The following is a 66,819-nucleotide window of genomic DNA, read 5'->3' on the forward strand; positions in this document are numbered from 1 at the left end:
CTTCTGTTTCTATTACCTCAATTAGGTGTTTAATCATCTTAATATCACTGAGGGTAGATTTATCTGGTTTTATTTGAGCTTCTTTTTCCAATGTTCTTAATTGGTCCTGGAGATCTTTGAGTTTCTTTTGTTTGTCTTTTCTGGTTTTAGAATTTAAAGCTATCATTTTCCCTCTGATAAAAGCTTTACTGGCGTCCCAAACGACAAAGTCTGACATGCCTGGAGTCTTGTTCAGAGTAAAAAACTCTTTAACATCACGTTTGCATTGCTCAAGTATCTGTTTTTTTCTCAATATTTGGTCATTCATCCGCCATCTCCTAATTCCTGTTCTTCCTCTTAAAACAGTCAATTCGATTGGATTGTGATCAGATAATATTCTAGGTGCAATCTGTATCCTTTCCACACTTGTTATCATGGATCTGGAAATCCAACACATATCAATCCTAGAGTATGATCCATGACGATTTGAGTAAAATGTGAAGTCTTTTGTTCTTGGGTTCTTCATTCTCCAAACATCAATTAAATTGAATTCTTTCATGAATTTGAAGACATTCTTCAGTAATCTTCCAGATATACTGTTATGAGATTTATCAATCATTGGATTTGTTACTGCATTAAAGTCTCCTAGTAGTATAATTTCTCCTTGATGACAATCTACAAGCTTCCCGAACAATGCTTCGTAAAAACTTTCCTTTGCAGCATTTGGGGCATAAATGTGAACCAACGTAAAAATATTCCGTCTAATCAATGGAGAATTAAAATCTGATATCGTCCGTCTGGGTCTGCTATGTGAGTCTTGACAGTTAAAATTTTTTCATTAATATAAGTAGCTAGATCTCTCTTCTTCACTTGGGCGGACGCTAAGTAAGGAATTCCAAGATGGTTTGTCTGTAAAAAATTTTCATGTTCTTTTTTAATGTGAGTTTCTTGAAAGCAGACGATATAATTCTTTTGCTTCTTTAAACTATGGAAGACTCTCTTTCTTTTGTTAGGGGAATTAAGACCGTTAATGTTCAATGATACAATTTGTAAATGGGCCATAATGGATTAGCGTTTGTATATAGAGTGCTGCTGCTTGGTCTAGTTTATCTCCTTCAGTAGTCTTCTTTTGTTTTCGCAATTCACGTTTTTCAAGTGGTTTTTTTTTGTCTTTTTGAGATTGTTGAGAACTGCTAGAACTTGTTCCCGGAGTGTCCTCCAATTCTTCCAAGGCAGAATCTTTTGATGATTTTAGTTCCTCAAGTAGTTCTTCTTCTCGGAATTTCTAATCCTAATAGCTGAGAGCTGCAAAGGGCTGCTCTCCCGATCAAGGCAGGAAATAGAACTGGCTATAGGGAGCGTTTACCCTCAGAAGCCAAGAAAAAAATTAAATATTTAATCCTGCCTCCCGAGCTAAGAGGAAAAGGAAACACCCATCTTGAAGATATGCCCTTTGTCCCTCTGAGCCGAGAATGTGTGGGTCCCCTTGGTTCAAAGAAAGGGCCTGTCACACCTGCCCATTACTATATTCTGTGTGTTTTCTGCAATTGCAAAAGATTAGTCTTGTCTATGGTTGTTTGTAGTTTACTGGATGGCATATTTACCTGTGATGCTGGTACAAGAGTCATATTTTGTGAGGAGCTGAAGTGTAGTGCTACGCTGATGAGACATGGTGTGTAGGGGAGTAATCAAGGTCACACATGTATGTTAACCCATGAGCTTGCTAGGCTGTTCATATGATAGCTGTGTGGGTAATCGTTAATGTCCCAGTGTGCTGATATCACTTCCGGCATGACCAGAAGTGATGCCAGAACATCACTGGTGCCATAATGGCCACCCCCCATACACACACACAACGAGTCTCATTTCCTAAAGTGGGGAGGGGGAGAGGAAGAAGAAAGGATAATATGCACTTCCTTACTAGCAATGCTACAACTATGTGACACCAGCTGGGGCAAAATATTGAAATGCCATACCAGGGTTGCCAACTCCGGGTTGAGAAATTCTTGAAGATTTGGGGGTGAAGCTTGGGGAGGGGAGAGACCTCGGCAGGGAATAATGCCATAGATTCCACCCTCTAAAGCAGCCACTTTCTCCAGGGGAATTGATCACTGTAGTCTGGAGATCAATTGTAATTCTAGGAGATCACCAGGCCACACCCAGAAGTTGGGAACCTACTAGCACATGTGACTTCTGGATTACAAAGTGGTGATGTTGATACTGTGCTGGGTGTCTTGGCCAAACCTACTTTCCAGGGTTGTTGTGAGAATAAAGTATTGTGGCGTTCATATTGTACTGAATTCCCTAGATGGTGTAAGCTCTAGCCCTGCGGCAAACCCATAAACAGATTCCAGCAGACGGCAAGTCCACAGAAGCAGTTTTATTGGTTATAATCAACAGGTTTCAGAAGCCATATTTCAGAAGGACACTAGTAAGGGGCAAAGGTAAGGCACAGGCATATATGGAAGAGCAAAAGGAGATAACTGGTAACCCAGGCAACCCCCCTCCCAGAGGCAGGAAGGAGTACTTGGCATTTCCCACAGTATGGGAATCTAGGAAGACTAAACACAGGGCACAGACTGATCTTGGACAGAATAGCACAACAGCACCTGGAGGCAGCTCAATCACACTACCACATACCATCCTCATGGTTTGCTCCTGACAGATGGAAGAAGAATGGGGGATGATCTGTAGGGCTGCCAACCTTCAGGTGATGGTGGTGATCTCCTGCTATTACAATAGATCTCCAGTTGAAAGAGATCAGTTCACCTGGAGAAAATGGCCGCTTTGGAAGGTGTGTTCTATGGCATTATACCTTATTGAAGTCCCTCTCCTCTCCAAACCCCACCCTCCTCAGGCTCCACCCCCAAAATCTTCAGGTATTTTCCAACCTGGATTTGGCAATCCTAATGATCCGACAGGCTGCAAACAAGAAACAGGATGCTGGGCTAGGCAGAACTTTGGTCTCATCTAACACCGCAGTGTGATGAGTTCACTACTCTTATTTATACCTTGCCTTTCTGTCCTCATCAGAAACACCAGGGCAGCTAATAGATTAAAAACCATACTTAATAAAATATCATCTTAAAAACCATTAAAGGTAAAGGTAGCCCCCTGTGCAAGCACCAGGTCATTACTGACCCATGGGGTGATATCACATCATGATGTTTACTAGGCAGACTTTGTTTACGGGGTGGTTTGGCAGTGCCTTCCCCAGTCGTCTACACTTTACCCCCATTTTAAACCACACAAAATCACACAATTAATACCAAAGCTAAAATGCACATACAAAAACATAAAAAAACAATTAAAAACATAGGGTAGGAAAGTAAGTTCACTGAGGGAACACCAGACAAAACAGAACAAAAAAGTCTTTACCTGCTGGCAGAAGACAGCAATAGAAGCGGACTGATGAGTCTCCCTTCAGACTAACGGTATCACATATACAATATAACTATATTATTAAATCAATGTGGTAACTATTCCATTTTGCCTTTCTCTGCAAGCAGACTCATGTCAGCTTTCAACCATTTTGTTATCAACTATCAGCCATCAGTGACACTCTTAAAGAGAGTCAATCATCAACAGTCTTCAGTTGAAAGTGCCCTTGAGCTAGGGTTGCCAGCTCCAGCTTTGAATTTTTTGGGACATTTGGGGGTGATGCCTGGGGAGAGTAGAGGGAGCTCTGTGGAGATACGATGTCATTATAAAGGTAAAAGTAGTCCCCTGTGCACGCACCGGGTCATTACTGACCCATGGGGTGACGTCACGTCCTGACGTTTCCAAGGCAGACTATGGCCAAAAACGCATGGTCGCTTAGCCCACTTTATTCCCTGTTTTAGCCAGGAGTTATCTCGGCTCAGCCCTGGATTAAATCTTTTTGAACGAACGTTACCTCATCCCTTGTCGGCTCAACCCTGTTTCAAGGCAAAATGAACCCGGCTTTTCCCATTCCTCTTCTGGCAGCCAACCAGGGGAAGCACAGAAGATTGGCATCTCTCACACCCAATCATGAAGCAGTGTGTGAAGAGGCAGGGATTCAAGTGCTTCTTGCTTCCCGCTACCTTGGAGTTCTTTCTGAGAAAAAGAAAGGCTTTTTTAAAACGAGGCTTGGATTCCCCCCCCCTTTCAGATTGCTCCGTTTTGTGTTTTTTGTTCTTAAAATGCTTTTTAAATTACAAGCTAGTTGAGAAAAGCCTTCATTGGTCAATTCGAAAGGACCAATCCCCAGGAGCTGGGGCGGGGGGGAGGGCTTACTCAGCAGGAACTCCACGGAATCCGCATTTTCTGTTTACATGAATCCATTTGCACAGTTTTGTCCCTGCTCATTCCAGGTAATGCGTACAGTTTCTCCGACAGCCCGGATTACTTTGATCCTGGCTGGAACAGGGAATAAAGTGGGCTAAGTGACCATGTGTTTTTGGCCTATGTTTACGGGGTGGTTTGCAATTGCCTTCTCCAGTCCTCTACACTTTACCCCCAGCAAGCTCATTTTACCGACCTTGGAAGGATGGAAGGCTGAGTCAACCTTGACTGAAACCGACTTCCGTCAGGATCGAACTCAGGTCGTGAGCAGAGCTTGGACTGCAGTACTGCAGCTACCACTCTGCACAATGGGACTCTGATGTCATTATAGGACTTAAATATTTTCTCGACTCTAAAGAAATTGTAGTTTTGGAGGGTAGACTCTATGGCAGGGGTGTGGAACTCAATTGTTACGAGGGCCGGATATGACATGTCACTTGGTCGGGCCGGGCCATGCCTCGCCAGCCCAGATCGAGAGTGGAGGGGGTGGCTGCCATGGATGGCTCGCAGGCCAGATAAGAACTCTCAAGGGGACGGATCCGGTCCACAGGCCTTATGTTTAATGCCCCTGCTCTATGGTATACTACAGAGTCTGTCTTCCAGAGCCACCATTTTCTCTAGGGAAACTGATATATGTAATTTGGCAAACAGTTGTAATCCCAGAAGAACTCCAGGCTTTACCTTGAGTTAATAACTCTGCCCTGAACAGTGTTGTCTTCCATAGTTTTCTAACAATACAAAAGTGGGCACCTTACTGTCATGCTCAGGAAGGCTATTCCACAATGTGGCTGCCTCTACACCAATGGTTCTCAACCTGCGGGTCGGGACCCCCAAGGGGGTCGCGAAGTGTTTTCTGGGGGGTTGCCGCCACTGTCCTGGGACAGCCCCCATCCCGGGCTGTCCAGGACTAACCCAGACGCCCTGTAACTGTCAGGCTGTTATCTCAGTTTCTATGTTGCCTCTGTTCCTTTGCTGAACCGTCCAGACCTCAAGGACAGCTCCACATACCAAAGCCTGGGAAAGTGTGCTCTGTTTAGGCTTTGGTGATGCTTTGTAATCTCCCGCTGTTTTCAAGCCTTATATTGCCAACTAGCTAGCAAGACACTCATAGCTGTCATTTTATCTTCTGTGCACTGTATTGCCTATTTGACCAGTAAAAGCCATCTGCTTGGATTATAAATGTCTCTGTGGTGATTTCTGGTTCTTTGGGTCAAGAGCTCACATTATGACAGCTATCAGTCATCACCCTTTTCATCAGTCGGGCTGGAGCCCAGGAGGGTTCGCCTGCCACTCGGATGGGAGCTAAGACAAAGCTCTCCGAGTGAGTTTACCGTGCCTGGAGCCCTGTGTGGCTCGCCTGCCGCTCGGATGGGAACTACGACAGAGCTCTCCGAGTGAGCCCGGTCCCGGTGGATCTGTTCCCCGGAGCAGGAGCTCTGGAAGGGTCTCCTCCTTGATACCTTCCTTTGGGGAAGCCCTAGACTACGTTCATCGGGCAGAAGTGGAACGTAGCCGCCTGACTGGACTTGTAAGGGCGTAGCGTGGAGGCCAGTGCCCACCACGACCTCCTAGTGTCAGATTGTCTAGTGGAAGATGCTCAACTGGCCCGGTTGTGCGGAGCCGGGTTAAAAGTACTGGCAAAATAGATGGTTGCGCTCCTCCACGGAATGACCTCGACCACCGCTTCAATAGCCGGGATTGCTAAGCTGTCAACCCCCGTCTTTGGCGTCAACGCAGCGACCTTAGCGGTTCAGGTCCTGCCGCAACTGGATCTTCCGGATCAGGCCGGCTCTATGTTGGCATGGGAGCAGGAAGCTCTGCCACTAGTGACCACGACCCTGACCACCAAACTTGAAACGGATCAAGTTTTAGCGGATCGTAAGGGAACCAAAGAGGACTTGCACTATGAGGAAACTCTCTGGACTGCAAACTTCCGAATCAGCCAGCCCCATCGCTTAGGTGATGCGGGCAAGGATATGTTTTTGCTCCGACAGCACAATCGGGAACACATAGACCGGGTGGCCCACTTGCAGGGTCAAATGCACGTTTTGCTTCACGACAACGACTGCTTGCAGCAGATACAAGCCGACCCGGATGGCTCGGCCCCAGCTCCACAACCAGGGTCTCCGGATCAGGCTCAACCGCAGCAACCTGCGGCACCTCTGGGCGGAACGCCCATGTTGCCAGTAACTCTAGCAGTGCCTGTGGCGCCAGGGGACCCCAGAGCTCCCGTCCTGCCACCCCCAGGAAGTCCAGGGGTCCCGTTGCTTGGATCTACACCAGCACCCGTACTACCTCCAGTTCCATGGAGACCACCCAAACTGAAGATCTCTTTTGCCGACTCGGCAGAGATACTACCTTGTCAGCGACCCAAGGTGAGGGGAGACCAAAAGCCTCCCCCCGAAGTCTCCATTCCCTGCCCGCAGAGATCAGCACGGCCCCCTCGAGATCGCGAATTCCGATTCCAAAGGGGAGCTTGCCTCGTTTGCGGCGCGATGAACCACTTTGTTTCAGCATGTCCTCAACGCCTGGAACTCCCTCGACCGAATGCATTGCCCCGAGCTCGGGGACGACCTCAACGCAGAGGCACCGCGGCCACCCGCAGTACAGCACCGGGACGGCTCACACCCTCTGCACTTCCTACTTCTGCAGACCCCTCCGGATCCTGGATTACAAGTGCCCCATTGGGGGACAATTCTCCGTCTTCGGACAGGGCTCTTTCCTGGGATACCCCAGCGTTAACCCTGGACTCGCTTCCTGACCTTTCACAAAACCGGGGAAAGTCTCAACGCGGAGGCGCTGCGACCGCCCGCAGTACAACGCCAGGTCGGTTCACACCCTCTGCACTTCTGTTCAGAGACTCTCCCGATCTTCCTGTTTCTACAGACCCCTCCGGGTCTCGGATTATAAGTGCCCCAGTGGGGGACAATTCTCCATCTTCGGACAGGGATCATCTCCAGGATACCCCAGTGCTAAACCTGGACTCGCCTCTTGACCTGTCTAATAACCGGTCACAGTCTGCGGTAAATGGAACGTCCCCGCAGATCCCCGCAGTTTCTCCTGTAAAACCTACGAAACCGACGAAGGTGAAAGAAGTAGAAAGTACGGTGTATGTGGACGCAGTGTTACAACACTATAAAGGGGGTCCCCAACTGCCTGTCAAGGCACTTATTGACTCCGGTTGCGCTCGCACTCTCATCAATGAAGCCACATTTGCAGCACTCAAAGTCAAGTCCGAGGCTTTACCAGCCCCCGTCCATTTTGCCCAAATGGATGGGAGCCATTTCAAAGGGGGCCCAGTTGATCATCGCACTATAGGGGTGGCGATGGGAATTGGCTCCCACTGGGAGCAAATAGACTTTACCATAGCCCCTATCCGATTTGAAGTGGTCCTAGGAATTAACTGGATTAAAGTATAGACTGGGACACGAACACGATCTCCTTTGCCAACCCCAAATGCGACCAGCACCGACAGCAAGTTGCGGTGCTGTCTCCACCCGCTTCGGCATTAATCTCCGAAGTCCCATCACCGCCATCCCTCCCTGATGTGTACCAGGACTTTGCTGATGTCTTCAACATTAAAGAATGTGAGCTCTTGACCCAAAGAACCAGAAATCACCACAGAGACATGTATAATCCAAGCAGATGGCTTTTACTGGTCAAATAGGCAATACAGTGCACAGAAGATAAAATGACAGCTATGAGTGTCTTGCTAGCTAGTTGGCAATATAAGGCTTGAAAACAGCGGGAGATTACAAAGCATCACCAAAGCCTAAACAGAGCACACTTTCCCAGGCTTTGGTATGTGGAGCTGTCCTTGAGGTCTGGACGGTTCAGCAAAGGAACAGAGGCAACATAGAAACTGAGATAACAGCCTGACCCCTCCTACCAACCGCAAACAAGTGCAACAGTTTCTAGGTTTTGCTAATTTCTATCGCGGGTTCATCCCTAACTTCGCCCAAGTGGCGCTACCCATTACCGACCTGCTGAAAACCAAGGGTAAAGAAAACTCGGCTACTTTACCCTCCGCTAAAATACTGTGGACTGATAAATGCCAAACCGCTTTTGTAGCCCTCAAACGCCTCTTCACTTCGGAACCCGTGCTACGGCACCAGAACCAAATCGAATGTTCATTGTGCAAGTCGATGCCTCCGACGTGGCTATGGGAGGGGCTCTTCTTCAAAAAGGACCGGATGGTCTCCTTCACCCTTGCGCTTACTTCTCGAAGAAGTTTGCGCACTCCCAATTGAACTGGCCCATTTGGGAGAAAGAGGCATCGGCCGTTCACCATGCACTTACTCTATGGCGACAATTCCTGGAGGGGTCTAAAGTCCCCTTTGAAGTTTGGACCGATCACAAAAATCTAGCTGCCCTCACGGGGTCCCATAAATTGTCCGCAAAACAGCAGCGTTGGGCAGAATTCTTTGCTCAGTTTCGTTTCGTCCTGAAGCATGTCCCTGGGAAACAAAACGTTCTCGCAGATGCTCTCTCCCGGTTACCTCAATACCCGGCGAAACTCAATCGGCCAACAAACTCTTTATTTACACCCGCACAAAGAGAAGCCCTGCCTGTACTAGCTGTACAAATTCGATCCCAGACGCTGCCGCAACGGAAGCACGCAATAACCGGAGCGCAAGCTCCTCCAGCCCTACCGGCTGCCCAGCCGCCTCCGCAACCGAAACTCATGATGGCCAGCGCTCCCGCTCCTCCAGCTCCACCGGCCGCCCTGCCGCCTGCAATCTGCACACCACCGCAAGTAAGCGCTTCCCCCTCGTCAACCCCCATGACTGCTCCTGATGCCACTATGACCAAAGGGGGGGCCCCCATCTCCGAATCCTTCTTAAAGTCCCTTCGGGAACAATGCCTTATGGAACGCTCAGATCAAACCCCGCCTCCTGGTGTAATCGAACAAGGAGGCTCTTGGTACAAAGACTCGAAATTGTATGTGCCCAAAGCGCTCCGAAAAGACGTTTTACACTTGGCTCATGGAGTAAAGACAGCTGGACACTTTGGGTTCCTGAAAACCCTTCACCTGTTGCGCAGACAATTTTGGTGGGGGGGAATGCGTTCTGACATTGACTCTTTTATTCGCAGCTGTCCTGTTTGCGCCACAGTGAAACGTTCTCAAGGCAAGCCCCCAGGTCTACTGCAACCACTTGAAATACCCAACAGACCCTGGGAAGTGATTGCTATGGATTTTATGACGGATCTCCCTCTCAGCGGGGGAAAAACTGTATTATGGGTTATCACTGACTTATTTTCTAAGCAAATACATTTGGTTCCATGTGCGGGGATCCCCTCCACTCAGAAGTTGGCCCGCCTCTTCGTGTCACATGTCTTTAGACTACATTCGTTTCCGCGCAAAATAATCTGCGACCGCGGAAGTAGTTTCGTTGCTAAGTTTTGGAAAGCTTTTCTCAAATTGGTGGGGGTGGAACAGGGGTTGTCTAGTGCATACCATCCCCAAACGGATGGTCAAACCGAACGTGTCAATGCTGTACTTGAATGTTATTTGCGCTGTTATGTCAACTACCACCAAGATGACTGGGTAGAACTGTTGCCTTTTGCAGAATATGCTTACAATAATGCTGTACATCAGTCCACAGGTTTCAGCCCGTTTTATGCGGTGTATGGACAGGACTTCGGTCCTATCACCCCGATAGAAGGTTTAGAGGGGGAGGGGGATGCCGACATTGCCTCTTGGGCACACACCCTCCGTACCACATGGCCCTGGCTGGTTTGCAACCTTGACCGAGCCAAGCGCAAATACAAGGCGCAGGCCGACAAGCATCGTTCCCCCGGGGGGGGACCCGCAAGTGGGTAACCTGGTATACCTTTCCACCAAGAACCTGCGTTCCACCCGTCCGTGCCATAAGCTCAATGCTAAGTACATTGGCCCATTTCCCATCATTCGCATCATAAATCCTGTCACGGTGGAACTGTCTCTCCCCAAAACCCTGAGGCGTGTGCACCCCGTTTTCCATATCAGCCTTCTAAAGCCCCATGTTGCTTCCCCGCAATGGCACCCGGAGCCGCCTCCTAAACAGCCCATAATGGTGGGGGGGGGAGAACATTTCGAAGTCTCTAAAATCCTGGATTCCCGCATACACCATGGAGTCTTGCAATACTTGGTCCGCTGGAAACACTTCCCCCCTGCCTATGGCGAATGGGTTTGCGCACGGGATGTCTCCGCCCCCAAACTCGTCAACGCCTTTCACATTGCCTACCCAGACAGACCAGCCCCCTTGCAGAATGGGAGGGGGCCTTAAGGGGAGCAGGATGTCAGGCTGTTATCTCAGTTTCTATGTTGCCTCTGTTCCTTTGCTGAACCGTCCAGACCTCAAGGACAGCTCCACATACCAAAGCCTGGGAAAGTGTGCTCTGTTTAGGCTTTGGTGATGCTTTGTAATCTCCCGCTGTTTTCAAGCCTTATATTGCCAACTAGCTAGCAAGACACTCATAGCTGTCATTTTATCTTCTGTGCACTGTATTGCCTATTTGACCAGTAAAAGCCATCTGCTTGGATTATAAATGTTTCTGTGGTGATTTCTGGTTCTTTGGGTCAAGAGCTCACATTAACCCTGATCCGTCCGCGAGGGCAGGGAAGAGAGGTGAGGAACTGGCCGACTGACAGCCAGAAGGAGCCGGGCTGCAGAGACGTGGCGGCATGCCGCCGCACACCAGCTGTAGCCCCGCTGCCCAGCTGAGAGGCGGGCGGGCCAGCCCTGGGCGCGGTCGCACCTGCGCCTGGCGGATGATGCGGCAGGATGTGTGGGAGGCCGAGGAAGCTCCCCTGGCTCGGCCAGTTCAGGTCTCGAAAGAGAAGAGGGCGGTCCCCCTTGAGGCCACTACAGCCATGTTTTTATTTTTAGCCACGCTCGGGTGGGGCGGGAGCTTCAGCCTGGAATCCAAGTGCGCATGTCTGTAGTGTGGCTTCGCTTTTCTGCCCTGAGTCATCAGTTCCGCTCTGGCAAGGCCAAGGGTGAGAGAGTCGAGGTGCATGCGCAGTTCGGGATTTCCCCCTCGAGCGCGCAGGTTCGGTGAGGCGCAGAAGGAGTGGTGACTGGCGGAGGGGAGAAAAAGGCACGAAAAGTCCAAGTGGGATAACCGGCCCTCGGCTCTTTCCTGGTCCTTCGCTCTCGTGAGGTGATTAAACGGAGCTCCGCTTTGAGGGATAACTGCAGTTCTGTGCACACCCAGTCACAAGAGAGGGGGTTTCCTCGCGAGAGCCCCGGCCTGCTTGGAAGAGTTTTTGGGGAGAGAGGGGAGGACAAGGAATGCAATGCATGCCCAGAGGCACTCTTTCCTCCGTGCTAGGAAAGGTTGCCGTGCCACAGTCACAGCCGCTGCGCAACAGGTGGTAGTACCGTTTGCTTGTTTGTTTTAAACTTTAAAATTCACAGTAATTATATATATGGATACCCTGGACTACCAAAAAAACAAATGTGTTTTCTTTATCCTATTGAAATGTCATTTATGCAAATTTATGCAAATTTATGCAAATGTGATGAGGGACACAGGTTACTTGGCAATTGTAAAAGGGGGGTGCGACTCGAAAAAGGTTGAGAACCACTGCTCTACACAAAAAAAACTCAGATATCCATGCGGGCCTACCAGATGGCACAAGGAGCAGACATGTGTCAGAAAAGCAGAAATGCTGCATGGGGACATACCAAGAGAGGCAGGCCTGCAAGGGTGTGGGTTCTCCTAGGCCATGAAGATCTTTAAAGTTAATAACCAGCACCTTGAATTAACCTTCAAAACAAATGGGCAGCCACTGTAAAGATCTTGGTTGTCATTTTCTGCACATTCTGCATAATGTGCAGAAAATGACTACTTTTCTGTGCTTTATAACAACTTTCCTCTGCTTTGCATTCTATCTGAAACTGCGCGCGCGAGGGGGGGGACTAAAGGAGCAATCCTAGGCAGGTCTACTGAAAAATAAGTCCCATGTTATTCAGTGGGGCTTGCTTCCAAGAAAGTATCCTTAGGATTGCCTCCTATATCTCCTAAACCAACAAACCCTGGCATTAGCTTTTATTGTCCTTCTTTCCTGTGAATATCATACATTAGTCTTGAACTAACTCAGTGATTTGTACTCTAACTCCAGTCATTCTGCAAATGGTAAAGCAGGTTCTAATGTTTCAGGGCTCCAGCCTTTGGCTCTTTATGATGGGAATTATTGTACTTGAAGATCAAGACTTCATGTTTGTTCTTTCGAATAGGCGTGAAGGATGAATACAATACTACATCGCAGGGCAATTATTTCTTTGTATCGCATAATGCTTGATATTTTATTTTCCCATAATTGTGTGGAAGAATGACTGGGCGGAAATTACTTTCTCTACAAGCATCAATCCCCCTGCATTCAGATGTCACACACCAGCCACAATAAACCAGGAAGTCCTCTACCTGGATTTCAGGTTTATTTCTGTTGCAAACAAATTGTAGATTGCTGGTGGAATCTAAATACAGGCATACCTCAGAGATATCGCAGGTTCAGTTCCTGACCACCTCAGTAAAGCAAGTGACGCAAATTATTTGGTTGCCCAGTGCATATAAAAGTTACGCTTACACTATACTGTAGGCCAGTGATGGCGAACCTTTTAGAGACCGAGTGCCCAAACTGCAACCCAAAACCCACTTATTTATCGCAAAGTGCCAACACAGCTAGAAGTCCACAGAGATGACCAGAGATTATATAGTTCCTATTTATTTGCTTAAGCCATATGCTGATGCAAAAACTTTGCTCACTGCATGTAGTCCAAGATCGAGCATATTTAATTGACCTAAGGCACAACAAACATGCCAGGACTGTTATAATGAAATTAAATGACGCCACCTTTCTGCCTCTCTGCACACACGGTAAGAGGAGTAGCAGGACAGAGAGGCAAGGTCACTTGGCGATTGAGAGGATTCCTCCTCGACTATGCTTAGTTTGTGTTTGCCATCCTCAGCTTTCTTGGTGAGCAGCCCAAGGTCTTGGCCCTGATGTCTGAGAGATCATAACTCTAGCTTGCTGTCTTCTGATTGCTGTCACATGCTGTCACATGCTTGCTCCTCAGTGGGTCCCATATTGCCACCTGGAGGCTAAAAAGATTGAAGATCACTGCCATAGCCAGTCTGGCTTGAGGAAATAGAAACGTTAAACACACACTACCTTTCCTCTTCAGTCCTGGGCACTGCCTTCAGAGGCATTTGCTGCATATTCATGGCATACTTGTTAATAATGTGATAAAATTTTGGGATCTTTGAAAATATTTTTCTTCACATTAAAAATAGGATGCAGAATTTCTTGTTGAAACAGATACCTGCTTGAGCATGGCATAATATTTGAAGAAGTCTGTTTTTAAACCAACCTGATAGAAGTTTATGATTCATTCAATATCTATTCTACAATAATATCAAGAGGGGTTAGGACATTTTGTCCCCATCCGGCTTGACTGAGTCCTCCTTAATAAGTGCAGAGGGAAACTTCTCAACCAATGTCTTCTGGCCCAGCTGAATGTTAAAATCGAACATAAAGTACTCATGGGTAACTTAATACGCTCTCCTTGGCTGACAGAGCAGAAACTAAACTTAAAACATTTGTTCTTTTCCCCCTTGAAAGCTTAACTGGGTTAAATGCTGAATATATTGATTGTGAGATCTGTGACCACAACTCAATGTATAGAACAATAAGCCTTTAAGCCTTACCTTGAATAAAGTTTAATATTTCATCTCTGATTTCCTTCTTACAGGAAGATGCTGCAGCTTTTTAGGAGATGAAGGAAAGAATATCTTGGCTTTCTGTATCAAGTCATCTCTCAGTAAAGTCCACCAGAAATGTTGGGGTATGTACATTTCATTTTGATGCAATGCAATAATAAAAAAAGTACCAGATGCTCTAGCCCCATAAAAGCAACACAAACAAGGTGAAATGCTTCGTTACTCCATAGTAAAATTTCTGATCTGCCCCACCCTAACACTCCCAGACACATGAATCATTAAAGGCAAGAAAATAAAAACTGTATTAAAATAATACTGCATACATGAAAAAGAATCTCAGTGATGCAGAACACGACAGTCAAAAGCTGCAGAAACAATTCTGGTATCTGAATCAAAAAGGTTGATGGTGGAGTGTCCACTGTTATCACAACTGGGTTGGACTTCATACGAGAGGAAGAAAGGCGTCTTTCCAACACCAATGAAGCATAGCAGAAAGAACTACCATCTAATGAAAGAATTGCCTCTATATGTGAGGGAACAAATCTGTGCAGCCACTCCCCAGGAGACTTTTATTCACCGCTCCAACTATCAAGCCAAGTAACCTTGGGTGCCCCGTCCTTTGATGCACAGGCTCCCATCAGAGCTCTGCGGAATCCGTCATCAGGCCTTATGTGCTACCAGCTCCCACTGGGACACCTCTGACTCTCTGAAGAAGCTAAAATCCGTTGACAATGAAAAAAAATATTCCAACAACCGGGGGACAGGGATCTTGATACACTGGGAGCTTGCCCAGAAAGGGGAGGGGGGAGAGATAAACAATTTAGAAAACCTGCCACTCAAAACCTCCCCTCAAGGAATCTCTATGCTGTCAGGGAGTGACCCTCCCAACTTTCCCTTTAATTGACTTAGACTGCTCTCAACATTCTGTCCCTTTGGGAACATGCTTAGTCCTCATCAGGTGATGCTTTGATATCTTCCTTTGGTCTGGATTAATTTACAAAACTGTTTTTCTGCTTATCTGAGTCAGTGGGATGGAATGAGAAGGGACAAAGGGATGAAACTGAGCCCCCTGCCTCATTCCAGCTTCCCTCGCCGAACCTGCACAGCTGTTCCTCCATGTGGTCCCCCAGCCCTGAAAAGAAATTATCAAAATAGTTATACCTCACATTTCCTCTTGGCTTTAGGCAGCTTTTCCAGAGTTTGGAAGGGGCCTCAGAAACAGAGAGGAATGTAAGGAAACATTTGTGCATGAAGTGGCAGGGTACCTCCATCATCGGGACTTCAAAATTAATTATTAAGAAGATGTCATTACTGAAATGGGATGTTATATGCCATCAATACACACAAGGGCTCCAAATCTGCTAATGTTAGTTGCACCTATCCTATTGAAACTTGCTTTATCTGGATCAGAGCTGAGTGGCTTACTGATCCAGACTATTTTATTTGAACATATATAAAGCACATCTGAATTATTGCTCAACAGCAGTAATATGATCCAGATCACAATAGAAAACCCATCACACTATAGATACCTTAAGCAAGATTTTAATGGAGTCCTTTGATCTTTTACAAAAATATACATTTTTAAAAGTAACAAATATGTTTTCTCATTAGAAGTGGCAGGTAAAAGACAATTCATAATCAAATACAGTGAGGTTTTGCTGACATAGGTATGAAAACAACTGAAAACCATTTTTCACATCTGATTGTAAAACTGGGCATACTGTGCAAAATTAGATCATTTGAACATAAAGCTATTTCAGAAGTTTAACCTTTTCCTTTAAAACTTTAAATTTAGGATTACTGTTGACTTTCTTATTAAACAAGGCCAGAATTTCCTCTTCAGATTTATGATGGTCACCTGTGACTGTGTAGTACTGGGCTAACACCTGTGCAATAAATAAAACACACATGTAATTCAATATAGGCTAAGAATACAACATGAAAAAATCTTATTCTAACATCAGTTTAAGCAGTATTTCTGGAATGTAACACAAGAAAATTTTGCCTCCCAACAGCGAACACTTGCAGCACCACTCTTCTAATAAGCCCATGCTAAATAAAAAGTTCATCTTTTGGTTCATGTTCCCCATTTTTTAAGCCGTCATATCAGCACCCATCGGTCACTCTTCCACACAAGACGGACTGAAATGAACAGCAGCTCTGCTTTGTACCTGGGCAGCTCCCCATCACTTCAGGGCTGCCTGTGCAGGAGGCCAAAAGCACCCCGAATTTTCTAAAGTGCTCAACATACCTTTTTTCTTAGTTTCTTAATTGAGATTTCATTGTCAGGCGCTTGTCTCAGAACAGCCTTTATGGTTCCTTTCCAACTGAATTTACCTGTACAGTTAGTAAACATACAAACGATACAGAGATTAAAATAAATTCCCCCCCCCCAAAAAAAAAGCAGTACAAAAACCAATTATTGCACAGAGTCAAGGTTGGCTGCCTGCTTGCCAAATGGAAGACTTCTTGGGCCTCGTTTTGTGGTAACTGAAGCGTTGATATCAGCTACTGAGGCACTCAAAGAAACAAAGAAACCTCACAGGAAATTAGCCCCTGCGTCAAGTCTGGCTCTTTGAGGAGAGGCACCTAGCCTTCAGGAGACCAGCCCAGAAGAAAAAATTGGTCCAAAACTTGGCCACTGCCAGTCGCCCCCGCCCCCTCACAATTGCAGGAAATTACCAGTCTGAACGAATTCCCATGGCAATGTGGCAGCATATATGAGTATATTTGCCCATTGAACTAACCATATGTATTTTTCTGGCAAGGCCGTAATAAAGTGTTTGTTTGTTGTATGTGGCAGCAAAATAAACACACTTCATGGCTGACAAGATTTCATTCTGACAAAAGCCACAGGCTTTAGATGGCAGACCGTCCCCCGTTTACAGGGAAATGGCAGACCCAGAATTCATTGAGTGGCTTGCAAGTCAACTATAACCACTTCTTTGCAATGTACAGCATTAGCCCCTGACATTAAACGAATTCTTCACAGTAACTGGCACATAGTCCAGTCCATTCCTGGTTGTGAACAACACCCGATCACAGGCAGGAGGAAGACCAGATCTCTAAGAGATATGTTAACTAGTACTGATATTAAAATCCCTCAGGATGAATCAACATTACCACCAGGCCACCATCGTTGTGGCAGATGTGTCAATTGCCCTTTGGCACTCCCTGTCAAAGAATTTGTGTGTGCCCGCACGGGATTCCGCTTTGTTCTCCGCTCTTTTACCAATTGCGAATCTAAAAGAGTTATTTATGCGATCAGGTGTTCTTGCAATCTTATTTACATAGGCAAGACTCTTAGATCCTTAAAATATAGGATTGGAGAACAAAGATCCAGAATTCACAACAGGGTCCTCGAAGCCCCCATGGTCCAGCATTTTCTGCAGAAAGGACAGAAAGTGGCCTACCACAACTACAGTGAATGTAGTTAATTTCCTACATTGTGCAGGGAGTTGGACTAAATGACCCTGGTGATCCCTTCCATGATTCTATGATACTAGTCTTGATTACTTCTGAATTTTGCATAATTACATCTCATTCAACATTTCCTGCATTTCATCTCTTTTGACCCCGTTTGTTATTTTTTGCCATAACCCCACATGTAAAATGTCTGCCTAGTATGTCCACAAAAGGGGTTACCTTTACTCCCCCCCTTTTTAGCATCAACTAATGTCTCTAGTGGACATGCTTCACCGTCGTAGGAGGCCCCTCTTATCCTGCCAGCGACTCCTCCTTAACCTATGAAACAACATCCTCCCAACGAGGGAGATGGAAAACTAGCTGGAAAAGCTTGGGCCTCTTTCCTACTAAGAAAGGCTGCACTAAGCTTGCCTCTGAACATCAGCAGAGTACGAATTAAACATTTGCATTCCAAGGTTGTATATTCTGCATGAATTACTCAGAGCAGGGTACAAATTTAAAAATAAATAAATTACATTTAATTTGATACCATTATTGTATGACCACTATCATTTAATAGAACCATCAATATACATTTTACAAAGCAGCATAAAAGAAAGAGCCTTGCCCAGAAAGAATCAGAAACTGAATTTACGGGGGGGGGGGGGGTGGAGAGGAAAGGCTAACAGCAACAGAGACAAGAGAAGCTGGCCAGAATATGCAAGGGGAATTTCAATAGTGTTAAAAACATGATAACTCCCCTAAGTTTTTGCAAGATTAATACTAATACACACTAACTCCATACTGGCTGAGCTGTTTGGTTTATAAATACCACCTGAAATATTTAATGTTTAAATTATGTTCTTTTCACACAGTCTTCCAAATTGAGGTTACCTTGATGTTCATCCTCATTTTCTTCAGTTACTGGACAATTCATTCTTTTTATTTCAGTGCAAGACTCCTCTAAATTTACAAGGAGAGGAAATATGAAAAAGTGTCAAGCACTCGCTCTGTGAAGATGGAAAGTTTAACTACCATTTAAAAAAGAGGAAGCATGCTGTGTAGTATGACCAGTGTGGTCTCTACTCCAGCCGCCACCTGACAGACAGGCCCTCAGTGGCACCTGAAAGCAGTAATTCCCAGGTGAGGCTTGAAGTAAATGGGGAGGGGGTAACTTTTATTAACTTTCTTAGATGGAAGAAGGTCGTTCAGTAAAGAGGCTTGAAACTATTTTCACGTATCACACACAACATCTGCCGGGCTCACAAAGGTAACATTTCAGATAACAAGATAGAAGTAAAGACAGCAGTTATCAGTCAAGTTGTGATTCTTGAGCTGAATCTTTGGGCTTTCTCCAGTCTTATCTGGGGAAAAGGAGCTGAGAATAAATGTCAGCTTCTTCTGGAAATTCCAACAACTTAGCCTACTACCCATAAAAACCTGTAAGTCAGCACAGTCTCCTTTTTAAAGGGTTAGATGAAATTAGCCTGCTGAACCCCAAAACCCAGACTCCAATACACAAAGCCTCCTGAGATAGGATTTCTTCCTGCCTACTCATCTGGAGGCACAAACCCTGTCTAAAAACATTCACTGCTTTAGCTTGTTTACTCTCAAACCAGACTCTGAGACAGGATCCCTCCAGTCTCTCTCTCAGACCCTCTCTGGCAGATAACAGCCAAACAGGCATATGGGGGACTGGTGACTGACTCACAATGGCAGGACCCTCTGCCCATCTGTCACTGTGAAGAAATTAGACTGTGAAGGGCTCCAAAAGGATCTCTTCAAACTGGAGAAATGGGCATTAAAATGGCAAATGAGATTCAATGTGAGCAAGTGAAAAGTGATGCATATTGGAGCAAAAAATCTCAACGTCACATGGGATCTGTGATGGGATCTGTGCTGGCAGCAACAGACAAAGAAAGGGATCTTGGGGTGGTAGTGGATTGCATTATGAAGATGTCAACCCAGTGTGTGTCTGCTGTGAAAAAGTAAAATTCCATGCTGGCCATAATTAGACGGGAAATAGAGAATAAAACTGCTGCTATCATACTGCCCTTGTACAAATCTATGGTGAGACCACTTTTGGAATACTGTGTACAGTTCTGGTCACCACACCTAAAAAGGATCTTGCAGAGCTTGAGGAGGTGCAGAAAACCAAAATAACCAGGGGGCTAGAGCAACTGCCCTATGAGGAGGGGTTGAAACGCTTAGGGTTGTTTAGCTTGGAAAGAAGGCAAATAAAGGGAGACATGATAGAGGTCTATAAAATTATGCATGGTATGGAGAGAGTGGACAGGGAGAAGCTTTTTTCCCTCTCTCATGATACTAGAACGTGGAGTCATCTGCTAAAGTTGGAGGGTGAGAGATTCAAAACAGATAAAAGGAAGTATTTCTTCATACAGCACATAGTTAAATTGTGGAACTGCCTGCCCCAGGATGTGGTGATGGCTGCCAACTTGGAAGGCTTTAAGAGTAGAGTTGACATGTTTATGGAGGACAGGGCTATACATGACTACTAGTCAAAATGGATCCTCGTCATAATGCATACCTATTCTCTCCAGGATCAGAGGAGCATGTCTATTATATGAGATTCTTTGGAATGCAGGCAGGACAATGCTGCTGCAATCATCCTGTTTGTGGGCTTCCTAGAGGCACCTGGTTGGGCAATGAATGAACAGACTGCTGGACATGACAGACCCTGGTCTGATCCAGCATGGATTTTCTTATGTTCTTATATCACACCGATGGACAGGCTTTAGGAGCACCTAAATAAAACACAGTAAAGCTGAACCTGGCCCTTGTCAGGAGGGAAAGCCCTGTTCTGCCTGACTGCTTCATCACAGCCTCTAATGAGAATGGAAACTTGGCTTACCTTGAGGGTTCCTTCTCTACTGAGGGAGGAGGACATCCTATCAGCGGGTTTTATCATCCTATGCTCAGGGAGGCAGGAGTTAAAATCTTCACTTCCCCTACTCTGGGCTAGGAGCGCCCCCTTCTGTCCAGTTCAACAACTTCCAAAGCAGGATAACTTCAGAAAACATCAAACTAGTAAACATAAGAAGCACTGGTTCTTGTAGGTTATCCGGGCTGTGTAACCGTGGTCTTGGAATTTTCTTTCCTGACGTTTCGCCAGCAGCTGTGGCAGGCATCTTCAGAGTAGCAACAGGTGAAGATGCCTGCCACAGCTGCTGGCGAAACGTCAGGAAAGAAAATTCCAAGACCACGGTTACACAGCCCGGATAACCTACAAGAACCAATGAACTCTGACCGTGAAAGCCTTCGACAATAATAAGAAACACTGTGAACAGAAACTCAGAACCGGTTAGTAACACGGAACTATGAACACAAATAACACAGGGATTGTTGGGGTTGTTTTTCCCAACGACTTGCAGTAAGTCTTGCTTCAGCTCTTTCAGATCCCTCTCTTCGCCTCATCATCCCTTGTCTTCACCTGGGCGGGCAAGATGTCCTCCTCCCTCAGTAGAGAAGGAACCCTCACAGGTAAGCCAAGGTTCCATTCTCCAACTGAGCTCGGAGGACATCTTATCAGTGGGATCTTCAAAAGCTGTACATCAACGGGTGGGTCAATCGTCTGTCACTACGTGTTGAAGGACCCTTCTGCCAAAGGCAGCATCCGACGAGGAGAAGGAATCTATCTTGTAGTGACGCGTAAAGGTGGATAGGCTGGACTAAGTGGCCGCTTTGCATATTTCCTCAACCGACGCTTGCTTGTCAAACGCTGAAGTAGCTGAACTGCGAACTGAGTGAGTGGTAATCCCAGTTGGCACAGAGATGTTGCTGTGTTGGTAGCTAAGCTGTATGCACTGTCGAATGCAATGACTGATAGCTGTATTGGACATCTTACAGCCCGTGTTAGGTAGAGACACCGAAATGAACAAGGCATCTGAACGCCGAATGTCTGCAGTACGACGTAAGTAAATACGTAGAACCCATCTCAGATCTAAAGTGTCCCAACCTTTCTCCTTAGGATGGGAAGGACGTGGGCAGAAAGACGGTAGGCTAATTTCCTGTTGAAGGTGGAATCTAGAATTCACTTTAGAAATAAAGGTCGGATCCGGGTGTAGAACGACCTTGTCTGCATGAAAAATACACAACCCCTGTCTGGAAGAAAGGGATCCCAATTCAGAGACTTTCCTGGCAGAGGTAACCGACGTAAGAAAGAGCACTTTCATCCTGAGGAAGGATAGAGAAACCTCTCTTAAGGATTCGAACGGGTGTTTTGTTAGTCCCTGGAGTACAACATTGAGACGCTAAGTGGGAAACCTGTGGCACACTGGTGGAGATATCGCTGATACCCCTTTTAGGAAGGCGACGACGTGTGGGTGTCTGCCAATGGCGTACCCCTCCAGATGTGGGATCACGGTGGCTATGGCTGCCACCTGCCTTCTTAGTGTCGACGCCTTCAGGCTCTTGACCACTCCATCTTGGAGGAACTCCAGTAGTTTCCCAATAGTGATGGACATTGAATCCAGATGTTTGTGCCCACACCACCAAGCGAACGCCCTCCAAGAGAAGTTGTAAATTCACTTGGTAGACTCTTTCCTTGCTGCTTGCATGGTGGAAACGACCTCTGTCGAGTATCCCAACTCTAACAATCGTCGCCTTTCAAGTCCCAGGCGGCCAGTTCGGATCCGGGTGCAATAGAGGACCTTGGTGTAGAAGGTCCTGGCTTGGAAGGAGGGGCCAGGGATCCTGTTGTGAGAATTCCCTCAGCATCGGGAACCACGGTCTTTGTGGCCAAAGTGGGGTGATGAAGATGACGTGCGCTCTCTCCTGTCTGAGTTTTCGAAGGACCCTTGGAATGATTGGAAGAGGAGCGAAGGCAAACAGTAGCCCCTGATTGGTTCTTGTAGGTTATCCGGGCTGTGTGACCGTGGTCTTGGTATTTTCTTTCCTGACATTTCGCCAGCAGCTGTGGCAGGCATCTTCAGAGGAGTAACACTGAAGGACAGTGTCTCTCAATGTCAAGTATGTAGGAAGAGTAATATATAGTCAGAAAGGGGTTGGGTTTGAGCTGAATCATTGTCCTGCAAAAAGTATCAAAGGTAATGTGCTAATCATTGTCCTGTAAGTATCAAGATAATGTGCTAATGAGGGTGTGGTATGTTAATATGGAACCATTGTATCCTAAAGTGATCTGTTAATGTGTGAAATCCAAAGCTAATCCGCATGGCTATTGTGGACTGTAGTGTTTGTTAGTCTGGAGGTTTTGAGGGCAGGAAGCCAAGCCTTATTCATTCTTAAACTCTCTTCTTTTCTGTTAAAGTTGTGCTGATGTTTATGAATTTCAGTAGCCCCTGAGGTCATGTCGATTCCAGCGCGTCTACCCCCTCCGCTCCTGGGTGTTCGAATCCTGAGAAGTACCTTGGCGTCTGGTGATTGTTTGGCATGGCGAACAAGTCCACCACTGTGTGTCCGAATCTCTTCGACATCTGTAGGAAGACTTCTCTCTTCAGGGACCATTCCCCTTCGTCTATCTGTTGCCGGCTCAGCCAGTCCGCCTGAGTGTTTAATACTCTCCTGACATGTTCTGCTCGGAGCGACGCGAGATGAATCTCTGCCCAGCATAGAATGTTCTCAGCCTCTGAGTGGAGGGAGGAGGAATGAGACCCTCCTTCCTGGTTCAGATGAGCTTTTGCTGCCACATTGTCCGTCTGAATGAGAATATGTTGATTCTATATTAGGGGTTGAAAACGAAGGAGAGCGTTCCGGATCGCTCACAATTCCAATTTGTTGATGTGGAGACGTTTTTCTGCATCGGTCCACTGACCCTGAGCCATGTGTTGTAAAAGGGTGGATCCCCGACCTTCCAGGCTGGCATCCGTGAAGAGTTGCATAGTCGCTCTCTGAAGATAGGTTTGGCCCTTGGCTAAGTTGTGAGGCTTGGTCCACCATCTCAGGTTGACATTTAATGGAGGTGGTATGAGAAGGATTGGATTCTTCTTCAGTATGATCTGCGCCTGATATGGCTTCAGAAACTACTGTAGCTTTCGCATGTGAAGTCGAGCCCACGGAACGGAGCCAATACATGACACCATTAGTCCCTGTAGCTTGACTAGCGTCGACAGGCCGGTGGACCTGGAAGAGATCACTTTCTTTGTCAGTGCTGTTATGTCGGTAATCTTGTCTTTTGGGAGGAAGATCATACTTCGGTCCGTATCTATAATTACCCCTAGGTGTCAGATCGACTGTGTAGGTGTGAGGTTGCTTTTGTTCCTGTTCACCAGAAAGCTGTGTTGTTCCAGTGTCGATAGCACTGTGGTTGTGTGTTGTCTGGACAGGTGTTCCGAAGGGGACATCACCAGGATGTCGTCCAGATAAGGAAAGACATGGATTCCCTTCTCCCTCAGGTGAGCCACTAGCGTCACCAGGACCTTCGTGAAGACCCTTGGGGCTGAAGAAAGACCGAACAGGAGGGCCCGAAACTTGTAGTGTTGTTGGTGTAAGAGAACTGTAGGTACTTGTGGTCCTGAGGATGGATCAGTATGTGCATGTATGCTTCCGTCAGGTCCACGGAGGTTAGGAACACATGCGGGCGCAGAGCATCGATGATTGAATGAAGGGTCTCCATCTTGAAGCGTTTGAGGCGGATGGACTTGTTTACGTGCTTCAGATCTAAAATCGAGCGCCAATCCCCATTTTTTTTGGACACTGTGAAGTATACCCCTGCGTATTGCTCTGTTGGAGGGACATATTAGATGGCTTCTATGTCAAGCAGATGTTCTATTGCCGCCTGCGTCCGAGTGCGTTTTTCTTGTCTGCAGGCGGAGTGAGAGGTGATGAAGCGGTCTGGGGGTACTTTGCGGAACTCCAGTCTGTAGCCTTCGTGTATGATCTTCGCTACCCAAGCGTCCGGTCGGGTAGACTCCCAGGCTTTGGCAAAATGTTGGAGTCTCCTGCCTACCGGAAAGTGACCGCAGTCATTGCTTTCCGGATTTGTCATTGAACCTGTTGGACTTTTCTTGTCCCTGGTTGAACTGGGATGATTTCCCGAATCTGGAGCCCCTGCAAAAGAAGCCTCTTCTGGAAACCAGTTTCCTCTCCTATTATCTGATCTTGGCCGGGCCAGGGTGTGAGAGGGCCGAAAGGACAAGTACGTAGGTTTGCCCTCTTTCTTTAGGTACTTAGGAAGTGTCTTTTTCTTGTCCTTTGTTTCCACGAGTATATCATCGAGCTTAGAACCGAAGAGACAGTTTCCCTCAAAGGGATAGCCCAGGAGAATTGATTTTGACCCGTTGTCCGCCGACCAGGGTCTAAGCCACAGGGCCCGCCGGGCTACAGAGGTTGCTGCTAAGGCCCTGGCTGATAAGGTTACAGAGTCTGCCAAAAACGTTACCGCCTTGAGCACACCGTTTAAGCCGTCCAACACTCTCCTGTTGTCTTGTGGGACCAAATCAATTAGCTTTCTGGACCACATAATGCAGGCCCGTGCAACTAGGGCTGCGGTAGCTGAAGCTTGAATAGAGGTAGCTGAGGCCTCATGTGCTTTCTTAGTGGCGTAATCCACCTTCCTATACAGGTGGTCCCTGATACTGCCTGCTCCGTCTTCAGAGACTAGGCCTGCAGACTGTAAATCTGATGCCGGGGCCTCCACTAGGGGCACTTGCAGAAGTTTTGCCCCCCTGGGTTTTAAGGAATATAGCTTCTTGATTGAGGCAGGGAACTGTCTGCCCAACATCAGTCTTTCCCATTCTGCCCTTACTAGATCCTCAAAGTACTCGGGGAAAGGAACAGATCATGACTGGGATCTTAGCCTGGTAAAAAATTCCTTATTGCCTCTGAATTTGGCTTTGCTCTTAGTTGCCTGATTCTCCTCATCCTCGTGTAAGTCTAGGGTCGCCATGACTTTGGAGAGGAGGGCCTGGTAGTCTTCCCCTGGAAAGAGACGAGACTGCTGTTCCTGGGAAGCAGTTTCCTCCCCCACCCTCGACTTCTCCTGAGGAGAACTCGCCGCCTTCTCTCTCGCTCCCATCCGAAGATGGGGGGGAAAAGCTTGTCTTGCTAGAGGAGGGGGTAGCTTTTTTGGCCGCCTTAGATGACCAGGCATGGCTAGTGCCTCTGGAACCAGCCCCTGCTTCGAGTGGGCTGATACAGAGGTCCCGGGGGAAGAGGCTCTGGAACTGGCAATCTCCCTGAAGGAGACATCCCCAGCTTGGGCGAACTCTTCCCTGAGGGCTTGCCGCATAAGATTGATCATGCCCCGATCACCCGCACCTCCCGCAGGCCAGGGGAACAGAGGGGTTAATATGTTACCGGACCCGGCTCCTGCATCGTCCTCTTGGCAGGCTCACCCTTGTCGCCCCCTTGGGCCGAACAGGGAGTTGTGGCAGCCATTTTATCTTCGTGCGCCTTCTTGGAGCTGCTTTTCACGCCCTCATCGGCGCCTCTCTTTTTGCTGGCTGCCTCTGCGTTGGGCTTGCCTGATCGCCCGCTCTCCCCGTGGACCTTTGAAGTCGTCCCTTGTGACCGACGTGGCGAAAGGAGTCCGGAGACCTGCTCCTCGTCCCCGGACATCAGTTCCTCTGGGGTTCCCTCCTTGCTAGCCGCCATTCTCCTCAACACCGTAGTGGGGAGGGGGGGAAGGAGAGCCACACAACGATCCACACACTAAGGTTGGAATCGGGGAGGAATGGAAGGAGGCAACAGACATGGGCGAGGTAAGTAACAATACAAAGGGAAGGAAAAGAATAGGAATGGAAATAGAAAAAATATAGAAATAGAAATGAGCTGGCTGTAGAACTGGCTGCTAAACCTGTTGCTCCCTCAAAGGCAGGAGGAGAACTGGACAGCAGCTCCTAGCCCAGAGTAGGGGAAGTGAAGATTTTAACTCCTGCCTCCCTGAGCATAGGACGATAAAACCCGCTGATAAGATGTCCTCCGAGCTCAGTTGGAGAAGGACATTCTGAAACCGGATTGCATCATTGTTCCAAGAAGGGTGCAGGATGTCCCTTCACCTTTCCTTCCCTTCCATACATTCAATTTGATCATGGAGAGATTCCCCCCCACCCTCCACTGACCTGCTTAGTTAAAAATGGCAGAACACATCACCATGTAAATTTAGTAATTTTAAAACAGTGATTCTATCCTTAGCTTTAAGATGCTGACATGTCTTACAAACAGGAGTAACACCACATGCCACTTTTGTACCTTCCGAGGGGCTGTACTTGCATTTCTTGGCTGGGGGTTTTGTTCCTGCTGGCTCTTCTGAATGGAGACTGCAACCGTTCACTTCCGGCTCCACAGCATCAATTGCTCGCCGCTTCTTCTTTGTCACCTTCACACGGCTGCCCTGAAATACTTTCTCATCCTCTTCCTCACATTTTTCTTTCTTAGACTTTTTGACTTTTAAAGGTTGTAAGCGGTCTTGTTGACTTTGTAGCCTTAATTCCTTTTTCTCCTTTTTGACCTTTCGCCTCTCTTCTTTTTGTTCCCTTTTGCTTTTTTTCTTTGCCGGTGGCTCCATTTTTGCTACATCCTCTTCACATAGCTTTGATGTAACTTCATTTTTTTCACACTGATTTCCAGCTGTGCCTTGTGGTTTCTCCTGTTTCTCACTTGGTCCCTTTAAATGGGGAAGACAAGAAGGGCACACGTCACCATAACTTGGCTGCTCAGTCCAGCGGGAAGGAAAACATCTGCAGTCACCCAAGTGGCCAGTGAGAGGACTACAGGAACAACAGGCTAAGTTATAAATGATGCATTTTATGTTGTTAAAGCATTCAAATTAGGTTAGGTTTGATAGGATACTAACAGCTCATTCCTGAGCCTTTCAGCGGCTGGGGATGGCATGGCTGAGGCACTGCTGCGGCACCTCCAAAGCAGTTCCCTGGCCACTGAAAGGCTTAAAAAAGCCTTTTAAAATCTTTTCTCCAGAAAATGGGGCTGTTTCTCCATATGCAAAAAAGAGAGGCAATGCTGTTGCTGGAGGGGGAGTTCCCAGCCGGAAGGGGCTTTGGAAGCTGACTAACGTCAGCTCTGCCCCGGGAACACCCTCCCCCCCCCCCCCACCGGCGCCGGATGTCTCTTCTAGGATTTACATCCTGGAGAGACTGTGCCGCCAGGGGAGCGGCGAGCAGCTCTGCGATGCCCAGGCGCAGATGGCACTGCCCCCAGCGCCAGCATAAGTGCCTCTTATCACAGAATAAGAGGCACTTACACTGGCAGTGGGGTCACACTGGCTCCAAACTCTCTTGGCCCTCTACCTCAGGAATGGGCTCTAAGAATTGCATACATTTCAATTTTTAAAAAAATAATCCAGTTTTTCTTCTTGGAAAAACAGGGTTTTTTGTGGCTGGAAAATTTCTGAACATTTTACATCTCTAGCAACACCATAAACTCATCTCAAATAATCCCCACCATCCATGTCTGAATGTATAATCACTAACGGGGTTGGCTTTGGTGGATCGGTTTCACTAGCAGTATGTTCTCCCCCAGAACAAGAAGCCTTCCCCTGGTACTTTTGAAAAGTCCCTACCCCCATAGCAACTGATTTTTTTTTAAAGGAAGCATTAGGGCCCTGTTACATGTGCTATCATGTAATCTGTCTGGTTATCTTTGCCTGACAACTATCCTCAGGAGACAGCAACCCTGTCAGCATTCCTGGACCTTTCAGCAGCCTGCAATGTTGGCCGTGGTATTCTCCTGGTTCAGCTGAATGAACTCTGTCACATTTTTATCCCAACTTTTCTTCAGCTAATTAAGAAGAGCACACACATTCCACACCTCCCCTATTTTATATGTACAACTATTCTGTGAAGTAGGTTAGGCGGAGAAAGGTCACATCTATATGGTTTTGTGCCATGCGTTTTATTTGGGGCTGCACTTTAATGTTTCAAAATATTCTTAATTTATCCTGCTGTCAAACTCTAAAAGTGCAGAATGCATTGTACATGCACTAAAGATCTTCACCGGCTGCTTGTTTCTTTCCAAGTACAATTTAGAACAGGCTCAATTCAGAAGTACAATTCAGAACAGGCTCCTAAAGGAGCTGGGATCAGGATCCTTACAGCACCATCTCTACTCCCACATACTTCTTTCTACCTATCAGTTAAGATCTTCTGGAGAGCTCTCAAGAGAAGAGAATGAGCCTTCTCTTGAGGGTCAAGGGCAGATGTGTCATCCCGATAAAGCTGAAACTGCTCTGGCATTTCCAGCTCAGTGGCCTAGTATCTCAACCCGCACGTCTACACTAATATTGTGCAACATCAGATCAGTAAAGCACAAAATTGCACACCTCTACGAGATGTTGCTAGAAGAAGAAATTGACCCAGCTTGCTTAACAGAAACATGGCTGCAAGAAAACACCCCCTGGTTATGCCGACCTCCACCAACCGTGTACAACTGGCCAAGGGGTAGGTGTGGCTATTATCCCCTGTGACTCCTTTAACTTCTGCAGACTTCTAGTGAAAACTACTGCTGGTGTATGCTTGTTACACTAGGGACTAAAGACAGATTAGGAATTCTTCTTGTCTACAGACAACCGAGTTCCCCAGTGAGCACCCTTTATGAGTTGGCAGAGGTCCTGTCAGATCTGGTATTGGAGACCCCTAGAGTGATCGGTTCTGGGGCACTTCAATATCCATGCTGGGGATACCTCACTGGGACCGGCCCAGGATATTATAGTCTCTTTGACTGCCTTGGGCTTCCATCAAATTGTGATGGGCCCAACAAATGAAATGTAATTTTTTGCACCAAACAGCCAAGAGAAGGTCTTACCCTGGTTTCAGGTTAAGAGATTAGACCTGAATCATGGAGGGACCACTGCCTAGTTAAAGCCAAAGTGAACGTAGCACTAACACCTCACATGAGAGGAGGTCCAGTTAAAATGGTCCACCCACAGAAGCTCATGAATCCTACTGGATTCCAGAATGCTTTGGGGATTTTAGGATCCCAAACATATGCTCAACTGAGGCTGCAGTGAGAGTGTAGAACGCGAAGCTCCTTGAAGCTATTGACACGGTTGCCTCTCTAAGTTCACTCCCACCCCGGCCCTCTGGTTTACCATGGAACTGGGTGACCTGAAGATGGTCAGGAGACATCTAGAACGACGCTTGTGGCAAACTTGTAACACATCTGACAGATCATGCCCATTGGCAGACCTATGAAGCGGGGGTGATGGCGGCAAAGGAATGTTACTACTCTGCTAGTATATCAGCCAGTTCACAACCATCCTAGTTGTTCAAGGTAGCTCAGCAACTGCTGACGCCAAAATCTGAGCCTTTATTATCTCAGGAAGAGAAAATTAGTTGTGATACTTTTATCAAGTTTTTTGCTGACAAAATATCGAGAACATGCCTTGATCTGGATGTCAGTTGTAACACAGGCACACCAGAAGAAAGACCTAATACACCGCCTGGTCTATTTATGGATCATTTTGACCAAGTTTCTGTGATGGATGTCAACAAGATCCTGGGATCAGTGAAGGCCACTACTTGCACTCTGGACCATTGCCCATCCTGGCTGCTAAAATCATGTAAGGACTGCATCAACAAGCCCTTAATATCTATTACAAATCAGTTATTAACTCAGGGCACCTTCCCTTGGCCACTCGAAGAAGCAGTTATCTGTCTGCTACTTTAAAAACCATCCCTACAGAAATAAACGATGTGGCCAATTATCGCCCGGTCCCTAACCTACCCTTTCTGGGCAACGTGACTGAGAGAGCAGTAGCAGACCAACTCCAGGTCTTCCTCAGGGGGATAACTCATCTCCTCTAGACCCTTTTCAGTCTGGCATCAGGCTTTAGTTGATTAATTCCATCTGACTGTAGGTAAAGGCCATGCCTCTTTGTTGTTCTTATCTGCAGCCTCTGATATAGTATGTCACGGTCTCTGACATAATTATGGTATTTTGTGTACATGTGCAGAATTAATTCCCTGTAGAGCTTGAACACATCATGCAAACTGAGCCACAAGCTCCAGAGGTTTGTGTAAGCCTGTGTAATGCAAATGTCCTTAGAACAGGCTGACAGAATTCTCTCAAGGTCAGCTCTTTCAAGAGCTAACTAACTAACTAACTGGTCTTGTCCTTGAAGGGAGAAGAACAGAGCACTTTTCATTATCTGTCAATAAGATGTAACTAAAATCACCTTTCCTGATTCAGCTGTCAGCTGAATCTCAAAGGCAGAAGTTTTGCCCTTCTCAAGGTCTACTGAAGATATCTTAATGTACTTAGAGTGCATTAATAGCTTAAACTTTGCTTTTTATAACTTAAAGGCATTAAAGATTCCTGCAGTCCTATCAAAGATATGAATAATATCCTTTCTTGCTTTCTGTAACCTTGCTCAACTGAACAGATGGTCACAAAGTGACAATGTAAGCAATAATTGTGTTTTATGAGTTATACAGTTAAATATTGTGCTACAGATTTCTAAGTAGTCTCATTTAATGTGTATTGTCCTAACGAAGAGGATGGTATAAAAATTAAGTATATAACGTGATCATGAAACTCAGAAATGAGTGTTTATACTTTAAGCAAAATAGACTGAAAGGAAAGGAAGCCCATATATGGTCATGGGGAGCTGAGCAGCTGTAACTATGGCATTACTGCACTGCTCAGGATATCTGATAGAGGGAATAAAAGGTATCCCTCTTGATGGATAAAAATGTTGTTTGAAAGTGGGGATAAAAGATTTCTCGTCACTCTTAATGAGTTTGAAACAGTATAAATATAGCCACAGTACAGCCAGAGAATCAGAACCTTCCAAAAGGCTCTCAGAAAAGGCTGAATGGTATGTATGGCTTAAATACTTTACTCTAGACTTTGTGAATTAGATACTTTGAACTGAATCAGAATAATTTGACTGTTATATTTTAGAAGTTGGATTTTGAAACTGAATAGTATGTAAGACTTGCTTGCTTTTATTTCATACATTGTAAATACATACATTGTATTTTGACAAGAGTTTTTATAGAAGTGTTAAAGACTTGATAATCTGCATTTACGTATATTTTACTAGAAGTACATCAATAAAAAGACTTGTTTTTTAAAAGTAAGTAAAGTTGTTGAGTCCTGCTTAATCAATGACTGGCTGAATAAGATACCTTCACTTCTCAGTAAATGAAACATTCTAAGAGCCTGTCATCTGAACAGCACAACCCGCTTCAAGTAGACCATTCCATCTTGTTGAGGGGCCTGGAGGCAGAAGTAGGTTATCAGGGAACTGAACTAGTTCAAATCATTCCTCACGGATCGGACTCATAGGGCTGCTGTTAAAAATCAGCTATCGTCGTTGTGGAGTTCCACGGGGCATAATTCTATCTCCCATGTTTTTCAATCTCTTATGTAAAGCCCTTGGGGCAAATCATTCGTAGCTTTGGGGTTGGCTGTCATTAATATGCGGATCAAACCCAGCTCTATCCTTTTCCAAATCTCCTGGTGATGCAGTAGAGGTCCTGAATAGCTGTCAGGCTGCTGTAGTTAACTGGCTAAGAATGAACAAACTGAAACGAAACCCTGAAAAGACAGAGGTAATGTTGGTTGGGAAATCGGAGTTCTTGAAGGACACTGTGCTCCCCATTTCTGATGCCTTTCAGCTGACCCTTGCTGACTTGGTTAAGAGCCTTGGGGTTATACTGGACCCAGTATTATTGCTGGAGAAGCAAGTTAACTCAGCTACGCTACAAAAAAGGCTTTCTCCCAACTCAGCCTAGCTCTTAAGATGGCCTCTTACTGCGATATGGCTGATCTGTCCACCTGGATCCATGCCACAGTGACATCCAGACTAGACTACTGTAACACACTGTACAACGGTCTCCCCTCAAAATCAATTCGGAAACCCAGTTGGTGCAGAATGCTGTGGCTCAGCTACTATCGGGAGCCACATGGAACAAGCATATGGAGCATGCATATTACTCCCATTCTACAGTCAGTCCACTGGCTGCCCATCAGTTACCAGGCTCTATTAAAAGTACTGGCTATCACATGGCCTCGCACCCTCATATCTGTGAGAACGGCTCTACCCCTATGCACTGCCACTGACAGCTGTGATCATCTGAGCAAGGTCATTTAGAATCATAGAGTTGGAAGGGGCCATACAGACCATCTAGTCCAATCCCTGCTTAATGCAGGATCAGCCTAGAGTATCCCTGACAAGCGTTTGTTCAGCCTCTGTTCAAAGACTGCCAGTGAGGGGGAGCTCACCACCTCCCTAGGAAGCTGATTCCACTGTCGAACAACTCTTACTGTAAAAATGTTTTCCCTAATATCTAGCCGGCACCTTTCCACCCGCAATTTGAACCCATTATTGCGGGTCCTATCCTCTGCTGCCAACAGGAGCAGCTCCCTGCCCACCTCTAAGTGACAGTCCTTCAAATACTTAAAGAGAGCAACCATGTCCCCCCTCCACCTCTTCTCCAGACTGAACATTCCCAACTCCCTCAGCCTTTCCTCGTAGGGCTTGGTCTCCAGGCCCCTGAACATCTTCGTCTATCTTCTCTACACCAGCAAGTGCCAACCTGCAAACAGGCAAAATCAACAACTGCACATACGTGTGCCTTCTCTGCTTTGGCCCCCACTTATGGAATGGCCTGTCTGAGGAGGTCAGGAAGATTCCTACTCTCCTGAATTATTCAAGAGGGCTTTTCTATGCAGGCAGTAGAGTAAACAATTCTCAGAGCTACTTAGATAAATAATTAGGGGCTGTGGTCTAGACCAGTGGTCGGTAAACCGTGGCTAGCGAGCCGCATGTGGCTCTTTAGGTCCTTGAGTGTGGCTCTGCCACAAATGAGGCACGAAGGGCGGCAGCAGGGTCGGCCCGAGGTGGCCCCGGGGCGTGCTGCCACCTCGGCCGTGGGTCAGAGCTCTCGCAGCCGAGGAAGGTAGGAGGGAAGGCAGGCAGGAGCTCGGCGGGCCGCCGCTTCGACGCCGCGGAGTCCCAGAACAGCCTCGGACTGGTCGGCGAAGAACTCCCGGCTGCCAGGTGCTCGGATGCCTCGGCTGGCGCTGGGGGAAGGCGGACGAAGGGGCGAAGCAGGAGCGGCCGGCGAGCCGGAGGCGGCCGACGCGGGACCGGGGGGGGGGGGAGCAGCTGCGGAGGTGCGTCGTGCGCCTTTGAGAACCTGGCGGTGGTGGCTCCCTGGGGTTGATTTTTTTGGACCCCCCCGGGCGAAGGCAGCTTTCCTCTCCTTGTTTTGGGAAGACTTTTGCCCCCGCCCCCGTTGTGCATTTTGGGAAGACTTTTACATGCGCACCCCCCCAGATGTTGTGCATTTTGGGAAGACTCCCCCCCCCCAAGCTGTGCGTTTGGGGAAGACTTTTACGCACCCCCCCAGCTGTGCTCTTTTGGAAGACTTTAAAGCATCCTTTCTGGGTGGGAAGAAAGGATCGGACGTCTGTTTTTGTTTTTTTGGAAAGGCACCCCCTTACTTGGGGGGAGTTGTTTGTTGCGAGGGGTTGGAAGGGGGAGAAGACGGAGCGCACGGAGAGGTGGGGCTGACGGTGGGGCAGAGCCCGTCCGGCCTCGGGGGAGGAGGATGGCGTGGAAACAGCTGGGTGCCTAGCTCCTGCTGCCCGTCCAGCTCCTCTGCCTGGCGGCCAAGGCGGCAGTGGGCGCGCTGCTGCCCTCCAAGCTGCGGGACTTGTCCAGGGAGAGAGTGCTGATCATGGGCGGAGGCCGAGGCATCGGGCGGCACCTGGCCCGGGAGTTTGCCAAGTGCGGGGTCCACAAGGTGAGCGCTGGGAGAGACGCGGCGGCTCCGCCACCTTGGCTCCACCTGGCTGCTCCAACTTCTCGCTTTTCCGCTCCAGTCGGGGAAGTCGGGAGTTCCTTTTCTGGCTGGTTTGACAAGAAGGGCTGCATAGGGTGGAGTGCATGGGGAGGAAGGCAGGGGTTTCGCTTAAGCCAGCGGTGGGTTTTGCAAAGGGGACCTTCAGGGGCGGTTTAATTGTGGAACTCCCTGCCCCAGGATGCTGCTGCAGTCATCATGCTTGTGGGCTTCCTAGAGGCACCTGGTTGGCCGCTGTGTGAACAGCCTGCTGGACTTGATGGGCCTTGGTCTGATCCAGCAGGGCTTTTCCTATGGCTGCCAACTTGGAAGGCTTTAAGAGGGGAGTGGACGTGTTCATGGAGGAGAGGGCTATCCATGGCTACTAGTCAAAATGGATGCTAGTCGTGATGCATACCTATTCTCTCCAGGATCAGAAGATCAGGCCTATTATATTAGGTGCCGTGAAACACAGGCAGGGCAATGCTGCTGCAGCCGTCTTGTTTGGGGGCTTCCTAGAGGCCCCTGGTTGGCCACTGTGTGAACAGACTGCTGGACTTGATGGGCTTTGGTCTGATCCAGCAGGGCCTTTCTTATGTTCTTATGTAAATGACCCAGGTCCTGCCCCCGAACCCATATAAGGAGAGAGAGAGGCTTACATCAGCCCTCTCTAATCCCCGGCCGGGGACACATCGCCCTCCCCGGCCCCGCCCTGGGCGGGCTCACCCACTTCCCAGATGGCCGTTAGGCCTTTGAGGCGGCAGGGGGCCACTTGCCAGCCGGCTCCTTCCCGGCTTCAGGGCTGCCCTTTCTTCGCGGGTCGCCGGCCGGCCCGTTCTCGGAGCGTCTGCTCCCTCCGTCGCCGATGACCCTGTGTGGGCGAAAGGTAGGGTGTGGGCGGCGGCTCTTGGCCGCCTTGGCGGAACCGGCGCCTTGTTCCCCCGACATTCGCCTTGCGGTGGAGGAGGGCCTGCAGAAAGGGAGGGGGGTGAGTGGTGCGGACCCATTTCCTGCTGGCCAGACCACTTTTCCTTCCCTGCTGGATCTTTTTTTGGGGAGGGAGGAACCCAGCATGCGTATTTTCCTCTTTCTCCTCCACCTCTCGTACCTGGCCAAAGGCAGGAATGGGGTCAGCTGTCCACGTGAACTTTTGTCACCGTCAAATTAACTCACTTGGTTTCTTAAAACCAAACCCCATAATTGTAAAGTTAGTTTTTTAGACTACCTTTCTGCTCTTCCCCTCCGCCTTTCTCCGCGTGACAGGAGATGAGAAGCGCCTCATTTTAATGTGTTTTGGGACTCTGGTTCCAATCTACCTAGTTCTTGCATTCGCTCTCTTTCGTTCATATCGCCCCATCCCCCAAAAGGCAACTTAAATAGGTTCACTAGATTTTGTAATTCCCAAGACTGCTTGATTTACCTCCTCCTTTTTGTTCTGGAGGTCTGTAAAAATGGGAAATTTGTTTTGATCACACCAGCCTTATTGCAGATTTTATCTTGATGGTGTCTTAGTAATTGTGAATTGGTGCCTCCTGACCCACAACTAGGCTGTGACCCAGCTTCAAATGCATTGCATCTGAGATTTTGTCACTAATACCATTTTCTCTTCATTCTCCTTTAAAAATATTTTTAAAGGAGAATGAAGAGAAAATGGTGTTAGTGACAAAATCTCAGATGCAATGCATTTGAATGAATGCATTGAATGAAGAGAGAATGAAGAGATATGCGAGGTGCAGAGAGAGAGAAAGAAAAAGCAAATGATTGCAGTGGGAAAAGCTTGATATATAAGGTTTAAAAAGTAAAATTTGTTCATATTATTGAGGGTTTGTGTTAGATGTGGATTCAGATCTGAAAACATTGAAAACTTCTGTAAATGTTGCAGAGTTTAGTTTGGAATATGTGATGGCAGGTGGACTATATATAGTCCTAGCTGGAGTTCTGTTAATTTTAAATTCTGGTATCTAGGATTTCCTAAAATTCCAAGGCTTAAAAAAATTACCCTATTCACTCATATTACATTTCAATCTACTCTTGCATTATTTACCACTAAGATAGTTTTTAATGCAATGTAATTTATAGCAAGTCCTGCATTTAATATTGCAATGTTAATATTGCAAGTTTTGTGGTTAGTCAAGAGATTGCTAAGAGAGGAATAAATAAGATCATTATTAAGTATGATATCAAGTTTTATTCAGTGTACCTTTAGTTTAATTAAGACTTAAAACTTTAATTAAAGTTAATTAAGTTAATAAACAGTGTACCTAACTATATAGTTTAAGAAATTTGGCTCTCAAAAGAAATCTCAATCGTTGTACTGTTGATATTTGGCTCTGTTGACTAATGAGTTTGCCGACCCCTGGTCTAGACTACTGTCTTTAGCTTGCTGAAATTAGTACTATGTAATTTTTGCATCAATGAATGTATCATGTTAAGACTTATGCTTTACTTCAGTTCTGTTTTTAGACTTCTGATTGGTTCGACCACCTTAATCCCATTGTATTGTTTACTAACTGTCCCATCCTATCGATTGTATTGACTCGCTCTGTGTAATCCACCTTGACTCCAAGTGAGAAAGGCGGACTATAAACGATAGAAAGGAAGTATTATGCCTAGCTGTTCCCAGTGCTTTGCTTGGGAACTGGTGGTACTGTAACCAGAAAACAAGACCATCTTTCCATTTAAACATGTTAAATGCCTGTTAACATCATGCTGAGTAGTAAAACAGCATCCCTACAAGCATGTCTTTGATTTGCTTACCTTCTTAGTAGCTTCTGAAAAGATATCCCACACCTGATCTTGTAGAAAAGTGTTGTGCATTTTCAAACTGTTGTTCATCCAGTTCTGTTGAGAAGGGAAGCAGAAGAAAATCTTCTATTCACCGAATATGTGACAGCATCAGCAACTGGATCACAGTGCATACTTCCATTTCTTAGGCATCTGGTAACAGCTAGTTGTGTATGTAAAATAGCCCTCTGCTGTGTAACAATTCATGAATGTGATACATCGAATGGTTATCCATATCTGGGAGTCTGGCGTATGTTAGGCAGAGGGTCCCCAACCTTTTAAAGCCTGCCGGCACCTTTGGAATTCTGACACAGGATGGTGGGTACACCCACAAAATGGTGGCCAAAAGAGGCAGAGCCAACCACAAAAGGACAGGGATCAAAGTTATGCATAAATTTAAAGTAACTCAACATTTTGGGCAGAAGCTCTGCTTAACACGATACCTTTTAAACTTGCACAACCAATCTAATCTCCAGTGGCCTATCAGAAGCCCTACTGGGCAAAAGCCCCACCTGGCCACTTTCTAAAAACACTTGGCGGGCACCAGCAAAGGTGTCAGTGGGTGCCATGGTGCCCATGGGCACTATGTTGGGGACCCCCGTGCTAGACTGACTCATATAATTTCCTGCTTTTCCAATCTAATAGTGGCTAATGCAGCTGCCATGGGAAGGCAGATCACAAGCAGCCAGGAAAGACTCTGAGGGTAATGACACCCCCACCCCCCCAGTTCCTATCTGATGTAAAAGAAGCTTTACTTGGAAATGTTTGCATTTTAGATAGTGTTGGAATGAACAACAGAGTGAATTTTTATCAACATTCCTGCTCTGCATTCCTCCTCCTCGAGACCTTTTGCTAATGTGGTACTCACTCCCACAATTGCCAAGGCACAAGGCTACAGCACTTGAATGTTCCCATACACTCAGTGCTTCCATTTTAACCACTGACGCAGCTTCCAATCAGAAGGGGAAATGGGCATCACGGCAGTGAGAGGAGCAGGCAACGGGAGGAGGCAGTGGACATGGAGCCAGCCGGTAAGCCCACCCACCCGACTCTGAAAGAAGAGTTTTGAGCTTAGTTCTAGAAGGGGTGGGGGAGAGATAAAAGATTCAAGTTTCAAAGGAAACCACCGCAGTGGCTTTTGCATGTTCTCTTTTACACTGACTTGCTGATTGTAGAACTTCTCTGTGTAGCAGAGAATTTTTGTGGCATGCTCTACACAGAGCCTACAACTGTTTCGTCAGTTAATGTTGGTCCAGCTTACCTGAAACTTTCCCTTTTTTCTTGGAATATTGTCAAAGGCATACATTTGCTGTAAGATATCTCGAACTTTTGGGTTAATGTTTGTTTTTTCTATCACTTCATGAATCCTCTGTAAGGGGAGAGTAAACACAACAGCCTTCAACAGCACGTTTTGGTGCAGTGAAATCAAACATTTGCTCAACACCAGTAAGCATAATTGAAGGCTACAGACGGCCACCTTTCCATTTCTCCTATCCGCACAGGACCAACATGATTCTCCACAATTACAAAAAAACAAAAACCTGATATTGGGTCTGATTGGACGAAAAGACCAAATTTATCATTTAGTATGCTTTAAAATCAACCTTTCGTGAAGTGTACAGGAAATTCTCATTCCTTCACTCCATTTTAGTTAAAACATCCTAAGCGCTGAACTCAAAACATGATAAATGCCAGTAGCCAAAAGAGGGGTTTTGTTACACCTTAACATGCTGCAAGATTCTCGTTACCATATGATTTTTCTGTGTGTTTTACCTGAATCCATTCCTGCTGTTTGACATCTCCTTTGCAAGTTTTGGCTTCGTATCCCTTGCCACCGTACTTCTGGTCTTCGCTTAGACACTTCACGTGAGATTTATAATCATCACCCCTTGGAAAAGAAGAATGTGTACCAAAAAACTGATGATTTACACAGATGACATTTTTAACACAATACTTCAGGGCAAAATGCTTTCAGCTATGAACATACGAAAGAGCCTGAAGGAAGGCATTAGAACACCAGTAATCCACCGAGCAGAGGCTCTTCAGGCTCTCAGCTACGGGACTTATCCCAGCTGGACTGCAGTCCTATCAAGAGTTAGGCATGCTACGGGACTTATCCCAGATGGCGGGCGCACAGAGCCAGCTGGGCGCGTGCATGTCCGGACGGCGCGAGCCAGCATTCCCCGCCCCGATGGCCAGCTGGGAGGCAAGCGGGGCGTGCAGAGCCGGCTGGGCGCGTGCGCGTTGGGACTGCGCGAGCCGGCGTTCCCCGCCCCGACAGCCAGCTGGGAGGTGGGCGGGGCTGCACAGCGCCGGCTGGGCGCGTGCGCTGGCTTGCTCTGTGCGGCCCCGCCCACCTCCCAGCTGGCCGTCGGGGCGGGGAACGCTGGCTCGCGCCGTCCCGACGTGCACGCGCCCAGCCGGCATTCGCTCCATAAGACACACGGATATTTCCCCTCACTTTTGAGGAGGAAAAAAGTGCGTCTTATGGAACGAAAAATACGGTATGCTGGGATATTTTCAAGGTCAAAATCTATGGAACCTCTTTTATTAGAACCAGCCAAACTTTCAGACATCCCACATAGAGCCACAGATCACCTCGCTCTGTAAGATCTCACACTTGCACAGTCAGGACCCTGGTACAGATGTCCCTCCAGCACGTTGACTCCCTGGGCAGGGAGGGAGGCAGGGCACAAGCAGGCTGGCCTCACCCTCTGCCTCGGTGCAACTGCCTTGTTGTCATCAGAGTGAAAATGTGCAGAGAAAGTAGCTGTGCGCGCACACACAACCCTGTGATCAGAGTCACAGATCACGGGAAGGGGTCAGAATGCCCCGAGGTGGAAGATGGGGTCAGAATGCTCATGCCTGCCCTCTCCCCCTCCCAACGGTGAGTCAATGTGCGGAAAGGTCATCTGTACCAGGCTAGGAAAATGCTGCACTCAAACAAGCACCACCATTATTTTCACATTCAGTTGCTACCTTCTCCTCACAGTAAAAGGAACAGGGGAGGGATGAGTTTTTAGCCTGCCCATGATTGTTCCAAAACACAGAAACAAGAAGAAACATCTGAACAGTCCCCTGCAGTGGAAATGCTACTTTTGAACAAAGAGAGGATCATTTTAATACATGGCTTTCCACATACATTACTTGAAAACAGCTTCCCAGAAAATGCTTCCACTTAGGATGACTGTCAGCGGAGCACTAGTTTCATTACCTACCATACAGTGAAGCTGTTACAGGCTTTGACATATTAGAACACATGAACTATGGAATTAGTGCTGTACATATGCAGAAATATTCAATGTAAAACCAAGCTACACATACAAACTACAAAATATACAGCAGAGGTTTTACTTTCCTTTTAAAAGGAAAGAAAGGCTGGATATTTTTTGCCAGAGGCTTATGCTTCTGAATTATTCTGTCAAAGATTTCAGTGTTAGTGCAGATCTGCTCGCTGCACTTTCCCCCCTTTTTTCATGACCTTCCCCAGCCTTTTCAATGGGAAAAGAGAAAAGCCTTCGCAGCACTTTTTACATATTTTAAGCTACAGAGCAGAGTGTTCGCTGCACTTCCTGCCCTTCCAATGACTTCAAGTGCAGAAATGCTCTCCACTCTCTATACTTATAATGCTGATTAAGATGTAATGATGTAATGTAAACAATATATTGTATTTTATGATTTAAACATGGAAACAAGATGCTAGAAATTAATGAATGGGTTCAATCTCAACGTATTTTTCTAGAGATGAGTATGATGGTAAAATTGATTATATAAAGTATAACAAAACTCAAAACTGACTTAGTATGCTTAGCCTGGTGCAAGTGGAAGTCCATATATGGCCATCTAAAGTAGAGCAACTGAGCATGTGCGGTAACATTCCTAACACAGTGCAGCAGCGCTGTTACATGCATGGAGATTTTTCAAGACAGCCCCTTTTCAAGGTGATTGAAACAGTATAAATACAGGCAGGGAAAGGGCTAGAACTTCAGACCTCTGAGGATCTCTGAGATGGTATTGGTATGTATGGCTTTACAAATATATTATTGTAGAATGTGAATTAGATACTTTGAACTAAATCAGACTTCTTTAACTGTTATATTTTAAGTGTTGGATTTTAAAACTGAATAGTATGTAGAACTTGCTTGCTTTATAGTATACATTGTTACTGAATTTTAAGACTTTGTAATACTTACATATACACATATATACATTAAATTACTTTGGAGCACATCAATAAAAAGACTTACTTTTTAAGTGAGTAAAGTAGTTGAGTCCTGCTTAGTAGGTGACTAACTGAATAAGATAACATACCACTTCTCAGGAAGGGGTCAATTCTAAGAGCATAGTCACTCGAAAGGCACTAACCCTGTTCAAAGCTACCTACCAGAAATCTTTGCCACAATCCATACAGGAAAGGTATTCACAATGCCGGCACATATTCACATGCTTCTCAACCTGTCCCTTCTTCACAGATTCCCCACAAGCATTACATGTAAAAACCACCATTTTGGGTATCGTAGTCGAATCTGTTTCTTCAAAGAGTATTAGAACTGTTTCGGTTTCAGAAAATTCTAGAAATCAATAAAAAGGAAAACTTGTTAAGTCTGGCATGACATTTTAGTTATCGTTACTTAAATTTAAAAGCAGAACATTAACATGACATAATATAGAGATCTGAACATATTTTCTCAAATGGAAAACTATTAAATTAACATTTAACAAATTAATACCTTCTGAACAACTGCCATTCTACCCAGAGGCAGAGTGGCCACTGGCTTAGGACATAATACTTCTTGCCCCAGGAGAAAGGGGCTAAAGTGATCTCTCAGCAAGAGGGATGAATGCTTGGGAACCAGGAGGGCAGGGGAAGAAAAGCCTGCATTTTTAAAGTATTGTAAGTGCTTTGAGAAAGCCAGCGCGGTTAAGGTATCAGACTACGACCTGAGAAACCTGGGTTCGAATCCCCACCGGAGTCATGGAAGCTTACTGGGTGACCTTGGGACAGTCACACACTCCCAGTCCTGACCCTGGCTAGTATCTGGATGGGAGACCTCCAAGGAATACAGTGATGCAAAGGCAGGCAACAGCAAACCACCTTCTAACATCTCTTGGCTAGATAACAGTGTGAGGATCACCATGGGTCAGATGTGACGTGACGGCAAAAAAAAGCTGTTTTCAGGGTTTTATGGTTAAAAAAATGGAAGAATAGCTAAAAACCTGCATGTAAGCCTCCCACCCCACTAAAGTTAAAAAATTCAGATGCTGAAACATTTGTTGTGAACATTTTTTTTTGCTGAATGTCACAACTTAAGATCCACAGGTATAAACTTCAAGGCCATATCTCATCGTTTTGATAAAACTGGGTAATCTAGCGCCTTACTTCATTCATTCCTGAGACTTTGCATAACATATTTATTAATCATCTTCAAATGTTCATAAACAAATATAGTAGGTTTCATTTTCTGCATCAATTCAATTAAGAGTTTCCAGGACCAAAGGGCCATATTTAGATACCAACAGACATTACAATTGTAAACACTGCCATTTAACAGAAGTTAACAAGTCCTGTGTAGACCTCAGCTGAGAAAATGACAAAGAAGCAGTCTTGTTACCACAAAGGCCCCAATTCAATGCACACCCTGCTTGCCCTCTGAACAGAGGCTTATTTTTGAGTTAACCTAGGTCAGAGTAATATTTTATTTACTTTATCATCCTCCTTTCTCATTGAGACTCAAGGCAGATTGCAGGATACATTCTAAACCTCCTTTTCTGTTTTGTCTTCTTTTGAAGAGGAAGGAAGAAGCATAGATGTCCGCTCCTGCCACCATTTCCAACTATCCATCAAATAAACATCTGCCCCTGGGGAGCAAGGCCAGCTGGTGCTGTGGTGTGACATGCTTTTGGAATAGCTCCTCTTTTGTAAAACCTTCTTTCCATCTCTACACCCTTCCCAGTTGGGATTTCGAGCCTGATAAACACATGTATTTCTGCTGGGTTGTTTTTTTTTTACAATAATACTAAATAGCCAAACTTAATCAAATTGGAATTAGCCTGGATGAGTTATTAATGCTAGAGGAAAAAGCAGCTTTTTATATAATCAAACAACGACTCTTAGATCACGAATATCAGAAAATATGCCCGCTCACTCCGCCAGTATGTTCCCCACTTAAAATGGGTTTGTCAATATTACCCGGAAAGACACAGCAATACTTTAGTACACTTGAGGAACCTCTTCAATGGAGAGCATTTATGCTAGCTCAACTCAATTCCTTTCCATCTAAGGTTTTGTACAGGAGATTTACTAAGACTCCCTTTAACAAGAGGGTATTTCCATGCGGAACGGGCCAGCCGGACACCCTACATCACATTATCTTAGATTGTCATTTACATGAACCCCGTAAAAAATATTATATTACCCTTAATCAGCAAACGGATGGCCCCTTATAGAACATCCACTTGCCAATTCTTGCTGAACGACATTACAACTGATGTTACGGTGAAGGTGGCGGAGTTTTTGGCAGAAGTTGTTCAGGTTAAGATTCAAACTTAATTTTAATCTAGATATGTATTATCTGTTCATCTCTGACCTTGTGACCATCAATATTACGCCAATAAAGGTTATCTGATTCTGAATACTAAAGGAAGAGAGTCAACTGTCTAGATGGGCAAGCATTCCAGCGGTAAGGAACCAGAAGGGGTGCAGGCACAAGACAGTGGTTTCAACTTTACTCTCTTTGTTACTGTAAAATTCTTTGAACAAGTTAGAAAAGCAGCATGTACTTTTCAAAAAGAGATAAAACACCCTCCCTGGGACTAATATTCCCAGGGTTCAGGACAGACATATTTTGGCAAACTCATCACTGTAAAATGTGTGCAATATTTCAGCAATAACCAACAAAACACAATTCTTCCCTGGCTTCTTCAGAGAATTGGGCCAGGTCAGGGATCAATAAAAGACTCTACAAAAGACTTTATGAAACTGAATGTTTAGCTCTGAGATATTTTACGTTTGGAATGGAGTAGAGGGAGATGTAGCAGAGGTTTATACGCAGTGCACATCTAGAGAGTTATTATGACTAGTTACTCCCTATTATCCTAATCAAATTTGGCCTCTATCAGAAGTGGTTTAATAGTAGTCTTTCCAATTGTTTAAAAAAAGGAAAGATGTGTGGTGGTGGTGGTGGAAAGTGCTGTCAAGTAGCAGCCGACTTATGGCGACCACACAGGGTTTTTCAAGGCAAGAGATGCTCAGAGGTGGTTTGCCGTTGCCTGCCTCCGTGTGGGCTGAGAGAGTTCTGAGAGAACCATGTCTGGCCCAAGGTCACCCAGCAGGCTTCATGTGGGGGAGCGGAGAACTGAACCCAGTTCTCCAGATTAAGAGTCCTGCCGCTCTTGTGTATAGCTGCATTATTATTAATTTGCAAAAAGCTCGATACAAGAGATGGTCAAGCGCTCGATATTTCAATACTTTAAAAAATAAAAACGTTAAGGGCACAACTCAGTCCAACAAAAGAACATTTCTTAGCCCGTGACTTAACGGGAAGACAAAGCAGACGCTGAGCCTCTTACTGCAACCAGCGAAACTTGGAAGTTGCTCGATCTTGCCTAATATACGGGACACGGTGGGTGGATTTAATGCCACAAAGCGGGATGCACAGACATTACGCGGGCACAGGAAAGGCTTCACCATGGGCCGGACCGTTGCCCAGGCGGCATGGCAGCCCAAGAGCACGCGGCTCTGGGTGACACGTGCTCACCGCCTCCACACGCGACATCCTCGGCGACCTACTAGGAAACGTCCCACTTGTTAAGGAGGGAGGGGACCACCCCTCTTCCACTCACTCAGAGCGGGCTTCCGTGTCAAGCGCTGCGGCTCATTCACACGTGCACGTGACCAGAACCCCAACAGCCGGTTTTCCGTCTTCTTCCACGAGCCTCCCGCTATCGCCTCCAACCACAGAAAACAGCAAACCCCCTAGACGGCCGGAAGTTCCGGCCAAGCGGCGTCGCTCCTTCCTGGACAACTCTCTGGTCAAACCTCCTCTCCTTTAGCCAGCCGAGGGCGAGGCCGGAAGTGCAGCGGCCAGGAGGCGGGACTTTGGGCCCTCCCGCCCCTTCATCCCGTGAGGCAAAAAGCGACAACTCCTCTCGAGAAAGCGCGGTTTTAAGTCTCCGTCGCCGTTTAAAAGGCTCAAAATCAGCGGCTGCCATTGGAAATCGGAGGTGGCCGGGGGGAATCGCCCAGAGAGAGCCGCCTTTGCCTCAGGCACCAAAAGGGACCCGAACTCCAAACGGCTCGACGGAAAGGCCGCTCGTTCACCGGAAGTCGCTAGGGACCAGCGAGAGAAAAGCCTAGAGCTCCCCCTCGGCCGCCTCCTGGTCCGGCCGCTACCGGCTTACCTGTGCGACGGAAGTGACGGCAGCAGGAAGCTGGCCAATAGTGTCGAGGCGGAAGGATGGGCGCGAGAACGAGCCCCGAGGGGCGGCGGCACCTGCCCAGGTGTGTCCCTCGGCTGGGAAGCGGAGGGGAGAGAGAGCGAGAGACAGGTGGCAGCTGCGGCGCATGCGCTAAGCCTTCCTCGGACGGGGGGAGGGGAGAGGGGCTCCGCCCGAGGGTCGGATGACCGGTGACTCCTCGACGGGCAGGTCTGGGCGGTGGCGGGAGGGAGGGAGCAGAGCAGAGCGGGCTGCCCTGCGTCGCACCGCGTGGGGTTGCCAACACTAGCCTGGGAAGTTCCTGGAGGTTTTTGCCTGTGGAAGGGGGAAATTTGGCAATTAGGGTTGTCAGTTTCTAGCTTGGTGGCTGGAGACCTCCCGCTATTACAACTGAGCTCCAGGAGACACAGATCAGTTCTCCTGGAGAAAATGGCCACTTTGGAACGCGGACTGTATGGCATTATACCCTTCCCAAACCTTGCCCTCCTTAGGCTCAACCCCCCCCCAATTTCAGGTGCTCTCAACCTGAGCTGGCAACCCCATTGGGAAGAGATTTCACGTAGAATCTATGGTGTACCACAGAGCCCATCCTTTCAAATGGGTGGTTTCTCTAGGGGAGCTGATTTCTGTAGTCTGGAGAAGAGTTATATCTTCAGGAGATCTCCAGATCCCAACTGGTGGTTGTTGCAGAGTGTTAAGCTGCAGTACTGCAGTCCAAGCTCTGCTCACGACCTGAGTTCGATCCCAACGGAAGTTGGTTTCAGGCAGCCGGCTCAAGGTTGACTCAGCCTTCCATCCTTCCGAGGTCGGTAAATGAGTACCCAGCTTGCTGGGGGTAAAAGGAAGATGACTGGGGAAGGCACTGGCAAACCACCCCGTAAACTAAGTCTGCCTAGTAAATGTCGGGATGTGACGTCACCCCGTGGGTCAGGAATGACCCAGTGCTTGTACAGAGGTCCTTTACCTTTTACCTAAAGGCTAATTTTTATGGTCTGGGAAGGCAGCATTAGGCACATGCCTAATTTTCCTTCCCTGTAGAGGGAAGAGGTTCAGCTCTTTACCACCTCATTCATCTACATATGCTGACCAGATGTAACAGCCTTAATGGGGAGGCATCTTCTTGGCTGTAGAAGGGATGTAGGTGAGGGCAAAAAGGAGAATTGGCAGCTTTATATGCTGACCGGGCTTCTTGAACAGCTTCTGTCATTCACTTCTACTCTCCCCATTGGTTGGTTGTTTGATTTATTTTGCTGGTGTCATTTAGCTGTGAGGGTAATAGGGATTTTTTCCCCAGGGTGGATAAAAATCAATTATTTTTTAAAAATTAAATCTGATTTTTAAAATTTAGATCAGATTAAAAAATAGTTTTTGAGGAAAAATGTATCTATAGTTTTCTATTTAAGATACATTATAGTCCAACTGTTATTTGTTATGAAATGAGTATTAGTTTTTAGTTAGGTAACATTCATACAATGTTTAATTTTTTGGTAAATGAATTATATTAATTCATTCACAATGCCATGATCTTCCAGAGGTTTCTGGAAGATTACTTTGGACAGTTTTACTATCTAGAATATATTAACACAGATGCTTGGTTTTGCTGTTCTGAAAACTGGATTTGTGTCTGCAGAGATAACATGCCTCTTCATCACAGCAAAAATGCTATAAAATAAGCCTACAGAGTTGAGAAAAAGATCTTAATCCCATTGTTCTTTTACAAATCTATGTACACGCCGTTTAACTACCCTTACCTCTTAAGTGCTAAATTTCAAGAAGTTCAATGAATAGAGGATTGTTTGGAGTGGAATAGATCTGCACAAGGAGCTAAGTGTGAGGAGGGAGGGGCAAGCAGTAAAAATGAAACAGAATACTCCACAAATCTTTTCATGCAATTCTGAAGGGGGGGAGTGAAGTGCCGTAGGAGCTGGCGTAACACCGTGCTAGTGTCCATGCCACTTTGTGTGATAAAGTGGCATGGATGCTGGCACGGGGGCACTTACGCCAGCACCACAGAGCGAAGCAGCAGTGTGGGCAGTGAAAACCTGGAAGTGGGTGCCTGTGCTGGCATTGGGGGGGGGTATTCCTGAGGCGGTCCCAGGGGCAGAGATGACTTTAGTCGGCTTCCAAACCCTTTCAGGATGGGAATGCCCCTCTATATTGCAGCGTTGCTACATCATGGAGGAGTTTCACAGATTTCTTTGAAAAATGCATTTTAAACATTTATTTTTAGGCTGGTAACCTCTGTGGAGGTGGCGTGGCTGCGCTTGCTCCCGGCCGCCGCCTATCTACCCCCCCTTCAGGAATGGGCTGCCCATGTAGAAGACCATGATTTAACTCTAGTCTAACCAATGATTTAAATCATGATTTAAATCGATTTGATTTCAATCAAATCCACCCTGTTATTTTTTTAAAAGCATCCTAAAGAGCAAAGTACTTTTGACTGTGTGCAGAGAGCTCCTTTCCTTTGTGAAGGCTGTCTGTTTCAATGTTGTTGTTCTTAATGGACCTAGAGGTACTATTTATTCCCAAGCTGAGCAAACAGCTCCTTTTAAAGTCCAAACACATTAGCTTATTTAGTATAACAGGTCTCTTAAAATGTTTTTTCCAAGGATTTAGATGTTCTGATTTTTTTATGGTAGGTGACCTCAGCACATCCTAGCATGGACTCTGTTGCCAGCCACAGCTGCTACCTCCTTCAGCAGCTTCATGAGCAGCGCATTCAAGGTCTTCTCTGCGATTGCATGTTGGTGGTCAAAGGTGTCTGTTTCAAAGCACATAAAAATGTGTTAGCTGCTTTCAGCCAATATTTCAGGTACGTTATTAAGAACACATGTTGTTTCCAAATAAGATTAGGACCTAAATTGAATTAAAATGGTTGGGGAAGATTGTGGTGCTATGGATGCTAAGTACAGAAATAGTCTGTTTGTAAGACAGCAGTGCTGATACATAGGCAGACCTGAAGTGAATGGGGGGGGGGGATAAAATAAAAACGGTAGGCATGGATATGCTAATACAAATGAGGCCATCACATAACTCTAGAGAGGCTAGGAGATGGTTTCAAACTGTATGTTTGAAATTGGTGGTTATGCCAGGAGAAGATTGACATCCTTTTGAGATTTGTGAGTCAATATGTCAGTCATTTCGACTCTGACATGTTTCAGCTTATACATGAGCCATCTCCAAGGTGGTAGTTAAGTCTCTTGAGGGCTTGGGAAGGACTGTTATTTTATTCACATTGGTCCCTGGCTTTCTACCTGAAGGAGACCCACAGTGTATTTTATAATAAGAACGATATTCCTGATTGTTCTTCTGGCCATTTTATTACTCCAAAGGGCCTCTAAGGTTCATGCTGCCTTTTGTTCTCAGTTTGTTTTTAAATAGAACATGTACTTTGAATGAGTTGAACTACCTAGAGGGATGTAAAGGTGATAGCAAAATGTTTAATCACTGGCTGAAATTACATCTTTGAAGTGAGTATGATGCTAACATTATAATTGAGTAGTTTCAGATTAGCCACTGTGGAGTTGGAATGATGCACTTCTATGTAGACAGTCCATTCTGAATAATGCATGCTTTATATGAGATAGTAAGCCAAGGTTTCAATCTACAAACCACTTGGCTTCAATTAAATTTACTCAAGTCTCATTGGAATCATGGCATTGTTTTAGAATTGATGACTTGTGTGTTATAGCTTATCTTTGCCGGAAATTTTAAAAGTATTGTCCTAAATTGCTCCTGTGCAAAACATTGAAAGTAGTGGCTGGAAAGTAACCGTTTGTGGAAATGCAAATCTAAATAGTTGTCTCTGTAACTGTTGCAAGGATTGATTACTATGAATGATAATTAATTTTTTGTAATGCTTTTGAAGATGGGCTGGTTCTGTATGCTTGCACCTTTTAAACAGCTGTGCCTCTCCCTTCCACAGGACCCTATTTCAGAATTCTTCAGGACAGAAGAATGATGTATTTCATCTGGATATTAAAAATGTTGGTGGCATAGGGCAAATCTTGGACTACATGTACACGTCCCACCTTGACCTGAACCAGGACAATGTACAACCTCTTTTGGATATTGCACAATGTCTACAAGTGCAGAATGTCTTGAACGTGTGTCGTTCCTTTCTAAGATCCTCTGCGATTTTGGAGCAGCCAGCTGCTATGCCTTGTAACAATGCCTTCCCATTGCAAAATACTTTGGCTGCAGATACTAGTTGTGAGACTTACGATGCTAATTTGCTGTGTGCTTGTTCCCCAGCTGCACAGCCCAGCAAGCTCTTGGATGATCATCATTTGCAGGGGACACTGCCTGCTGCACTTCCCACCTCTTCTGGTAAGGTAGACAAACAGAAGCAAGATTCCATGGATGCTAGTTGCACAGATCTCCCTTTTAAGCAGCCAAATTGTTATTACAAACTTCGTAACCTTTATAGCAAACAGTTCTACAAGCAAACAGTTTGTCCCAGCAATGAACAATCACCAGAGCCATCCTTTGCTTTTAGTGCCTCTGCAGAACGCAGTGCAGTCGAAAATAGTGCTTCTTGTATCATCAGTCACTCGGAATGTATTTTGGAATCACCTGATCATTTACCTTCAAACTTCCTGGTTCAGCCCTTAAATGAGTGTAATGAAGATCAGGATTCAGAAAGCACGCCTTTACAGCCAGCTGAACATATGAGACTTAAAAAAGCAGTGTCCCTTAAAAAACTGAATTTCCTACGGTCTCAGAAGTCTTCAGACTTAAGTTCTCCTGAACTTAAAATTCCTGATGGGGACATTGCTAGGGAAACTGAGTCAGAAAGAGGAAGTGACATGCAGAGGACAAGTGCTGCTGCTGGAAACAAAGAAGTGAAAGAGCTGGTCAGTTCTGAAGGCTTGGCGGAAAATGCCGAGCTTGAGCCATCTCAGGAACTTTCTGAAGTGAATGGCCAATCCCAGATTTTCCTTTCAGAGAGACAGTATCCTTGTGCATTATGTGGGAAAGCTTTTAAACACCCAAGCAATCTGGAGCTCCACATAAGATCTCATACAGGTACCATTACTCAACACTTCCTGATGAATTATAATTTAATTATGTGTTGAAAAGCCAGATAACTTCCAAAATGAAAAAGCTCATTTTGTAATCTGTTTTCAGAAGGGGGTTTCTGTGGGTAATCATGCGATCAAAATGCACTCTGAATAGACATTGCAGCAAATCACGGCTTGTTGCACTCGCTGTACAAACCATGGTTTGAGCTTCCAAACACAGAGGTGAGCCAGTGTTTAGAGATGCTGTTCATTTTCCATCTTCTCATCACTCTAGTTTCTGTGGTGCAGGCATCTCCTGATGTAGACCATTAGCTATCACTCTGGTTTATTAACATAGACATCGCACCAAATTGCTACACAAGTGAGGGGCAGGGGATAACATTGTTGAACTGAGCCCAGAGAGGCCCGGGTACAAATTCCCACTCGTCATGAGACATACTGGGTGACATTGGGACAATCATCATTCTCTCTCAGTCTACTCTATCTCAGAGTTGGTGTGAAAATAAAATGGAGGACGGGAAATCCATGTTTGCTTCTAGAAGAAAGGCTGGAATAAAACTGAATCATAATACCAATTCCATGAACACACTTCAGAATATGGAATTGGATCTTATTCTTGTACAAATGGAGAGTGGTCAATGTTGGATCTTTCCCCACCTTTGCCACCTACAAAGGTTGTTGCTGTGGGTGGTGAAGTTGCTGTAGGCAGAAAGTCATGGGCCGTGTGACTCTTCTTCCTTCCTCAGTAGAAAAGGCAGGTGGCAAGTCACCCTGTTGGTCTTACTAAGAGCATCTCTTCCTGTCCTTGAAACTAACTGAGGTTTGTTAAGGATGCTGTGGACTGCTTCGGGGTCTTCAGTGGGCGCGATACAGGCTATGTGAGCTTGGCTGATGCTTCTGTGCTCTTTCTTCTCCCGTCACCTCCTTTGTACACTCTGGTTCAATTAGTTATTTCCACTTTAGTATAAACAATAGTTTGTCGTTATATCCAAAGTGGCTCATTCTGGTTTGTGCTTGCCCACCAACCCTGGGTGTGAAGTAGTTGGCTAGCCTGGTTTGGAGGGCAAGCACAAGCCATAATTTTCAGGTTTGGAAGTAACAATAAATGATGACTTTGCACTAAAGCAGAGGTAACTAATTGCAGTGACATGCGCAAGGGGAGGAGGAGGAAGGTGCATACAAGCATGTGTCTCATGTAGCTCCAAACTATGGTTTACTGTCATGTCTAACCAAAGCCTTAGTTTCCTCTGCTGGTAGGTTTTATATTTTCAATACCATTCTGATATTTTTGTGCATTAAATGTGTTTGGGGAAATACTGTTTGTTTTTTACCTTTGCTAGAACTTGATGCAGGTAGGACCAAAAACTGACTTGACTGATACAGAATTTTAAAAAAGCACTTACTGTGGTAGGCTCTCCAATCCAGGTTCAAAAATAGATTGACAAAATCTCTCATATGGGGCAGGCAATATATTGTAAGCTGAAAGAGCCAGCATGGTATATAGGCCATGCCACATTGTTATAAGTGGTATAAAGATTATACAGCAGTAATTATGCTTTTTATATACCATCACATAGCATGATCAGATGCCATGAGCTCCATCATCTTAAGTGAATGTGATCAAAAGTTCATATGTGCCTAGTAAAGGTATACCAAAGCTAGCGTGGTGTAGTGGTTAAGAGCAGTGGACTCTAATCTGTGATTAGATTCGTTTGATTCCCCACTCCTCCACATGAAGCCTGCTGAGTGACCTTGGGTTAGTCACAGTTCTCTCCAAACTCTCTCAGTCCCACCTACCTCACAAGGTGCCTTTTGGGACAGGAAGGGAAGGAGATTGTAAGCCGATTTAAGACTCCTGAAAGGTAGAGAAAAGTGGGGTATAAAAACCAACTCTTCTTCTACAAATAGTTCTTCTGATCAAAGGTGGTCACTGCAGTTCTTAAAAAAAATTCAGCTCTGATTTCTTGCAATGACTTTCTGCTTAGTTGTATGGCTCACTTATCAGTGCAACATGGTTATTTTCCAACGTCTATGTTAAATAGAGAGTTGGGGGGGGAAGTGAAATGGTTTATAATAAAACTTATTTTCTTGGGTTTGTTTTGTTTGTTTTATCCATCGTGTTTAATATGATATTGCTGTATCACATCTACTGTGGTGCTAAAATGCTTTGAGAACCTCTGGATGGAGTATCGGTCCTTGCCCCTGGGGAGACTTGCCCACAATTGCTAGCAGCACAGTCTTAGGCCGAGGCTATATGCCCTCCCCATAAGATGGTTGGATTCTGTGGGATTTACTTCTGAATGAACATGCATAGGATGACAATTGTTTATGATGTATAGGACTCACAAAGATTTGGGCATGATCCAACTAAAGTTAAGCACACTTAAACCTATATATCTTTAAGCCTGCTGTTTGAAACACACTTAACTAGAGAGTTCACAGAATCAGCATTGCTGCCAGATGGCCAGCTAGCATTCTGACAGCAATGTTGATTTTGCGGGCTTGGGCAGATCGTGAAAGGGAGGGCAGGAAGGGATGAGCCAGTGCTTGGTTCTCCTGGCCCTTTCTTACATGCCCAGGGTAATGGGGTCAGGAAGGAATTTTCCTCCAGGCTAGCTTGGCCCAGGGATCCTGGAGGTTTTTTGCCTTCCTCTGGGCACAGAGCAGGGGTCCCTGCAGGCGTGGAGGGGAGGTAGTTGTGAATTTCCTGCATTGTACCTTCCAGGTCTGTGTTTCTATGATCCCCAGTGAGCACACTGGGACTTGCTTCTAAATAAAGATGTTTAGGATTGCACTGCACATCTTTCCCATCAAAGTCAAATAGGGCTTAGTGCTTACCTCTGGATGGATCATGCTCAGCCTGTAGAAAGTGTAAATGCGCAACTTACTTAACTATTTCATCATCTGCTTTCAACTGTATCAAAGAACAGTCGGTTGAATAGAAAGCAGATGATGAAATAGTTAAGTAAGTTGTGCATTTACCTAAATCAAAGTAACCTTTTGAGATGTAAAAGAAATATAAGACATTTTACAGTTGTTAAAAAAAGTTGCACTCACTTTTTTTAACAGGCGATTTTTAAATAAATTTATTTCTGAGAAACCAAACAAGCCTCAGAAATAAACAAGTGTGCTACAACTAATTGCTGAGGTTACAACTGGCTCCTTCTGCATAATTTGCTGAATCTTCAGCTGATCTACAACAAAATTAATGTACTCATATATTATACTATAGTGAATATAGTACTAAAGTGAAATACCAGAGAAGGTATGTAAGAAATTACTTTTGCATGCCATTTCTCAGCAGATTTACTTGGGAATAATTTATTTACAATCCACTTTTCTTTCTGAGGCTTGAGGATTACAGAGTTTAAGAACAATGCATCAGAAACAGTATGAGGTGTACAATGAACAGTACAATATTATTGGGTTACATAATCAGAAACAATAAAATAACAGCAGTGCTAAGATTGCATTACAGAAATTAACAAAATGCAGTAAAAATGAGAAATTCACACGGTGAAGTTTGTCATAAACTACAGGCCTAGTCTCCTTATAAAAGTGCCTTCCTGAATAGTTTCATTTTATTACAGCTATGTTCCCTTTATTCAAATTACATCCTAAATAATTCTATTTTACACATTCTGTGAAATGATAGGAGCAGAAATGTAAATACTGGAGCCATGGGGAAAATGGGAGTTTTTTCCCAAATGGGGAGGGGGTGATGGTGGAAATTTTGGGGAAAATTGAAACATGCAATACTTACTTTCTATCAAACCTGAACTACTTTTACTAATTGAACATAAAATGCATCATTTATATCATAGAATATAAAATTGTACTCTTTAGCATATTAATGGAATTGAAAAATATAAATGTCTTTTTATAAGAAAAATTGCAAGTTATCCAATATTTATTTATTCAATCTTATATCCTGCCCTTCCCAGCAAAGAAATAGTTGTAAACTGCTACACCCTCTGCTCCCTTAGCACATGTAGCTTTAATTTCTGCTGTCTACGAGAAAGCAAGTTGAAGGTAGAAGACAAATTCGTAGTAGAGAAAATTTATTTGGAAGCAACTCTCTGAGTTAAAATAGGTAGGATTACCAGCATATTTGGCTATGAAACTAAACGTTATAATATTGAAAACCCTGACCTCTTGAATGCTTAATTGTCATTAAGCACATTATAGCATATTAATTGTTACTCAAATTATTTCCATTTAAACAAAAATTCTTGAAAATGTTGTATATGTCTTTAGTGTAAGATTTTTATTCAGCTCTGCCCCAAATTTTCCCATTGGGAAGAATGAAGTCCTTCAAAGCTTTCATGCTGAACTCTTGGAATGAATGAAATGCTTTGTAAGACAAGGCTTTTCTCACTCAAAGAAATAAAATATTTCATAGGAGGTTTTTTCCAGTGCTCCCCAAAGTTTCCCAGTTTTTTCACCCAAATTTTTCTGGTTCTTTTCTGGGCCTTCGGTGTGTTAAATGTAGATTGTCTATGATGGCAATCATTCTCTGCTTCTACGCAAGTGTAAAATTTGTATCCTGCCGCTATAGTTAGAATTGCAAATGTTATTGCTTCTTCTTTTAGGTGAGAAGCCATTTGAATGCAACATTTGTGGGAAATGTTTCTCACAGGTAGGAATTTTAAAGTGTATATATTGTTAAGTATCTTTTTGTGTCTGAATCAGTTCTGAGTTCATTCATGCTCAGTCTGGCTACCCGTAGCTATTCACTTTTATTATACAGGCAGGTTGCTATGTGAGTAGAGCTTCTTGGGATGGGGAGAGAAAATGTTCAGGGTTGCTTTTAATCTATTTGATAAAAGCTTAATTTGTTTTTTCCTCTCAGGTGATGCCTTTAAACTTTTTCTCTTTTAAAAATGATGGGATTCTTCAAGGTCCAAAAAAATACAACTCAACCTAGAAATTAATTTTTAAAAAGATTCCCCAACAATTTTCCTGCTTGCCATTCCCTGCTACGCCTTGAATAGCCCTAAGTGCATATGCAGTGGAAGAGGGTTTGTTATCTATCCTCTTTTGGTGCTCTCCCCGTGGGCCATGGCTCAGTGGTAGAGTATTTACTTGGCATGCAGAAGGTCCCAGGTTCAATCCCTGGCATCTCCAGTTAAAGGGACTAGGCAAGGAGAACCACTGCCATCTGAGTAGACAATACTGACTTTGATGGACCAAGGGTCTGGTTCAGTATAAGGCAGCTTCATGTGTAATCTTCCCTCTATGGATCAAGATGATTTAATTAACCGTATTCAAATGCCAGTGTGGTGTAGTGGTTAAGAGCAATGGTTTGGAGCAGTGGACTCTGATCTGGAGAACCGAAGTTGGTTCCCCATTCCTACACAGGAGCAGCAGAGTCTAGTCTGGTGAACCGGGTTGGTTTTCCCACTCCTACACATGAAGCCAGCTGGGTCACCTTGGGCTAGTCAGGGCTCTCTTAGAGCGCTCTCAGCCCCACCTATTTCACAGGATGTCTGTTGTGGGGAGGTGAAGGGAAGGTGATTGTAAGCCAGTTTGATTCTTCCTTAAGTAGTAGAGAAAGGAGGCATATAAAAACCAACCTTCCTCCTCAGAAAGGGACACACCACCGGTGTGGGACCGCAGCCAACCAGCTCTCTTCCAAGTGAAATAAACAGAATGATTCCTGCTCCAACAAATCCATCAGCTCCAAACTCAAACATTTCAGGAATTTTTGGTGGTTGACCAAAGAATAGCCCTAAGGTGCTGCACTTAGAGCCAGATGGTTCATTTTCTAACTTTTTGAATTGTATCATATCCTTTCCTCAGAATACAGAGTGTAAGATGGAGCTGAGAGCTCTCGGTGCAGCTGCCGGGAGACCTTCTGTCCTCTTGCACCAAGCAGCACTTGGGAGGCAGATCTCTTAGGCATGCCTGTGGGAGGCTTTTCACACAGTGGAAGAATGAGCTGAGGGGAGCCTCATGCGTTCCCTGCTTCCTAAGGGCTGTAGCTCCCAGCACAAGGACAGTCATGGCCTGGCTCAGAGTGACGCACAGGGATTTCCCATAGTTGGGTAGGTAGCGCTGGCCAGGCAGCTGTGACCATTCCTGTGATACAAGTAAGACGCCACCCATCTCTAGCATCACACTCTTCAATCTTAATATTTTATCATTGTTTTATTCTTAATAGTGAGACCTTATTTATCCAGCATGGCATTGCTAACATTGGGAAGTAAAGCAAGGCCCTCCCTTCCAGTCTTAAATCTTTACCAGAATGACATACTTGGCTCCTTCTACTATATTAAAAACGTTCCTTTCCTTTGCAGGCAGGCAATCTTCAGACTCATTTACGTCGGCATTCGGGTGAAAAACCTTACATCTGTGAAATCTGCGGGAAACGGTTTGTATGACTGTGAAGCTTGCATAATTAGTATGACAGTGTTTTAATACACGAGCAGTAGCTTCTCTGGAGTTGAACAAACTAAAATATACCCCAGGAAGTTGTCTTGACTTCAGGCACTCCTGTGTTGACAACTTCAGAAAATAGCAGTCCGAGTCACTGCCTGCCATCAGTTCTCCAATCTTTTGCCCCTTGCAAAGTCTCAGTGAAGAAGACGTTTTGAGGATTCTGAAGGGACAACATTATTATTTGATTTTGAGAAGTTTTTAACTCGCAAAAACTGCTCCTCTTTGCAATGTCCTTATTGCTACCTTCTATCATCAAGACAAAAAACTGATGACAGCTCATGTTAATATTAATTCAGGCTAGCTAAGAAAATAAATAGTGCCACAAAGCAAGTAAATGACATTGTGAAGGGGATTTTTCAGCTTTCATAGCTGGGCAGGGCCTTGCATTGAATCATGGATGTATTTCAAGCCTGCATCCATCTGACCCTTCCAACTTTGCTGAGCGCAGCAGCTTCTGTTATTTTTAATTTTACTAAATTTATACCTCATCTGTCTTCCCAGTGGAGACCTGAAGTAGCTGAGAGCCAGCGTGGTGTAGTGGTTATGAGCGGCAGACTCTAATCTGGTGAACCAGGTTGGCTTCCCCATTCCTCCACATGCAGCCTGCTGGGTGACCTTGGGCTAGTCACAGCTCTCTTAGAGCTCTCTCAGCCCCACCTACCTCACAAAGTGTCTGTTGTGGGGAGGGGAAGGGAAGGTGATTGTAAGCCACTTTGAGACTCCTTAATGGTAGAGAAAAGCAGGGCATAAAAACATAAGAAAAGCCATGCTGGACCAGGCCCATCAAGTCCAGCAGTCTGTTCATACAGTGGCCAACCAGGTGCCTCTAGGAAGCCCACAAACAAGATGACTGCAGCAACACCCTTCATGACTTGAGTGTAGACTGGAACCTGGGCCTACCCAGTACAACCACAGTGGCTGTCACCATGCTGATTTGTGTAGCTTGTACACTTCCTTGAGGCAGTTTCTGTTTCTGAGCCTGGTACATTCTCACTATGGAGACTTGTAAATGCATAAACTGGGTCATGACAGTCAAGCGTCAACAGGAAGTTTGGATGACCTCTCTGATTCCCTTCTAGGTTTGCTGCTTCTGGGGATGTCCAGCGCCATATTATTATCCATACTGGAGAAAAGCCTCACTTGTGTGATATTTGTGGCCGAGGTATGCGGGTGCTGCCCTGCTATTCTCTTCAGGGTTTAAGAGTGGACTGTGTGTGGGGGGGGGGGGGTAGTTCACCACTCCACTGAATCTGGCAGTGCCGCAGAGAGCCTCTCCTTGCCCCCTCCCCAGCCCAGACAAACTCCAGCCATGTGTTGGGTTTAGGCGAAGGCGGGGTCCAGCCTGTTGTGCACCAGCTGGCAACATTGCTGTGTGCGGGAGGAGTGCATGCCTCAGCCCATCATGAGGAACAGCAGGGCTGTGGCCTCTGCCTGGCTGCAGCAGCAGCACCATCAGTTTGTTGTAGGACATGAACACATGAAGCTGAATCAGACCATCAGTCCATCCTGCTCAGTCTTATCTACTCAGACTGGCAGCGGCTCTCCAGGATCTCAGGCAGAGGTCTTTCACATCACCACCTGCCTGGTCTTTTCAATTGGAAATGCCAGGGATTGAACCTGGGACCTTCTGCATAAGTAGCAGATGTTCTACCACTGAGCTAGGCCCCTGCCCAAAAATTCAGGGACAACTTGCTAAAAGATGGTGAACATGAACGAAGTGGCCTTGTATTGTGTCAGCTGGCTACCCGAGGTTGGGTAAAGGTTAAAAATATTTTTAAAAAATTAAAATAGCACAATGGCATTTCCTAAGGTTGACATCTGTAACCACAACCAAACGTGTTTCGGCCTATTGGGCCTTCATCAGTGTTAATTAAAACCCATGTTAAGCCTGCACACATTTACAGAAATAAATACATACATACATACATACATATACAAACAGTTCAAACCCAACCAGGCATGTGTATAGATTGTCTGGTTAGTATATGTCTCTCATATACTATGTGTGCAGGTATCAACCTAGTAGAGCAGTGGAACCTGTGGGAACCTCTCTCTCACTCTCACTCTCATATCATTCCAGGATTTAGTAACTTCAGTAATTTAAAGGAACACAAAAAGAACCATGCAGTAGAGAAAGTTTTCACCTGTGATGAGTGCGGAAAGTCCTTTAACCTACTCAGGAAATTGGTAAAGCACAGGATCAGGCACACGGGAGAGCGGCCTTATAGCTGCTCAGCTTGTGGTAAGTCTGTGCTTCGTTAACTCTTTCAAAATACAACTCCCTGGTGTGGTAATTTCTTCATCTTACGGATATTCTGTCCAGTGATTTTAGTTTGCTGTGGTGTCTGTCCAGAGGCTCTGGGCAAATTTTTCTCCCTCTGTCAAAGTACCAGAACTTGCAGGCGTCCAGTGAAGCTGATGGGCAATAGATTCAGGACAAAGGGAAATACTTCTTTATACAGTGAGTGATTAGAATGTAGAATTCGCTGCCAGAGGATGTAGTGATGGCCACAGGGGTAGACAGCTTTAAAAGGGGACTAGACAAATTCATGGCGAGCAGGTCTGTCAGTGGCTACTAAACAAAGTGACTAAAGGAAACCTCCATGTTCAGAGGCAGTCAACCTCTGAATCCCAGTGCCAGGAGGCAACATCAGTGGAAAGCCTTAGCCTCCATGCCCTGTTGTTGGACCTCCAGAGGAAGTGGCTGGCCACTGTGAGACAGGATGCTGGACTAGATGGACCACTGGTCTGATCCAGCAGGGTCCTTTTTATGTTCTTAAATTGGAGCTGATTTTCGTCCCTCAAACATATTCTAAGTTCCAGTTTGAAATCCTGGTTTGTGCAGAGGAAAGAAGCTCCGTTTTGGCCAGGGGACGTGGCATTCAGTGGCTATGAGCAGTTGGAGCTTGAGTTTCCTGAAGCCTTGAATTGCTCATGAAGGGACAGTGGGAGATGTGCAAGAATGGCAGCAAGCTGTGGGCCAGGGTTTGTTGTGATATCTGAATGCATGACCCATGATAACAGCAAACCCAGTTAGCTAAAAATGACAAGTAATTTCATTTTAGGAATGATAATTACTAAACTAAGTGATGTATACGACAACACACTGCATATGCTGCTTGTTTGGAAGAACCGATCTTTAAATACCTTTTCATTTTCTAGGAAAATGCTTTGCAGGGTCTGGTGACCTACGAAGACACATCCGGACTCACACTGGGGAAAAGCCGTATACCTGTGAGACTTGCAATAAATGCTTCAGTCGCTCTGCCGTCTTACGTCGGCACAAAAAAATCCATTGTAAATCGGGTAACGAAGATCCAAACAGTCTGGATGAGCTCACCCAAACCATGGAAATGTCTGACCTTGAAAAGTCCCAAACGCCAGACTCCTTCACCCAAGAAATATCAATAACTTTACTGCCAGTGTCAGTGACATTTCCCACCCACCCAACTGAAAATTCAGCGAGTGAATCGGAGAGCCCTGCAGTAACATTTCGGAAAGTGCCGGCTGAAGCGCAACAGAGCAATTGCGGAAACCACCAGAAACTGAGCTTAGATCCTGTTAAGCTCTCCAGATCTCAGAGAAGATCGTTCTCTTATAAAGAAGTGGACACGCCCCCAGAGGAGGGGCCTCTGCCATCTGACGGGATCCCCATGATTCGCTCCACTGGGGCCAGCCTGGGCAGCAGCTGTAGTAGCGAACTGAGTAGCCGTGTATCATCTGCGGAGTATAGAAGTAACGACGGGCCGTTCTTCTCCAGCGTGACCCTGTGGGGTTTAGCCATGAAGACTTTGCAGAACGAGAATGAGTTGGGTCAGTGAGAAGCCTGGCTGCGCCAGTTTGTAGGGAGCTGTACAACATTTATCTAGTACTCGGAAGTGCTCAGAGAGCGTCTATATATGTTACACTGTTGTAATCCTTACAACAACCTTATAAGGAAAGTCGGTATTATTATCCCTGTGTTGCAGGTTGTGGACAGAGGCAGCAAGGGTGGTTCACCTGAAGTCACCTACTAAGCTTGTGGCAGAGGCCAGATGTAAAGCTGGCAACTTCCTGATCAACATCTGGTAGCAGATTGTGGATGTCATTGAGGGCGCTGGTGTGGTTGCTGAGTGGGAATCTAATCCAAGGGGCACAATCCATCGGGAAGTCCACCAGAGTGCTGTTGTGCTGTTCACAGTTCTTGTTCATCTCAGTGAGGGATGTGCAGAAGAACTTTCCACTAGGTTGTGCACCGTTTGCATGCATTTATTTATTTATATCCCACTTTTCTCCCCACTGGTGGGCATAGAGCATCATTCTCCCCATCTCCCATTTTCTTACAACAATCCTGTGAGGTATGCCAAGCTGAGAATTGGTGATGGGCCCAAGTTCATTCAGCGAGCTTCCATGGTAGAAGGGGGCATTTGAACGTGAGTCACCCAGGGTCCTAGTTGACCACTCTGTCCACTACACCAGCGTGGTTAAGAGCGGTGGATTCTAATCTGGAGAACTGGGTTTGTTTCCCCACTCCTCTGCATGAAGCCTGCTGGGTGACCTTGGGCTAGTCACAGTTCTTTCTGAACTCTCTCAGCCTCAGCTACCTCACAAGGTGCCTGTTGTGGGAGGGGAAGTCAAGGCGATTGTGAGCTGCTTTGTTTCTACCTTAAAGGTAGAAACAATCGGGGTATAACAACCAACTTTTCTTCTTCCTCTACACCACACTGGGACGATGTGTGTGTCAAGTGCCATTGTTTATTGTTGTTACAGCCAATGGCCAGCATAGGTCAGATACCAAAATATCTTAGGCTGGCCCAGGTACAGGTTACCTGTGAGACTGCCTGAGAGTATAGCTACACCCCTCTTAGCTGCTGAGTGTCTTTGCTCTTTCCCCTCTTATCTGCTTAAGGCAACTAGCTGCTAAAGGAGAGCGAAGCACAGGCCGCTGGGGGTGTCAGCCAGCATCACTTTCAGTTGTCCCTGCTCACCTCTGGGGGAGTTTTAAGATTCTCAGAACTCAATCTGGCTTGTGTGTGACTTCTAAAATGGGAAGTGTAATGTATGGACAGGCTTAGGTTCTCAAAGAATACCGATGCTCTCCTGGCATGCAACATTGCTGGAGCGTTCGTTGCTGTGGAGTGCTCAGAACGTCCGGCTCGGCTGGCTGCGCTCCCTTCCTCAAGTGCAGCTTCTTGTCTTTGCTTTCGTAATGGGGAGCTTTCAAAGGTGACTACTAAATGCTGAGAGCCAAAATGGAGCACTTTTCCACATATGAAGATAGTTCCTGCTGGGTAGCCGTGCTGGTCTGAAGTAGAAGAGCAAGATTCAAATCCAGTTGCACCTCAAAGATTTCCAGGGTTTAAATTTTTGAGAGTCAAGGTACTGCTGAAGTGAGCTTTGACTCTCAAAAGCTGATACCCTGGAAATCTTATTGATCTTTAATGTGTGACTAGACTCAAATCTTGTTCTTTCCCACCCCCCCTCAGAGTACTGAAGCGATACAGTGAGGTTAGGAATACCTGGCAGAAAGTCGCCAGTGCCACCAGTGGGTCATGTGAGTTCCCAAACACTAAGTTGGTATTTGGCCATGTTGAATATTAAACATGTTTGTGCAATCTAAGTTTATGTAGCAAGTTTTATTTTTATATCAAAGCAGCATTTTATATTACAATATTTTGTATTGCTTTGTACAAATAATGTGGACTTTTTGAATAAAGTGTGTTTTTGTATTTAAAATAATAGTTGTGGTGTCTTTGCTAAGTTGAAAAGGTATTACCTTTAATGTATATAGCATTATTTTCTGCAGCCAAACAGTCCCAGTTTCAAGAGAAGAATCTCAAATATATTTTCCATACTGTTACCCTCCACTGTTGTCCTTTAAGGGGGAGGGGAAGACCCCTGCCCCTATAAATTGCTAAAAACTGCACAGGGATCTGGTTATCAAATTGTGTGAGGGTGGAAAGAGTTAACCCTGCCCATCCCTACATAGCCTCTCTGAATCAATATAGCCTGCAGCTATAATTTGAGTGATCCAATATTTCTGTCAAATACAGCGTGGACCATTCTGTTTTTACAACTTACACTTTCTCAGCATGATAAAACAGGAGTCCGGTGGCATCTGAAAAAACTAACAGATTTATTCCAGGTTAAGAATTTTATGTTAATCCTATCCACACCTAATACTTTGGCTTAACAGGCAAATACTTCATACATCTGACGTAGTGAGCTCTGACTCATGAAAGCATATGTTGGAATAAGGTTTAAGCCTTTAATGCTGGGGTCCCCAACTTTTGTGAGGCTGTGGGTATCTTTGGAATTCTGACCCAGGGTGGTGGACGCAACTACAAAATGGCTGCCACAGGAGGCGGAGCCAACCAAAAAGTGTCAAGGAGAGATGTTATCCGTAACTCTGATAGTAGGTTTTCGGCACTTCAGGCAGAAGCTCTGTTTAACGGGATGCTTTTTATGCCTTAGCATATTGTATAAAAATAGGGTTTTTTTAATACAGGTGGGAATTTTGTTCCCTCTGCTGTCCAAGTTTTCAGTCTAAAAGTTGCCCCTGTCATTCTTGATGGAGCAGCCATAAGGATTGCTTCGGTTAATGAAAACCTTGACCATCCACTCTTATTCTTTTTGTGGAAACTGTTCAATATTCCCTGCTGTGTTGCTGGCATGGCTCGTCGTTCTGAATTAGGTCAACCTTCCCTAGAAACAGACTTGGCTGAAGGTGTTCAGACTATTTATTAGTTTATACTCGGGTAGAAAGGGCTATTTGGCACGCTTAAAAGATGATTCTTATAGGTCTACCTAGTTTAAGACTGTTCACAATAAATTTTTGGCTGTTGATGTTACTCTAAACACTACTCAGGAATTAGTTCTCATGCAACGTTTGCTTTGGTGAGAAGTCATGCAAAATTAATTGATTGTTGAAACTCTGCTTTTAGAGTACACCGCACTTATTAATCTCAGTTTTTTGGCTTTCCTCCTCTAAATCTCTTCCCTCTTATACTTATCTGTTGATCTCTCCAAGTCTTTTAAGAGCTTTTATACTCATCAGACTAAAAGCCCACTCTTCAGTAGTTATGATGGGTAGGTTTTTGCACTTACCTTACTCAGAACGAATTTGCTCCTGTTTTTAGCCAATATTTTTTTCTTTTTTAAAAAACAAAAAACATAATTTTTTTAAAGGATTTACATAAAGACAAAAATATAACAACAGTGGTGGCAGATCTACACATAAGTTTCTAAAAACGGTTTCCAAATATCTAAAAATAAGTCCATGTGCAATTGCTGTCTGCAAGCCATGCATTAAAATATTGATAGAGTTCTAAGGTCCTCAATCCATTGATTTACCGGAGGTTGGCTTTTATCTTTCCAGTATTGTAATATGAGTCTTTTAAGTTCAGTAAGGGCACTGGCACAAACAAGTTACAGCATATTCTGCTTTCACTAATAGTATATAATTTTGTTCATATTTAACTTTTTGCAGCTCCCAATACAGATCTGGTGTAGGAAACATAGCAAACTAGCTTAAATGATATTTTAATTTGTCTTTCAATATTATTTCTTTCATTTCTCTACTCTTCTTAGGAGAGGCATATGCAATGATTTCCCTTCTAATAAAAGCTTTACAGGCATCCCATTCAATAGGACAAGTACTTGCTGTTCCCTGATTTATATTCAAATATTCTGATAACCCGGCCATCATCTGATTTTTAAAAGTCTCATCATTAAGATGCCATAAACCAGGTGGTCTAACCCAGTCTGTAATAGTCTTACAACCACACAACTGCAGCGCACAACTTTGCGGGGTTTTCCTTCTCTGTCGATCTTGCAGAGGCCTACCCCCTCACCCAGTGTACCCACTCTCTGCAAGATCGACAGAGAAGGAAAACCCCGCAAAGTTGTGGGCTCCAGTTGTGTGGTTGTAAAAGACTATGGCAAAGAATCCACGAGCCGAGCCAGAAGCCTTCCCCTGTCTGTTCCTGGGCTTCCAGAGGCCTGAGTGGCCCGGCGAGCCCAGCCAAGATCTCCCCCCCCCCCTTTCTGGGCTTGCTGGGGCCAGAGGAGCCCCGCGAGCCCAACCAAGATCCTTTCCTCTTCCTCTTTGTGTTTCTCTCCCTCTCTTTCATTCTTTTTCTTTATCTCCTCTCATTTTCTCTCCCTCTTTTTCTCTCTTTCACCCTCTTTTTCTGTCTCTCTCCCTTTCTTTCTTTTCTTTCTTTCTGTCTTTCTTTCTTTCTTTCCCCCTTCCTTCCTCTCCCTCCCTCTTTCTCTCCCTCTTTCTCTCCTATCTGTTTCACTCTTTCTGTCTCTCTCTTTCTCCCTCTTTATTTCTCTTTCTCTTCTCTCTCTCTTTTCCCCTGTCTTTCTGGACTGGGAGAGAGCTGCAGGCTCACCAGTCAAGGCAGCCAGTCTTCCCCTAGTCCAGATCTGGGCTGGTGAATCTGCTGCGGGCTCACCAGCCAAGGCAGCCACACACACCCCAGTCCAGATCTGGGCTGGTTCGCCAGCCAAGGTTTAAATTTTTTAACAAAATCAACATCAGGGACTGAAGAAAAGCTTTATAGAGGACACCTGCAAAGTCAATTGATTATATTATTTTTTACTTAAAATACAAACATACTTTAAAAAATAACAACAAGACTGTTATATAAAAGAAAATACTGCAAGAATGTTATTGTTATAAGCTTGTTTGTGTTTTAAGTAAAAAACAATGTCATTAATTGACTTTGCCTGTGTCTTTTATAAAGTTTGTACAGTGAGGGAAAAAAGTATTTGATCCCCTGCTGAATTTGCCCTTTTGCCCTCTGACAAAGAAATGACCAGTCCATAATTTTAATGGTATGTCTATTGTAGCGGTGAGAGACAGAATAACAACGGGAAAAACCCCAGAAACCCAGAAGACAAAAGTCAGAGATTGATCTGCATTATAATGAGTGAAATAAGTATTTGATCCCTTTGCAAAAGATGACTTAGTACTAGGTGGCAAAACCCTTGTTGGCAATTACAGAGGTCAGACGTTTCTTGTAGGTGGCCACCAGATTTGCACACATCTCAGGAGGTATTTTGTCCCACTCCTCTTTGCAGATCCTCTCCAAGTCAGTAAGATTTGGAGGCTGATGTGTAGCTACTCGAACCTTCAGCTCCCTCCACAGATTTTCGATGGGATTAAGATCTGGAGACTGGCTAGGCCACTGCAGGACCTTAATGTGCTTCTTGTTGAGCCACTCCTTTGTTGCCTTGGCCGTGTGTTTTGGGTCATTGTCATGCTGGAATACCCATCCTCGACCCATTTTCAATGCCCTGGCTGAGGGAAGGAGGTGTTCACCCAAGATTTGACGATACATGGTCCCGTCCATCGTCCCTTCGATGCGGTGACGGTGTCCTGTCCCCTTAGTAGAAAAACACCCCCAAAGCATAATATGTCCGCCTCCATGTTTGACGGTGGGGATGATGTTCTTGGGGTCGTAGGCAGCATTCCTCCAAACACGGCGAGTTGAGTTGATGCCAAAGAGCTCTATTTTGGTCTCATCTGACCCCAACACTTTCACCCAGTTCTCCTTTGGGTCATTCAGATGTGCATTGGCAAACTGCAGACGGGCCTGTACATGTGCTGTCTTGAGCATGGGGACCTTGCGGGCTCTGCAAGATCTCAGTCCTTCACGGCGTAGTATGTTACCAACTGTTTTCATGGTGACTATGGTCCCTTCCAACTCTATGATTCTATTTTTCTATGAGGGCGGGGTTTGGGGAGGGAAGGGACTTCAATGCCATAGAGTCCAATTTCCAAAGTGGCCATTTTCTCCAAGTGATCTGATCTCTATCGGCTGGAGATCAGTTGTAATAGCGGGAGATCTCCAGCTAGTACCTGGAGGTTGGATACCCTACTAACAAATGAGTTCAACACCCCTGGATTAGATGTATTGGTATCATATACCTCACCAGCCCAATCCATATACAAGTAATTCTTATCCTTTGCCATTATATGAGTTTCTTTTTTTCTTTTTTATAAATTTTTAATAAATTTT

At 45.4% G+C, this 66,819-nt stretch overlaps 2 protein-coding genes across 2 annotated transcripts; one reads left to right on the forward strand and one right to left on the reverse strand.

The window, feature by feature from the left end:
- Nucleotides 1–15,692: 15,692 nt before the first annotated feature.
- LYAR (Ly1 antibody reactive) lies at nt 15,693–41,421 on the reverse strand. Its single transcript, XM_056855613.1, has 8 exons — nt 41,293–41,421; nt 38,682–38,796; nt 38,170–38,277; nt 36,882–36,965; nt 26,569–26,983; nt 18,295–18,363; nt 16,247–16,332; nt 15,693–15,881 (listed from the first exon to the last, which is right to left on the reverse strand). The coding sequence occupies exons 1-8, from the start codon at nt 41,412–41,414 to the stop codon at nt 15,747–15,749; spliced, it is 1,134 nt and encodes a 377-aa protein (XP_056711591.1). The 5' UTR covers nt 41,415–41,421; the 3' UTR covers nt 15,693–15,746.
- A 6,583-nt stretch (nt 41,422–48,004) lies between these two features.
- Nucleotides 48,005–60,630, forward strand: ZBTB49 (zinc finger and BTB domain containing 49). The gene is made up of 7 exons (XM_056855653.1): nt 48,005–48,156; nt 49,270–50,372; nt 54,961–55,007; nt 56,668–56,741; nt 57,889–57,971; nt 58,890–59,051; nt 59,972–60,630. Exons 1-7 carry the CDS (start codon nt 48,005–48,007, stop codon nt 60,628–60,630), a joined length of 2,280 nt encoding a protein of 759 aa, XP_056711631.1.
- The last annotated feature ends 6,189 nt before the right edge of the window (nt 60,631–66,819 follow it).

Source organism: Euleptes europaea, chromosome 9, assembly GCF_029931775.1.
Source record: "Euleptes europaea isolate rEulEur1 chromosome 9, rEulEur1.hap1, whole genome shotgun sequence".
Classification (NCBI taxonomy): Eukaryota; Metazoa; Chordata; class Lepidosauria; order Squamata; family Sphaerodactylidae; genus Euleptes; species Euleptes europaea.

What these genes read in the sequence shown, in the direction of transcription:
- ZBTB49 (XM_056855653.1), top strand. Translation starts at nt 48,005, where the DNA reads ATGGACTCTGTTGCCAGCCACAGCTGCTACCTCCTTCAGCAGCTTCAT. An exon ending in GTGGGAAATGTTTCTCACAG is followed by an intron (nt 55,008 to 56,667) that starts GTAGGAATTTTA and finishes TTTCCTTTGCAG; the next exon opens with GCAGGCAATCTTCAGACTCA. An exon ending in TTATAGCTGCTCAGCTTGTG is followed by an intron (nt 59,052 to 59,971) that starts GTAAGTCTGTGC and finishes TTCATTTTCTAG; the next exon opens with GAAAATGCTTTGCAGGGTCT.
- LYAR (XM_056855613.1), bottom strand. Translation starts at nt 41,414, where the DNA reads ATGGTGGTTTTTACATGTAATGCTTGTGGGGAATCTGTGAAGAAGGGA. An exon ending in GATTGTGGCAAAGATTTCTG is followed by an intron (nt 38,797 to 41,292) that starts GTAGGTAGCTTT and finishes TTCTTTTCCAAG; the next exon opens with GGGTGATGATTATAAATCTC. An exon ending in CAAGTACAGCCCCTCGGAAG is followed by an intron (nt 18,364 to 26,568) that starts GTACAAAAGTGG and finishes TTGTAAATTTAG; the next exon opens with AGGAGTCTTGCACTGAAATA.